Below are 60,948 nucleotides of genomic sequence, written 5' to 3'. Positions count from 1 at the left end.
TATTTTTAAATAAAAATTTCCAACTGCAGCCACGTTGAGAAAACAAAGATTACAAAGCAACACATCCCAAATTCAGGTGTAGGTTTAAGTTGCTTGGGTGACCTCAGCCTGTGCTCCTGACTTGAAGGTTCTCACATTTTCTTCTGCCTCACCTTTACACTAGTGAATACACAGAATGTCGTAGCTGTGAGGCCGTCAGGATTATATGTGAGTGGAAACCTTGGTCTGGGTGAAGGTCCTGATGTTGCCCCTTTGTCCCAGTCCATGTCCTCTTTCTCTCCTCCTTTTGCCACGTTGCCTGTGAAGGAGTTTGCTCAGTGTGACTGAAATTTGGGGAAGTCCAGCTGCAGAAATCTAAGATGCACAAATGACCACCAAGTTTTGGTGTCTATTCATGGGTGCAACAAAAGACTCATATTTTGCAAGTCCTCCTCTTTGCTAGGTTTCAGATCATTCCCTGGCAAACAGAGCTTTTCTAATGTGTCCAAGATTTTTGAATAGATGCAAAACAATGTATTATTTTACTAGACCTTGTCCTGAAAACATGCATTTGGCATTAAAAATCAGAAAAAATGGAAGCCACTGAAAACAGTTGTGTAACAAAACTGGCAGGCATTGTTAGAAATGAGCCTTCTGATACTTTAGCACTGGGATAGTGTGTTTGTTTTGAGTTAGGTAAGAGAAAGCCTGACTATAATTCTTGGGAGTTCATTTGTGTTTCATTAATAGGTTACTTATTATAGTCACCATAAAGAAGAATACGGTTTTGCACAAACCTTTTGATTTGTGCTATGGGAGGAAGGCTACTCTGTTAGGATTAAATCCACAGAACTGTTTTGGATGGAGGTACGCTGCCAGAAAGCTATCCGTTATTTCAAAGGTTTGGAATATCATCACTTGTATTTGAGATCGACACCAGCCAGGGCTGCGGTACGGGAGACTCTAGGCCTTGACAGCAGAGTCCAGAGCAGTGAACCACATGCAGTCCCTGGCCAGGAGAAGGAAAATTGTTTTCCAGTTGAAAATGCCGCTTTGCCCAAAGATGAGGACAATTGGAAATGGCGTGGCTTCTTCCTGACTAGTCTGCACCAACTTGGATTCCTTATGTACTCTTGCTTTCAAGCATACTTGGTCTACATCAGTTGGTCTAATTATTTTCCCTCTATGTGCAAACCTCATGTTTTAGATCTTTAAGCTATTATGTCCTCAATATTAATGATTATGCAAATTGGACTTTGAAAGAAAAAATTTCAAGGAAGAAAATGTGCACTGTAAGAATGGACAGCATTGGATAAGCATCCCTTAGTAAAAACAGACAGAAATCCCATTTCTGTAATAAAGCTGACAGCTATCTTTATTTATATGCATGTACAGTGTTTTCCTTGCCTTTTTCCAGTGTGTGTGTGTGGCTCATACTCTCCTAGGTCATAATTTTAACTCACTTTTTGACAGACACAAAATTTTGGCAAAATCTCATTGTGCAGTGCTGGCAGTTTTAAGGAACACTGTAAAAAAGGGGGTATCAGCACTTGAAGTGCATGTTCCTTTTCAAAATGCCCCAAATAGTCCTGAAGCTTAACTATTAAACTGAAAGCAAGTAAGAACTAATTCTGTGACAGGAGGACTATTATCTTATTTCCTAAAAAGAAATACCAGACTATTTATCTCACCTTTCAGCTTGGTAGCTTTCAAGTAAGAACTAATTCTGTGACAGGAGTATTATCTTACTTCCTAAAATAAATACCAGACTATTTATCTCACCTTTCAGCTTTGGAGCTTTGGTAGATATGCTGATGGACAAGGGCTCATCTTCTCTTTTTGGCTTAAAAAATATACCTTTAGTTTGCAGGCTTTTACCCTTACGCGAGCCTGAGTTTATGCTGAAGTTTAGTTTTCATGTGAAAACATATCCCAAACTGACTCTGTGCTTCTCTATAGTGGACAGGCAGATGTGGCTGTTGGAAGTCCTGGTCACAGCAGGCCCTTAGGGCTGCGATCCTAGGTTATACCAAAACATGCTTTTGGAACGAATTACAGGGTGCGTTTCTGTGCCCTCTCAATTACCCTTCAATCGTAACATCCTGTCAAGTCCTCGGGATGACATTTCCCTCGTTGCAAGAATCTTCGACCTGAACTAATTTAAATCAACAGTGAAATGCCTGCCGACCTCCGGCAGCGCCAGCAGACCGAAATTCAGCCCGTGCAGCGTGTCCCGTGACACCGGGTCCAAAAGCCGTCGGTGGGCTTGGCCCTGGGCCGCCGTGCTGGGGCGCTTAGCGGGGCTGACGAGAGACAACTTGGTTAAAACAAACCGATCTGTTAATATCAGCAGGGCCTGGGACCTGAGCTGCATTCTGCCTCGCTGTCTTGCACTGCTCTCCGAGCCCTAGCAGGTTCCTGTCTCCTCACGTGAAAATCTTTCGGAGCTCGCAGACGAACGCGGCGGTGGCGATCGTGTCCTGGCCGCTGCGGCCTGCGCTCCCTCCCCCGCAGCCCTCCCGTTCTGTGATTCCGTGAGCCGGTCCCTGAGCGGAACCGCTGCCCCGCCCCGCCGCGGCCTCTACGCTCCGAGCCAAGACAAGATGGCGGCACGCCGCCCTTGCGGCGCTACGCACGCACGCACGGCGGTGGCACGCCGGAAGCGGAAGTGGTCCGGCGCTCCGGCGGAAGTGGCCGTTGTCCGGGGAGACGCAGCGCGGCGGCGGCAGGGGCCGCGCCGAGGATGTGGCGGCTGCTGGTGGCGCTGGCCTCGCTCGGTGCCGCCCTTCCTGCAGGTGAGACCGGTGGGCTTCGGCGCTGGCAGCCGCGGTGGTTTCTAGGGGTCGGGTGGTGTGTGCGGGGCCTCCCCGCGGAGGCCGGGCCTCGGCCGCAGCGCGGAGCTGACATCTCCCTCCCGGCGCAGGGGCGGTGACGGAGCAGAGCGCCGGCGGGCAGCCCCGCTCCCCCGGGGATGGCTCCGCGCAGGGCGGCGGCGAGCCGGTGCGGTACCGGACTGCGGAGATGGCGGACGCAATGCTGGGCAGCGGGCTTCCCGCGCAGCAGGCCGTGGTGCTCTCGGTGGTGCCGGGGGAGGCGAGGGCCGGCCAGGCCGCCGCCGTCGCCAACGGGGCTTGTGATGGAGGCGATGGGTGCGGCGCGGGGAGCGGCCCTACGGCCCCCCTCGGCCAGGCGGGCAGCCAGGGCCGGGAGCAGGCCGCGCTGGAGACGGTGCTGCCCGCGCCCGCCGAGGAGTCGAATAGCACCGACAGCGCCAAAGCTCCCAAAGTGAACTGCGAGGAGAGAAACGCGACCGGCATCGACCGCTTCACGCTGCAGATCCTGAACGTGTCTCAGGTAAGCGGATCGCTCGCCTGCACTGCTTGGTGGTGGTCTGAATGCGTGAGGGTGGTGGGAGATGCTCCGTTAGCACCGTGTGTGTGTTTCTGTCAGCGTTTGACTTGGTGAATTTCCTTGTGAAACGTCCTCTGAAAAGAGAGAATGAAAAAGAGAAAATGTCTGGGCAAGGAGGTGTTTTGTGTCATTCTGAGCAGAAAAAAATGGAGATACAGCTCAGTCCACATGCCTGTGTCTCTCATCCATGTGCCTGTAGTGAACTGTCAGCTTTTATGCTGCGTGAAATTAGTGTCTCTCTCTGAAACTGTTAATGGCACTTATTGCCAGTGCCTATTTCTAGTTTGTTTCTTCTAATGGTTATGTATGTATATATTTTTAAGTAGTAAACTTTTCAAACAGCCTTCAAAAAAGATTAAATACAATTCTCCATCTGTTTTAAAAAGGTTAAAAAGATGTGCAGCTGCTTGAAATATTGTCAAGTGTCTAATCGATTGCTGAATGATGCATTCCTACGTAGAATTTAATTCTGTTAAATATGTAATCATCCGTGTTTGTCTTCTGCTTTCTCTAAGGACCTGATGGAGTTCTTAAACCCAAATAGCAGTGACTGTACGTTAGTCTTGTTCTACACACCGTGGTGCCGCTTTTCTGCCAGTCTGGCACCTCATTTTAACTCTTTACCTCGAGCATTTCCAACCCTTCGCTTCCTGGCACTGGATGCATCTCAGCACAGCAGGTAACTCACACTTCCTGTGCTCTAGCATCGGTTTATTTCCGTTAGCAAGCTTTATGTTTTAAAAACAGGAGTAAATTCTTTTTTCTTATAAAGTGACAATTTAATTTAGTAAAACTGACACTTCCTGTATCGTGACTATCTTTGTTTCTTCCTCCAGTGGATTTCTTTTTCTTCATGCTTTGTGTTTGTTTTATGTCCACCAGTTTATCAACTAGATTTGGAACTGTTGCTGTACCAAATATCCTCCTTTTCCAAGGTGCTAAACCTATGGCTAGGTTTAATCATACAGACAGAACGCTGGAAACACTGAAAGACTTCATTTTTAATCAAACAGGTATGTAAATCAGCCCTGATGTGTCAGTAGGAAGAACAGGCTGGCTTTTAGCTCCAAGCTGGGCTTTCCTCTCCCTGCTGTTTGTTCTTTAAAATGAATTTCATGAAGACCCTGAGAAGATCTGGCAGAGGTTTATATAATCAGTTGCTGGATTTTGGGGCGTGCTGAAAGCAGAAACTCAACTCACTGGGCTGCTGTCACGGAGTAGGGGGAAGCAGTGGGATTTAACTGGAGGGGGTGCTAGAAGGATTGGGCTCATCTTCCTGCCCAAATACTTAATTTGGGAATAAAGGCAGATGAACCTTGGGATCGTTGCCAGTGCCACATAAGGCTGACAGCAGCTAGGGGATAGGATGGTTTCAGTTCTTGTGCTGGAAGAGACAAAACGATTCCAGTTTCCATGATCTGGCTGTCCACGTTCTGAGCTTAGCACCAGCCAGCTCTCTGGTCCTTCTGTGCTTCTGTAAAGAAAACCAAAACAAACCAAAAAACATATATAGGCCTACGAGGGCCTTCATTAGAGATTATAAATTTTTACATTGCTAATACAGCAGAAATACTCAAAATAACACAAAAACTCTTCCACAATAAAAAACCCCTGCGAACTTACACAAGGCTGTGCTGTGGAAGGATGGAACAAGCCTCCTATTATGAAAATACACATAAAAATCAATCGGTTTTTATGTAAATAAACTGTATGTTAGATATACGTTAACATAAAAGGACCATCTCGCCAAAGTTCTAAGTCGAACTGTACACGCGCCTCAGTCTGAGAACAGGAACAAAGCTCCAAATAGAACCAACTTCTCCATATTTAGGGATTATTATTGGTGCTGATCAAGGGCTTTGTGTTTTTTTTTTTTTAGGTATAGAAGCTAAAAGCGACGTGTCTGTGACCCAGGAAGACTGGGAGGGCCCCCTGCCTAGCGTTCTGACAAAAGGCATAGACTGGCTGCTTCTCTTTTCTTTGCTCTTCCTGGCTAGCTTTGTCATGTACGCTACCGTTCGAACGGAGAGCATTCGGTGGCTGATCCCAGGACAAGAGCACGAACATCAGGAATAATCTGAGGTGCTGAAATAAGGAGAGAATTTCCCGGTAGCGGTAAAGCGGGAATTTGTATGGACTAGAAGTACATAAAAATGAACTGTTGAATTTGTTGGTTGTAATTTATAATCTTGACTAAAAATCTGCTTTATTTATCAACTACTGGATCTATAAAACATCTAAAAATGTGGTAAGTAAACAAATATGAAAAAAAACATGAACTAAAAAAAGTATTTATTAAGCTGCTCTGATCAGCTTATTTTTCATGGACTAAAGTATGTAAATAGGTGATACAGTTCTACTTTGCTCTTCTGAAGAGGTCCCTGCGCTTTGTAGATGGAGTAAGATTTTGCCAGCGCGTTGGCCTGTACACGTGGCGCTGCTTGGCACAGGAGCAGAGTTGCCTCTGCTCTGGTGCAATCTGTGGATCTTTTACAGATCCTACAGATTAGTATAAACTAAAGCTTCTGTGTGGACGATGTATAAGCACCACAGAATTGGGATGTGTTGGCCCACACAGATCATACTCGGTTTTTGGCTCGTATATTCCCAAAATAGAACGTTTTAAAGGAAAATGCTGGTGAATGGTGATGTTGCTAAATTAGTCTGTCAGTAAAATGAACTATGAAGAAAAAGATGTTTTAAAAAGTAGTGTACTTCAGATGAGTTATTCCATTGTATACCAGCAATAACAATTCAAAAGCGTGTCACTCGACAGGGTGATGATTTCCTGCCTTTGGTGCTGGGGTTAGATGCTGGTTTCCCTGCTCACTGTGCTCTGTGAGTTTTGACTTAGTAGCAGTTCTCTGTAAGATTTAGCATCACTTCCAAAGCTCACTTCATTATTTTTGTGTGTATATACACTACTTATTTACCACATTCCTATAAAATTAAATTGCATTCATTGACCTTACTATTTTTTAAATAAATCAAGTTTTTAGTGTAACCTTTTAAGCTGCTTTCTTACAGGACTAAAAACATGCAACTTCTGAAGTACAGATCAGCTGCTTAAATTAGTGAGGCCAGCCTTGAGATTTATTTAAATTTCTCCTAGCGTGTTTGCTGGTTGCACAATCTGCAGCTGAGCCTACAGAAAGAATTGATACGGTTTTTAGTTATAATTGGTATGGAAGACTTTGAATAAGGTATGGACTGGTATGTTGTGTGCTATTTGGATTATTTGATTGCACAGCATTCTATACACGGTGGAGGCTTGCTGATAGGAAGCTTTTGAGTGCAAACTTAAGCTAAGAAGAAACAAAGACTACGTTCAGATTTATTGTCTGACAAAGAGCTCATATCCCTGCAACATCGTTCTTCAGGTATTTTTCTGGTGGCTGTATCTTTCCCCCTTTGGAAAGTCGAGGTGCTGTATTTCTGTGTGTTAAAAGGAAACTGCACTGATAAAACTTTGGTATTACTGAAGATAAAACTAGGGAGTATTTTATTAATAAAGATTCACGATTTTGAATGATAAATTGGAACATTCTTGCCTCTACCATCCAGTTAGAGAGGCCCAGGGCTCTCTCCCTACCTCTAACCAAATAGCGATGTCTTTAAAAACGGTGCTGCCTCTGCTCCAGAAAGTGCCGATTTCGGTGCCATCCCAGGGCACTGAGAAGGAAACGTCCCTGCTCAGATTTAAACAGAGGCACCCACGGCCTAAGCAGGCCAGGACTTCGCTCTGAGCCGCTGCCCGGTTTTGCGGAGAGAAGGGGGTTCGGCCCTCCCCTTCTACCGGCGTCCCCGTCCTTCCTGCCCGGGGGCTCCGCTCCCGCACCGCTGCCCCAGCCGGGCTGTTGCTGAGGGGGCGCAGCTCCTTCCCGCCATTTCCCCACACACACCCCCCCGCTCCGGCCGCGCTCGGTTTCCCCTTCGGCGGGGCCGGACGGCGGCTCCTCCCGCTGCCCGGGCGGCGGAGGCGGGGCCGGGCGCGGGGCAGGCCGGCGCGGAGCCATGCCAGGCGGCGGGGCCGGCCTGCGGCTGGCGCTGCTGGGAGCGAGGCGGGCGGCGGGCGCGGCCCCCCGGGGAGCCGCCGGCGGGACCCGCGCTGCCATGGTGAGGGGGCGGCGGGGCCGCGCTGGGGCCCGGGGCGGGAGGGCGGCGGGGCCGGGGCCTCGGGGCTTGGAGCGGGGGGGCGGTGTGCGGGCGCTGCGCAGGGGGGCCCGGTGCTCGGGGCGCAGCCACCCGTCCCTCCTTCCCTACTTCCCACCGCCCCTCCATCTTTTTTATTTTTATTTTTTTTTTACACGAAGCACGCGCAGGTTTAGACCTTCACCCCTCAAGCATGCAATATTTTCCACTAATTTTTTAATGTAACTAATGACTCTCTTCCCCTGAGCTTCTTCCCAAGGAAGGTTACCGGTTACCTGGGTTAAACCCTCCGGTCCATCCGTGTGTGTCGCGGGTCCGGTGCAGTCACCCTGTGTGCTCGGTCCGTATTTGCTGTGCTGGGCCCTGCGATCATGAAAGAGCAAATGGCATCTCCCACCTTTTTCCTTTTACAAGCAAGTTCCTGCTGCTTTCTGCTGCCTTTCTGAATAGAGTTGGGAAAGGTTGGAGGGACTAACTCAGGACGTGGCCTTCGCAACCTATTCCTCAGCAAAATGCTGCGATCGGTGTGTGCCAGGGCCTGCATCAAACTCTGTCTCTGTATTTCTGTTAAAAACTGTATGATCTGATTTCAAATTGCAGCGTTGTCTCGTCAACACCTGTATGTGTCCAGGCGAGCTCCAGGGAAGGTAACGGCAACATCCCTAAAACTAAGCGAACATCTCTGCTGCCAGCCAGGGGAACGGACTTTGTGCTGTCTCCTGCTCACAGTCCTGGACTTTGCTATCTTAAAAAAACCCCACCCCCATGATTTTTTGTAAATTAGCCTGCTAATTTCATCTTGTGCCAGATAAAATAACACATTTCAAGACAGCCGTTAGCATGGGCAATTTTTATATATGCTTGGAAAAAGACGAATGTAAGAAAATCATGCCTGCAACTGCAGTTACAGCAACAACAAATCGATATTTCTATTCTTGCAAGTCCAAAGTTGCATTTGAAGCCTAAAGAGCCTAAATTAGTTCAGTTTGGGACCTGTAAAACCCATCTCTCGGACTGGATGTATCCAATTGAACACAAGCGGTGGCAGTGATGCTGTTAGATTGATTTACGCAGTCTGAGGGTTTTTTTATCCCTTATTATTGGTGCAAATGTTGCTCCTTGGCCATCCTGCATCTTAAAGCCTTGCTGAGGTCGCATTAATTGCGTTAATTCCTGCTCTGCTCGGGCTCGCAGCCCCATCTGGTGGCACTGGGGCTCTGCCGGTCTCTGTAGCAGCGCTGCCAGCGCCGATGGCAAAGGCAAAAATTACCCTGAGCTGCTGAGCTGGCGGTGGGTGCCCACAGACCAACGAATGGCTTTGTGAAGCCCTGGAGCAAAATTGCTCAGCCCCTTTCTCAAAGGTCTCACAGAGTTGTGCCAGCTGCTGATATAAAGACCAAAGCAATCTGAATTTTGCTCTACTGGGGAGGAAGGTTCTTCCCATTAGAGCATTGTGTTTATAATAGGAGTTTGTGTCCCATCTGTTAGAATACATCGTCTAAGTAACTTAATCACTCATGCCCTTAGTTTCTGCTTTTAGGAAAAATATCAAACCTCTTCCAAACACCCCATAGAACTTTCCTCTGGGTCAGCTTCTGGCCTCGTGAGCGGTTCAGGCACTGATACAGATATTTAAGCAGATAGTGTAATCTGTTATGACCATGCTCCCAGTGGCTTACAAAGGACTCCTTTTGCTTCAAATAAGACATATTTAAACATACGTGCTTTGTGGAATCTAGTGATTATACCAGTAACTTCTAACTTCTTGTAATTGTGTCTGTATTGTCAATTTTTTTTCTTTTTGCTGTTAGTTAATCAGCTCTTTGTTGCTTGTAGAACTCCACAGTGTGTGCTATCTTTAAATCCATTCCTGCTTTCTTAGAAATAGTAAAATACGAGCTAGGTAGAATACAATCTCCCGTTTTGCTTCTGTCTTTTGGAATAGATAGATATTCCCTGATCCCTTATATTTGTACATTTAGCATATAATGTAAGTAACCCTTTATTTATATGACAGAGTGGAATTTTGAAAAAGGGATGGGTACAGGTATGCTGGTGTCTATTCATTCCTGTGAAAGAGCCTGTTGTTTTTTACTTGTTTTGTACAAAAGCATTTAGCCAAACTTAACTGAGCAAACAGAAACGGTGTTTCTTGGCTGTTTTAAGTTACGCTGATCTGTGAAATTATAAACAGAAACTGTGCAGTGAATTTTCTACCTCCTTACCTTTCTGCAATACATAACCACAATTTCATCGTGTGGTATTCTTACCGTTGTACAAAAGAGAACCTCAGCCTCACTCGTGTCATGTTTTTATTTTTTTTCCCTCAATAGTCTTCGCAGTCTCACTGGTTGACAACAGAGGAGAGGAACCAAGTTTTACTTGATCTCAAAGCTTCGGGCTGGTCTGAGTTAGGCGAAAGAGATGCCATCTACAAAGAGTTCAATTTCAAAAATTTTAATCAGGTAATTATTGTTATATACCACTTTTAATATAAAGGAAATGCTTTCATTTCCATACGATTCTGATGGGAAAATATTTGTATTCAGAAATTTGGGAGTATCCTTGTGGGGCCAAACCCTCTTGGGTTTGCCTCAACGGATTGCTCTCTGATTCTGATCTCATTAGGTGGAGTAAATAAATTCCGTTTTGTAGTTGTTAAGTAGATTTGTTCTAATATTACAATTCCTTGATTATAATATTAAGGTCAAGGTCAGGGTTGGTACTGTGGGATTAGATAAATAATATTTGGTCCTGATTTTTTTTTTTCATCACTAGTGGTCTTAAATGAATGCTGGAATTATGTAACTGATAGACAGTGGAGTTCATTTTTGCCAGTGAAAAACTCGAGAAAAATGGGTAAATATAAGACCAGATACTTTTGGCAAATAATGTGGGGAAAATAGGTTACGTTTCCCCTTCTAAGCAGGAAGACAGAGTTCTGTATTCTCGAATGAATCGTCGTAGCTGATCTCACAGTGTCTTCAGCATGGCAGGCTGCTGGTTAGACCCTGTTGGGTTTTTATTTGGAGTCAGGATCCCGAGCCATGTCTCAAACCCACAAGAACACGTCTTGGACATCAGTTCCAAACTCACTTTAGAAATACTGAATTTGTCTTGAGATCTGCGGTCAGCTGCATTCCCCTAAAAAAATAGCCTTCTGAGGAATCATGACATTGCTTAGAAAAAAGTCACGTTCCCAGAGCATCCATTTCCTTCCTGTTCTGTTTCTGAAGGAGAGGTGAGCGCTTTCTGGGGTGGGAGAGTAGACCCAGGGTTTTGTTTGGGCAGTGGCTCTCACTGAGCTGGTTCTTTCCCCACTACAGGAGGGACACAGCGAGCTCCAGGCTTTGTTGGTGTGTGTAGGGACCAAGAGCTGTGCTGTGAGATGCTTATTTACTTGACTATGCCTAAACCCAGGCCAGGAGCTTTTTAAGAAATCACAGTGAGCTAGATTAACAACAATTTGTAAGGCTGGCTCTTTTTTTTTTTTTGCCATTTCAGACAGTAGTTGTCACCATAAGGAAAGCCCAGGCAGTATAGAGAAGGTGGGTGAGGTGGTCCCGGCCCTTCTGAGCTGGGCAAAAGCCAAAGAGAAAACACCTGCAGAAAAATCCAGCTCACGAGCAGGATGGTGCTGGTCCAGGGAGCATGCCCAGAGCCCCGAGTACATTTTTTCCTGGATTGCACTTCAAACCTGAACGTTAATACAGAACAAATAGAACCGTATCAAACAATTCAGAGGGCAACGAAGGAGGGAAGCCCATGAGAGGGAGCTCACATGAAACCTTGGTGAGATGTGCAGGCAGCTCGGAGCTGGAGCAACTGGGAGAGACCGGCACATTTGACACCGATGAGATAGAAGTAACCCTTGGAAGAGTGGAGATTTTCAGCCTTTGTGCTTCGAATAGTCATGAAATGGCATCTCTGCCGGGACACGGTCAACGTCTTTGTTGGTTCAGCACAACTAGAAATGACTTTTTTTCTCCCAGAGTTAATTAAAAAGTGGGTTTGCATGCTGTAAATAAGTCAATTTGATCAGCTGGACTTAGGCAGCGTGCCAACAGACAGGTCAAGAGACAACTCAGTGTGCTGTGCCAGCAGATACCTAGAAAACCCATTGCTTTGGCAAAAATTTACAAAGTTGTGGGTTTTTGACTGTGTAGATTTATCTGACAACATACATAGATATCCATATGTCTTCCTAAGTTGAAGATTGATGAAGCACATACCAGTATAGGAAGTTGCGTATGTTTAAATATGCTTATTAGTAAATGATGTATACATTTATACTTCTAGTAGATGTCATCTTAGAAGGGGTACTCAAAAAAAATTGCCGCTTGAATTGTTTGGGAGATATTGGTGCAGTCTCCTTCATTTTTCATTACCCTTTGTGGATGTCAGGTAAGGCAGAAACAAGAGCAGAGGCTGGGAATTAGCTTCAAAACTGACCTTTCTGCGTCCAGCTGGGAGAACAAGCTGGGCATGTGGGTCCTCTGTGCAGCTCTGCTTGGATCAAGGTTATATGTGAATATCTGAGGGCAGAATTTCACCTGCTGGTTTGTAGGAACTGGCCCCAGTGTCCCCATTTACAGCGTGGAGGGCAGAACCTGTTCCTGTTACCGTAGTCCAGGAAAGGGCTCAATGTGCAGATCCCAAAGGGATGTTCAGAGCTGGTGTTAGAGAGCAAGTATTTGCCTTTTGATAAGTTGAAGCTGAAAGTAAATTAAAATTAAGCATGGATGCTTATTGATGCTTGTATTTATAATAACTGTTATTAAATATTGTGTTTATTATGACCTAGGGAATAAATGACAAAAGCGGAGCTACATACCTGCATGGTACTTTGGGAGAATTTAGTCGTACAGTGAAAAAAAATTAACCTGTAGGTACAACTTCTTTCATTTCATGTAATAAATATTCTGTTTACATTATTTAAAGTGCGAGTATTTAGTAAAAGTCGAAGGACTGAGAAATATCATTTCCTCAGTGATCTTCCTGCTGCCCTTTTACAGATGGCGTAAAATCAGGTGTGTATAAAAAAAAAAAAAAAGAGTAGTTGAGCTGACATGAAAGGTATTTCAGATTTATGTTTTGCAGATGATATTGGTATGATTCATGTATTCATTGCTTTTTTTTATTGCTTCTCTCAGATAATGTTCATGATGCATGGAAAATTCTGTGGCTTTAAAATCTATGCCAGGTTTACAAAGTCTGTGTATGTCAACAGATGTTAAGAATATAAACACAACTTTTATTATAAAGTCGTGCAAATGTGTAGACATGAGCTTGGTTTATGTATATTATTTTCAGCATGAGAATGAAATGGAACTTCTGTGAAACAAGAGTTATTTAGATTCCTGAAGCTTTCAGGCTGAGATTAGCTCGGTTAAAAGCGATCAGCAGTGGGCTGCCTTTGTAAGGCTGACAATCTAATGACACTTGTGGCTTATGGAATTAGTTTGTAACCCAGAACTTGAAAGCGCTGGTGCTGTTTGTTAGTCTGAAGATACATTTTCATGCAAATGGGCTTTGGAGGTATAATTCTCTGAAACAAGCTGGAAACCAGCCTGGGATCCCAGCTGGAAGTCCTTTGTTAGTTACGTTGCTGTGGGTGCCCACCATGCACCAGTCCTGGAGTACTGGACTGGGCAGCGTTGGACTGGGCCGTGTTGGTGCTGGGTGGTGGTTGCTGCTCCGTGTTCCCGTTGCCTTTAGCATGAGACAGGCTGCTGGTGGGTGGGTGTTCTGCATCTTGTATAAAATATAAAATACACCAATGGTGGGGGAAAAACTGCAAACGCAACTCAAGTGTAGAGGAGAGCGCCTTGTCTGGAGGAGCTGTGTTGATCGCACCGATGCATCTGTTCTTCCTTACGCCTTGTAGTTGCCACATGTTATTGCCACTGTTGAACAGCGATAAGTTAAAAATCAGTCTTTTACCTCCAGGAGCCTTGCTCGGGTGTGCTTGCTCAAGAGCTCCCTGCTTGAGTCGCTTTTCGTGAGGGTCATGGCAGAAATCTCTGGCTGTGAGCAAGCTCTTGGAGAGCAGGTGGGCTCGGCCCATCCATGGCAAGTCTTGAGCCCTGCCACGCGTCTGGGTGCCCGTGAGCCTCCATAAAGCTCACAGCCACCTCAGGGACCTTATTCAGGGCCTCTTTCCCTGTCTGCAGGGAAGAGAAAAACTGCTAGCAAGGCTTTTGGGCCTTTGTAGCATCAAGAAAGCACGCTCTTGTCCGTTCATGTCTTTGTGCTGCTGAAACAAAACAGAATCACAGAATCATCTAGGTTGGAAAGGACCTTGAAGATCATCCAGTCCAACCGTCAACCTAGCACTGACAGTTCCCAGCTACACCGTATCCCTCAGTGCTATGTTGACCCTAAAAAAAACGTTTCTCTTCCAGCTGTGGAGCAAGCTTTCTGCTTCCAGTCTGCCCAAACAAAATCCAAAAAGGGGGTAGAAACTTAATTTACACCTCCAGACCATGCCGGTAACTTCTCCCAATTATCGTTCTGCAAACTCAGAAAAGAAGCTGCAGAAACATTGGGACTAATGTTAAGGGTTGGTCATTGAGGGAGGGAAGGGTTGCTGAGGACCCTGATGTCCTGGCCTGTATCTCAGGAATTTCCTGGGATTTTCTCAGAATTTCAGGTCAGTACACCTCCAGAGGGCTGAGCCTGCAAAGGGGACAGATCTGTCTTAAAAATCTGAATTGCCCCCAGATTTGTCTCAAGCCCAGTCCCGGGCTGGGCAGGCAGCGGGGGGCTCTGGGTGCGGGGTGCTGAGTGCTCCGATTGGGTCCCTTACCCAGCTGCTCATTTTCACCAAATTTGCAGGAACATCTTAACTCTGAGACTTCCATGTCTCTTGTCAAAGTTGGTTGGATTTGACCAGAGGGTTTAAGGGGCAACTGCCTGTGTGATTGCATTTCCTTAGGTAATCACGCAAAGGCAGAAAATGCAGTTAGGAAATTACAGAGGTGGGCATGTTTGCTGATGGTCAGGTTCAGCATTTACAGCTGCTTTCTTTTATAGGGTAAGTTTTTAATTAAGGTTGTTTTTTGAAAAAAAAAAATCATGTAGGAAGTCTCCGTAAGACCTCTAACGTCATTTTATAAAATGACAGGAAATCAAATGCTCTAAGAGTTTTAAAAGCTATTTTAAATACTTTTTGTGTTTTGGGGCTGCAGGACACAGGCAAAAGATGAGCGTGAGCGGAGGGGATGGTAAGGAAACGCTTTGGAGGACGGTGTGCAGCGAGAGTAGAAGCGCATGTGTTTCATTGCAGTTGTGGAGTCTTGGATTTTGAGAACTTACTTAAAGAGGTGTAAAAAATCTAGAACTATTAAATAAATTATTATTCTCACTTTGCATTTCCTTTCCAAATTTGCTAGCTCTCTTGCTTGAAGTCCAGGGGAAAAAAATCAGACAGAGTGCGTTATGATAGATGCCTTTTTTCCCCCCATTGAAATGCCAATTGTTTTCTTTTAGCTGTAGGGAGACGTGCTCACATTTGCTCCTTTAAACTGATCTTCCGTGTTGTATTATCAGTTGCACATCCGAATGAATTTCGTAGGATATGTAATGAATATTCTTTATTTGTTTTGATGGTGGTACTTGGTGCCAGTCCCTGTGGTTGAGATTTCCTTTTTCAACTCCTGGCACATTGCTTTGTCTTCTGTGTTGATCAAAGATTGGAAAATTTGTTTTTATATACGTAGGCAGTGTATTTCATTGCCGCTTTATGTACTTAATCTTTTGCCTGTTTGGCTGAAATACGTCCACGCCTTTTACGTATTGAAAACACAATATCCTTTAACCTACAATCTGCAGAGTTAAAATGAATTTTATGTTAAATATTCGGTTGTGGACCACATCTCCAGCTTTTTATATGCCACAGTGGTCTTGTGGTTTTTTTCTTCTCCATTGTCTGATAGTGAGGTCATTTTCAGTCCTCTGAGAAATTTTATTCCCAGCCAGATGCGGGCCATATATTAAAAGTAGCACCTGTGGCTAATATCACAGCAGCTTACCATAAATTTACATGGTAACTAGGATTATATCTGTCAAGACTGTTAAAAAATGTCTAGATTTAATTTGATTTCCAGTATTGAAGGAGCTCTCCAACATTTTGCTTCATAACTATATTTTAAAAGTTAAAATCACTCCATTGTTAAGTTTTATAGCACTCCCAGTGCCCATTAAGTTGATTTGTTAAATGGGGGTCAGAATAAAGCAAGCTGGCTACAGGAGGATCGGAAACCAACCCATTTGTGACAAATTTAGTCCTCGCGTGTGAATCTTCTCAGAGCCCAGGGACTGATTGGATTCAGGTGCAGCTTATGTCAGTTGTGTTTAACCTCAAAGCCTGAGCAGCCTCAGCCCCTGACTGTCACTTCTGCTAATCAAAAGACGAACCTGTTTTCTTTCGGTTGGGGGGGTGGTTGCTATTGTTAATGTAGTATTGGTCTCCTTGCTCCCTCTGCTAGAGTTTTGCATTAGATTGCCTGTCGAATGAAAATAAATTATTTTTTTTATCCGCCTAGGTAGGTGCTGGTTTTCATATAGTCTTTCCTAAACTGCTTCGTTTTCCATTATCCTTTGAGTCCTCTCCCATATGCTATGATTTGTGCACCTGCAAAGTTATGAAAGTATTTCTTGTGGTAGTTATGTTGTTCACTAACTTCCCTGCGTTTATGAATACAATAACCGATTTACAATAAATCAGAATTATTTATGGGTGGATTTACGGAGTTGAGAAAATCTTTGTACCTGAAAATAATGAATTTCTGGCGTATCTGCCTGTTGACATTTTCCTTTATTAGAAACTGATAGTGAAGTTTTCGGGACTGACAGAGGTTAACCTGCAGGCTGAAACGGAGTGAATGAACTGGCTCAAGTGTCTCGGAGCGGAGCACAGTAAAAATATATGATTCCTGGATGGTCACACCTTCCTTGAGTTTATTCTTGTGATTGACTGGGTAAATAACACTCTCACCTCTGAGTCGGCAGGTCAAGGTGCAGCTGTGGGAACTGGACATGGTCCACCTGCCTGCACCGCTGCCTGGCCCTGCCTGCAGAAGGCAGGGAGCTCGGGGTCTGGGTGACACGAAAGGAGAGGTTATGAGTCTCCTTCTGTGGCCTAGGAGGAGGAGATGGCACCGGTGCCTTGGTCAGTGTGTCCTGTATCCAGTGATGCTTCCAGTTAACTGGCAGCCAGCGGTGGGAAATTCTGCAAAACTGGGAAGTCCGTAGAGGTAGAAATATGTAATTAGGTTGTATCTGGGCAGAAATTAAATCCTCGGTGCTGGGAGTTGGGAAATAAAGGATTTATTTTCTTCTCATGGTCAATGTGGTTGGCGGGGTACAAAACCATATGTAAAGTCAGCCAGTGCTCCAGAATATTTTCAGACCAGTGTTTTGCACTTGGCAACTTTTTTCTGTTTCAAATAGAGTTGCCTTAGTGCATCAGCAGCCTCATGTCTTTTAAAGTCCTTCACAATTAGCCTTTCCTTGTATGTCTGGGAACCATCGTTTTGTCCCTCAGTCCCTTCATTACAACTTCACGGTTGTAATGTGTGTGAGAAATTCATGCCTGATGAAAGTCAAGCAGGGGGTGAGCAGTGGTCGCTCCTCTTCGTACTCCTCTTCAGCCAGGGTCTGTGTGTACAGATCCCACCACCCTCACGTCCCACCTGCCTGTGACAAGTCCCGTTACACTACCGGTGTCACCGTTATAGTATCAAGGCACTACCACCGGTATCAGGCTGCCAAGATTATTTCAAGTGTCATGACATTAATCGTATTTAAATAAAATTTACCATGTTTAAATTGAAGACTCAGAGTGGGCACGTGTCCTTCATCTCCTTCGTCATGCAAGAGGTCCCATCCCAGGTGTTGTAGAAGTTGCATCAGTTTAATTTTTCTTGTGACTTAACTGTAATTAGGGATGCTCATTTTCTTGGTAAGCTAAGTCATATTTCTCCCTAGAATAAATCATTATTTTATTGTTTATAATTTTTTTGGGGGGGTGGTGTTTCTAATGGCTGAGTTTTCCCCACCGAGTAGACCTGTTGTATCTCCATTTGAGCAGGCCACTGCTTAAATCTGCCCAGCTGACCTTTGGGCTGCTCTCCAGTTGGCTTTCCTTAAAAGATGGATTTATTATCACTCAAGTAAAAATTATTACAGCATTTGCCTTACGTTTGTTGCGTGCATTGGTCTGAAAGTGCAAAAGAAATTATTTGTCAAAATGCCTTTTGGATTTCACAAGCTGTCTTGTAGATTTGGAGTAGAAGAAATGTTTCTCTATTTTTTTGCAGCTGCACAAATTGATTGTTCACTCTGTTTGAATTAAACAGAACACACGTTATATCAGCCATGCAGGCAGGACTGCCGTACATTTGTACTGAAAGAGCAAATGTGAGCAGGTCAACTTGATTTTAACTACAATTTGGTCTTTGGAAAATAAATGGAAAGTTCAATGGGTCTGAATTCAGTTGGACACCTTCGTTTGGGACAATGCAAGTAAGACCGATGCTGCCTTTTCTGAAGAAGATGGTCACTCAGAATAATTTTTTTACCTTTTCAGTTAAGGAAACCTGGCATCTTGCAACTCTTCATGCATTAAAATTTATTTTACTGGGGGTGCTGGAAAGATTAAATGCAAACAGCCCATCTCGCTGAGATGGTTGTTTAACCTTTTGCATCCCCTTGCTTTTGGAATAACGCCCGACTATATTTTCAAACCATAAATTGCCTTTTACACCAGCAGCTCTCACTTTCTCGTACTCCCATGAAGGAGAGACACGCTTTGGGATATTATTCTCTGCAGTTGTAATTAAAAATGGACTCTGGCTGGCAGAATAAACTAAAATAAAACAACAACGCCCCTATTTAAAAATTAACCATTACTCACCAAAAGCACATCAAACCCACTTAGCGGACATCCGTTAATCCCGCGGTGAGCCGTTTCAGGCTTTAATGCACACTGTTTTACACGTTAAGGGTTTTGAAGTCGCGGGCCAGCGCTGACCTTTCGCATCTGCTCCTCTCGCAGTAGGAATCTCCGCTCGCCGCTCCCCGTCAGGGCGGATTAACGTGACGAAGTGCAGCACTTCTGCTGGCTGCAATTTCGGGTTTTGATCAGAATTATTTCTTTCACAAACAATCACGTTTGGCTAAAACATTACATCTGCTCTGAAAAGCCACTGGCAGGGCCGCGGTTTATCAGAGTGAGGCGAGTGTGATTTTTTTATTCCTCTTTTATAAAGCTGCAAACCCACTTCACATAGATTTGGCAGGGGGGCAGGGGGGGGGGTATAGCTTCACTTCTTCCTCCTCCCCTTGCCCTTATCCTCCTTTAATTTTGTTGGGCTGAGATGTAAAGTTGCTTTGGACAGACATAAAGCTGGCTGTGACATCTTGGAGGGGTTTGGTGGGGAACACACTGATGAGTGGGGAGCCCTGTGCTGAGTCAGCGCCGCACCATTGAGTTTATTTAGTGCTAAGGGTGCTTTGTAGGAAAACGTTTTTTTTTCCTAGGATGAGAGGGGAAAGTCCCAATTCCATGATCTACTGTGATTTTTCTTGTGCTGTGATGGGAATAACAGTAGGCAGTTGAGTATATGCCTGTGTATGATCAAGGTGTCCCTGGTTGGGAAAATCTTTATTCTGTGATACAGCGGGTGGGTGCTTGTAGCAAAGAAAAATACTGTTAGCTCTACAAGCCCAGGATGTTTTGTGTCCACATGCATCCAATCTAATAAACAACCAGAGGTGTACAAAGGGTTTCCCTTTGTGGTGTGCTCATACGAATTTGACATTCCCTGGAGGACTCAGAATTAGCATTTGTCTCCCCTTGTGAGCCCACCTCTCCATTTCCAGATGTACCGATGTATGAATGGTGTGGGTTGCCCAGAGGAACCCTTGTGTCTTAGTAAAAAAACAACCAGCAAAAAAACCATGGAACCTCTCAAACTACTCTGCCACTTCCAGGCATGTGCTTGGAGCACACGGAGGGGTCTGAAGATGGTTGGAAATGTTAAGTGTAGGCTGTCTGCCTAAATTATTGGCAGTTAAGTGAGCCTTGTTCTTAATAATGTAGCTTAACATAGCTGCCTCTGTCCATTTCTCCATGCTCCAGCCATTCTTCCAAATGCCAGAGACAGGAGATGAAGCACAGGTCTAGGTGACCTACAGATCCCACAGGGAACAGTGGGCACGGCAAATCAGGCAAGGTACCCAGCTGCTCGGGGGTTGAAGGATGCTCCAAAGAGAAACATGTCTGGGAAGATGCTTGCTCTCTCCTACTCTTTTTTCCAAAGGATCTGTCACTTCTAGACTTGAAATGTCTGTCTACAGGATAATATTTGAATTTTGTAGTGCAGTATAAATGAAAAGCCTGCCAGTGCTGGCCCAGGAAAGTCTCCTGCTGTGTTCACTGCCCCCATGTAGCATCTACTCTCTTCTACTACAAGAGGTGTCCAAACATGAAGACCCGTTCTGAAAATGCAGTAGGACGCTTTCAGCAGCTCAGTTGAGTGAAATGATTCCCTCACTGGACCTGCAGTAAATGTTCCTTATTTTGCTTTATTTTACAGCTTTAGGTATTTCTAGATTCTGGCTTGGCCAAGAGGGTGGTCAGAAGACCTCTCCAAATCCCTTACACCTCCATCGCGACTTCTCTGTCACATGTTTGAATTACTGACCTTGTCTTTAAAAAACCAAACCCAACCGAAAACGCTGACAGTGTAGTGGGTAGGATAGTGGAAGATGAAATGGTCATGAGACCAGCCGCTTTTTCTTGTAATCCATCATAAAGCAATGCCTTTCTTATCACTCTTTGATGTTTTCTTAGGATCATAAATGGCAGAGATTTAGAGGATTATCAGAGGCAGGATATGATTGCCCTTGGACACTCAGCAGAGAAGATCTTGGATATTAAACTGGTAGTACGTGTAATCTTGGCCAAAAGACCAAGGAGAATTTTGTCTGAGCTCTCCCCATGTTATCAACAGCATGTATGGCATGTGAACTTCACTTTTATGTCTACAGAATGAAATCATTCCTTCACATACTAGTCAAAAGAAACTTTGGGGAAAATAGTAGTATTTTGTTCTGCTGTCGCCAGATCTGTTCCATCCAAAACGTGGTGTGATGGGATAATGTTCTTCTACACCGTACCTGGGCTCTATAAAAGAGGATTTGAGCACCTTTTTGAAGTGGAGCATTCACTTAAGTTAATTCTTATTTGGCCTGTTTTACAATAGCTTCATGCCGTGGGCTGGCACCGTGCGATCGGGGATGGTTCGTTGCCCGAGCGGCAGCGTCCTTGTGCAGCACGAGGCGCGGCGGCGAGCAGAGTGCCTCAGCAGAGGGTTCGGGTGCCGGAATTCAAAAGGTTGGAACTGGGGACTAACGGCACCTTGTTACTAGTTTATTTTTATAGTGGGTTTTGTGATGGCTTTATTACAGTACAGCCAGGGGTTTGATTTGCTGGGCCAAACATTTGCTTTAACAAGTAAAATTATCATTGTTCTTTCAGTTGCGCAGCCAAGAGAGTTTATTATTTTAAGTGACTGATTGCTTTAGCAGGTGCTCAGTTAATGGGGGCTTCACTGTATTATTTAATGTTTTTAGGTAGGGTGCAAAAAGCTCATTTTAAAAAGTCATGTTTCTTGAAATAGCTATTTTATTTGGTGTAAACCTCTTAAGTGCAAGCTTTATATTCCATTTTTAAGCACAAAGCACACAAAAATGGCTTGGGAGGTGGAGAGCCACATTTAGCTGACTACATTGCTGGAGGTTTTCTTCCATGTCCCAGTTCAGTTGCGAAACCTGGGATTATTTTCCTTCTTTTTCTCAAAAATCTAATTTAGGGATCTACATTTTTTAAGAAATAAAATAATATTTATAAGTCTATGTTTGCCTTGAGTGCTAAGGAGCTGGAAGTGGGGGAAAAAACTTAAAAAACCCATTCATTTTTAATATTTCTATATGAAGTGGTATATCACAAATACCATGCAACCTTGTTCCAGATTTGGTTGGGATTTAGGATGTCCATTTACTTTGCAGTAGTCTTTATGGGCCACTATAATTATTTTTATCTACCTATAAGCAAATGAATGTATTTTGTAATATGATTGCATTGACCCAGTGGAGTCTAGGCTTGAAACTTTTATCACTCCCAGAAAGAAGTTTTTATGCTGCCTTAAGACATCTCCATGTTCTCTCACTTCTACTCCATCAAGTCTATAAATCTTTTTGGTGGAATGGGTGATTAATTTTGGTGTGAAGTCTGTTCATTGAATCACCGAGAATATTACCTGCTTTCTGTTCATGAAACCCAGGTGCGATCAGTTACTGTAATAAAAATGAGAATAGGAAAAATGATCCGAAGCTGCTGGAAAAGTCAAGATGTGATGAGGAAGAAGGTAATAGGTATAACATTTTGTGTCATATTATCACCAATAAGAGAAAAATAGGTCTAAAATCAGCAGTTAGGAAAATCCTGATATAAACAGGCTTAGAAAAGATACTTGTGGAGATTGCACACGAGGGTATTTCACACACTTGGTGAGCGTGAGGGGAAGAGGAAACCAAAGCAAGGAGAAGGCTTTAAGAGCAGGTCAGTGCTCTCTACCTTCCTCTTAGTCCCTTTGCTTGCATTGATCCACGTCCCTTGGCCTTAGCAGATTTGTATTTTGTTTTTGAGACCGGTTGAATCTCAGACAGGGCAAATTATGCTTCCACCTGCTCTATGACAGAGTGACATCATATCTTAGGTCACTGCTGAGCTTGGAAGATGAAGCCTTTGCCTCAGACCTCTTTTGGAGAGCTGAATCTCAAGCATCATCAGGACCGCGTCACGTCTAGTGTCGCACCTGGTCTAGATTGTGCCGAGCGAGCGTAAACTTTCCTCCACCGCGAGCGGTTTGGGCATTTCCTGGGACAGCATTCCTGAAATTGCCTTCTGTCACCTCCTGTGGCTCTTGACATTGTACCGGTACCTGTGTGAGAAACGTCCCTGCTGAGGAAAGGCCATGCCTCCGAGCTCCGCTTCTCTTTGCCTCCATTTATTCTTCATGTTCTTCAAATTGGTAAATCATATGACAATAAACAGAAATACCCTCAATGAAGAGAGAAGGGGAAACTGTTGTTTATCTGGTCAGGTGGTTTAGATTAGCTGTGATGCTGGTCTGTATTATGTTACTTTAAATCATAGTGTCCCAACAGGACATAAATTATGAAGATTGTTACAGTATGTTTCATCCAATGTAAGATCAACAAATTGGAATAATTTTTTTAATAGGAAAATCAGTGCTTTGGCAAGGTTATTGTTGAAGAATTTAATTTAACTTGAGCTTTGCTTGCATTATTTCTTAATATATAAAAACTATTTGCATAATGTATGAAGTATAAACATTTTTAGAATCAAAGGCAAGAATGCCTTTTCCAAGATTACATAGAGTGGCAAACTACTTAGAATAGATCAGTGTTTGTGCTTTTGCTGTCAAAAATGTTTGATATAGAGCTGGCGAGCTAGTTTCTTCACCGACATAATTGTAAACAAGTGTTGGGAGACAGAAACACCATTCTTTGTAGAACATGGTGTAAAGGTTTTCACACATGCCACTGCAGATCTAACATGGAGAGCAGTGTTTACAGCTATAATATGAATATAAATAGGTAACTTTTTTTAGAGCTCAAAGCAGCATTTCACTTTTGTATAAATGATGTGTGCAGATAAGTATGGGGGATGCAAGCAGTCAGCTCTGGATTTTAAAAGAATATTGTAAACACAGACAAGCATAGACAATTAAGTTGGAAATTGTAGTTGTGGGTTTTTTACAGTTTCACATTTTGTTGTGAAGACAGAAATGGCATCTCAGCACATCCTGCTATGTCTGTAGTATTCCTCTTCCATCCTTTCCCTTTACGAGTGTCCTTCAGACTACTGCTTTCCCCAGTCCCGATTGATGCTTAGGGAATGGGACAGTTGGCTGCATTCACAATATTTTGCTGCTCGAGCTATTAAAGAGGAGAAAAAACAGTCTGTACCGGTGGTTTGTTAGGTGGTGTTCACCTTCAGACCCTGCTGGCTGCCCGTGCCTGGATGGGGTGGGATGGAAGGAGTAGGGAAACGCGGACACGACGCCTGAGCCAGCTTGTCCGTGACTTGCACTCTCACTGGACAGATGGGGATGTGAATAACTTGAGTTTAGCTCTGTTTTGGGACATGATTTAGTTGCATTCTTAAGGACTGTCCCACTGTTCTTGGAATTCTATTAAAAAGAGGAAAAACAATGGGAAGGTGTTCCCCTGGTTTCTGTCATGGATGAATTCAGACAAGGCCAAAAAAAAAAAAAAAAGAAGAAGAAAAGAGGAAAATATCTAAAGCCATATGGATCCAGTGTCCCTGGGGATGGCTCATGTAGCCTGATGATGCCAACAGGGAAGAATCCCAGAATGGGCACATGGCTTTGAGAATGAATACCAGTCCTCCTATGCTGCCATCACCTTCCTAAATACTAGTTGGATTCCTTTTTTTTTTGCGTTCTAACCACGTTGTCACTTTCAGATGAAGAGTGTGGCCTTGGGTGATGACTTTTGCCTGTTTGTAAGGTAAAAGTCTTTCTTAATGGAGTAAATAGAATTAAAATAAAACAAACCCTGCATTTTTCTTGAGAGCACCACAGTTACGAGATTTAAGTTAAACCCTCGTGACTAGATAAACGTAACTTAAAATTAGGAGGGAACTGGGGGGGTTTAGTCTGGAGAAGAGGAGACTGAGGGGAGACCTCATCGCCCTCTACAACTCCCTGAAAGGAGGGTGCAGAGAGGGGGGATGAGTCTCCTGAACCAAGGAGCAAGAGATAGGACAAGAGGGAATGGCCTCAAGCTGTGCCAGGGCAGGGTCAGACTGGCTCTTAGGAAGGATTTCTTTGCAGAAGGGGTTCTTGGGCGTTGGAATGGGCTGCCCAGGGCAGGGGGGGAGTCCCCATCCCTGGAGGGGTTGAAGAGTCGGGTTGACCCAGTGCTGAGGGATCTGGTGGAGTTGGAAACGGTTGGTGTGAGGTTAATGGTTGGACTGGAGGATCTTCAAGGGCTTTTCCAGGCGAGATGATTCTGTGTGAAAATAGCTCGACATCAAAGAGATTTTTCCTTTTATCTGTTGGTCCATAGCTTACTGTTAGGTGGTAAAATCAGCTGGATATGTGAAAGCTTCTGCAGTTTGGAAGTGAACCTTAATGATTTGAGTTTATTGTTGTTCTAAGTGTCAAACTGCTAAGGAGAACACGTGCTGCATACTGGGTATTTTTTACTCGGGTGAATGAAAAGCAAATGAGTGAGGCGTAGTCATCTCTTGCCTTGTATGACAATGTCACTATAACTTGTTTTCTTTATTCATTTCCCACTGATAAATGATACAGATGCAGCCTGAGTGGGTGGAGAAGGGAAGACAGGTAGCCCTCGCACTGCCGAAGGTCAAGGTTAATGCTACCTTCAGTGTTATAATGACAGATGGGAGGCAGAAACCTTAATGTACTTGTGATTAGCATATGGTTTCTTTGGCTGAGTGTCCGAAGGATTTAAGAAGCCTGGGTATGCACTTCATAGCCTACGCATTTTAAAACAAATAAATAAAAAGTGTGTATGGTTATATTGTTGAGCCTTTCAGCTGTTTTTCTTGAATATCTTCACTTCTGAGTCAAGTACTGTCAGCTGCTTTGTTCTGGAGATGCACGGGGGTAATCCATCACTGGGGACTCACGGGTGGGTGATGTATTAGCACGACATATCGACCTGTGTTCCTTTGATGTGTAACTCATCAAGATAATGTTGGCAAGCATTGTACAAAAGCAGCATGTTTAAAAAGTATTAAGATGAATTGATTCCTTGCTTAAGAAGTGTGAAAGGAAGAATAATAGCAGATTAGCTCCGGGATCCCGCAGTTCTCCTGGAGCCGTGCAGCGTTGTGCGGTGCAGAGGGCCGGATGGAATTTCATCTTTCCTCCCACTTCTGACAGCAAAGTGTCTGGCCCTGGTTTTCCCATTCTCAGGCAACAGAAGGTGCATTAGTTTTTATTTTGTGATAGCATATTTTGTCACTTTCAAAAGCAGTTTGGCCAGTCCCAAAACATTATGTGACAGCTGAATTTTTAAAAGTTTGATCTGGGTTTTTTTTAATTAGGTTAACCTGTTCTTCTAAGAGTAGCCCTGATTTTTATCTCGTGGAGACATACTATGGCTGCTAGTATTTAAAAAACATTTTAGAAGTGAACTGAAACACTGTTAGTTTTTAGTTCCTTCTTTCACGATCTTAAAAGACATGAAGGGAAGAGATGGACTGGCACACCCAAGGCATCTCCTTGTCTGTACAGAATTGCTTCACTCATTGCTGCTCCTGTTGCTCTTCGTGGTTCGTTGTAGGGACTCTGCAGTCTGCTGTTGCTTGGATGACACAATGTACTTATCTAGAGTAATGTCTGGATGTTATTTTAGCCCAAATGTCCTAAAAGGATTAGGTTGAAAATATTTACCTAATGTGCCTATTACTGCAATATCAGAATACTTTATAGTATTTAATACATCAAAGCCTCTTTTGATACTTCTTTATGGCTTCTAGAAAATGCACAAATCCTTTCTTTCTCCTCTCTTTTTATTTTTGAAGGAAAAAATCTGAAAAAGTTCTCATTAGTGGCCAAGGGGCTGCAGATCTCTGTTATTAATATAGTGAAAGTCAAGACTGTGTTGGATCTTACTGTTGTGAGTAAAGTACTTGTCCCACTTTCATCAAGAAATGTGTGATGGTCTGATAAACTCTGCCCACCAGTGCAGTCTTGACAATGATCTTGCACTGCAGACTGCATAATAATTTTCATTATTTTTAATTAAAGTTGAAGAAATGCAGACTCCTGCTCAAATTAAGGTTGGTTGCGTTGCCGGAATGTGGTAATTACTTTAATTGATCACAAGATAGTTTCCTTGATCACCAATTAGACCAAATTACTGATCAAGTTTCAAGACGTGAAGAAATGTCCAAACTGATCTTATGTAATAGTGTTTTCATATCTAATCAAACCTAAATATCTTTTCCTTCCAGACCCAATTGTATTTTCCCAAAGAAAGGTTAAGGCTCTACAAATATAAAGGTGATTCATAAACAATAGCGTTCCAATTCATTTAATTAGCAAAGGAAGTATTTAGGACCTTAATGGAGATTGCGTTGGTGAAATTGCTCGGTAGAACCGTAGCTCATTTTCTTAGTGGGAGATACTTTTCATGTATAATTAAAATAAACTAAAATACAAGCAGTAAGTTGCTTTGGGTAATGTGCAATGAGGGAGAACGTCTCTGAGCAGAGCAGGGCATGCAGGGAGGCGGGCATGCCTCCTGGATGTGTGTGCTTTGTCCTTTGCTCTAACACCAGACGGCCCTGGCTGGGCCAGTTGTGGTCAGCTGGAGCAACGAGAAGCGGGTCCTGTTCTGGGCAGGGTCCCCTGCACCACAATTAGTTCCGTTTGGTGACCCAGACAGCCCCAAGTTGAGCACTCTTTGGGAGGATGAACAGCTTTAAGACCAATGTCCATTTTATCCAGCTGGAGACTTTTTGCTGTCTGCAGGGGAAGAGGCAGTGGGTTGCTGTGGTGGTCCACTGATCGGGGGGATTTGGTGGTCCACTGATGGGGAGGATTTATCACAAAGCGTGAAGGAAGGTCTGCAGAGCAGTTTAATTTCGTAGACTCATTTGCTTGCGTAGTTTGCTCTGACTGCGATGCTTGTTGTCACACAATCAATGACTTTTGTGTCCTGTAACCTGTGTATATACATGGGTGGGTGAGTTCCTGGGATGGACAGACAGACACTGGTAGAGCATACATGAACCTGGTAGGGGTTTTCACAAATTTAATCTATTTTTTCCCTTCTTTTTTTGTTTTTACAAAGGCAATCTAGTTGCAGATGCGTTGCTGTTTTAAACTTTTGGGAACATTTCTGTGTATCGATTGCTGGGTTGGAAATAGCATTCCTGTTAAGCCCATGGACACTCTAAAAACATTTAAATCAAATATCATTCAGCACTATTAATGCAGAAGTTTTCCAAATCATTGCTAACATCTAATGCACAACTTGCAGCTGTTTCAAAGCGTGCTGCTGAAACATTTGCAAATTTTTAAAAGTAATTGTTCACTCGAAGTAAAACTAAACCGAGTGAGAGCTTCAAGGGAAGTTAGATTTTCCTGAATTTTGGAATGCTCTTGGGTCAAAGAAAAAAGCTTTTTAATTGCTGACAGTTTGGTGATTTCCAAATGACAAACCTCATTGGAATGATTTTCTCTGATTATAACGTTCGCATTCATTTGACTGGCAAAGCGTCTAACAAAGTCATACTTCATCCAGGCATCAATTCTTTTTTTTTACTTAAAGGTTTTTGTAATTTGTGAGAGGAAAAAAGACTTGAAACTATTATCAACCATTATATGTTATTCATTGACCACATGTTTGTTTGAAATGGCCATCGCTTGGTGGAATGTGGGCCATATACATTCTCTTCCATAAATTAGCACTAAAAAACTATCTAAATCAGGTAGGGTTTTTTGAGCTTGTATTATAATACGAACCAGACTATAATGTGGATGTTACTTTAGCTTTGCATGTTAATTCAGGTCCTGAACCCCGGTGGATGGAGCTCGGTATGAACAAAGCCCGCTGACTTAGAGGCGTCCTGCTCACGCACCGAGGCCCTTTGGGCCCCGCTGTGTAATTGCATTCTTGATTTACATGGACATTCTAATTTTCTTTACAGTGCAGTGATTTGCTCCTAAGTATTTTGGCAAGAGCCTGCTATTACTTTCTTCTTGAGCCTGTGATAAAAGCTGCATCCTGGGGGACCATGCCGTGCCGAATATAGGGGCAGAGGATTGGGAGACCCATTTTAACTCATTTTAAGTGAAAATATTTTCTCATAAAGCAGAGGGGCAAACCCACCTGCCGCCTTTCTCCCCCCAGTGAAATAAATAGCAAGCTAGTTACATGAAAGGATGTGTTTCTGGAAGCAGTATCAATAATACTGTGGCATGATGCTTAAATAGAAATGGCACGTTTCTAAGATGCAGTAAGGGATGAGGGGTTTGGGATGGATGTTTAAAATCACTGTTGGATGCCAAAGGTGAAGTCTTTGCTCTCATGCAGTGGCTCTGAATGCTGGAGTAAGTAACATTGAGCAGAGTGATTTACAGGGGTCTGAAGGGGATGATTTCAGCAGTCTCAGGAAATGCATCGATGGCATGAGAAGGTGAAATGCTCCTTTAACACACACAAACCCGAGGTGCAGCAATCTGGAGCATCTCTAGGAGTTTTTGAGATTTTGGAGTGAATCTTACAGTTCCACTGCCAGTCCTGGCAGATGGAGGAGTATTTTCCTCTTTGCTCTTTCTCTCTTTAGGCTTTCGGATTTATGACACGCGTTGCTCTACAAGCAGAGAAGATGAATCACCACCCAGAATGGTTTAATGTCTACAGCAAGGTAACGTGTTCATCAGCCCTAGTTGCAGGCATGGCGAGTTAAGGAAATCAAACCACCAGTCCCTTCTCTCTGCCTTTTCTTTGTAGCTTATGTACAAGATAAGGGGATGGAAAGAGGTGGTGTCTTTATAAAAAGAGATTTGAGATTTTAAAGAGATGCTGAGATATTTGTAATGGTAAGGAACCAAGAATCGAGTTCTCTGCGATTGCTACTGGCTGCATGGTTTGGACCTGTCACTTCACCTCTCTGGCTGACATCTAAAAATAGAAATGAAGCCTTTAAACTCCTGTTTAGCCTGAATAAATTACTGTTTCGAAACTACTCACCAGGTCTCCTTCCTTTCTGTGCAACAAATCAGGAGCCCAGCGGTGTAGGGTAGCAGACTGTCGATGTGTAGGTGCCTAAATAGGAGCCTGGCAGTCTCAACTAAGGATTGATTTTTTAAAAATTGTAGACTCCTATGTCTCAGCTTATAAAATTTGTTTATAATATTGCCTAACTGATGGTGGTCTTGTATTTAGAAGGGTTACGAGGTATACTGCAACCCTCGAATGAAAGGTGCTGTGTGAAAGGGGAAATTATGGCTCTCCCTTTATTTTTATATTCTAATACTTCTCATTGCATTGTATGGAGTTGTTTGTTTTAACATTTGGTGAATACATGTCAATCCCGCTAAAAAGATACTAAAAGGAGATGTGGACAAGCAGCCTGTGGCTGGGAACCACCATCCCCAGAGCAGGACATCCCAGCACAGGCTCCTCCTCATCACCCCTTTAGGTCACCCTGTTTAAGGGAACATTAAATGATCACTGGACAAAGTCCTGAGCACGTACTCTTCATTATTTTCTTAGCTTTCCAGAATATTCAGAATTTATCCTTTTTTTTCCTCTTCTCTCTTCCCAAAATCTCAGTCAAAGGCAAGACAAAGTAACGCCCAACTTGTCATCTGGCTTAGTCTAAACAAACCCGTGCAGGCAGCTGCGTCATAGCAAAATGCACCAGTCCGTTTGTTTTTCTTTTTGAAATTAATCTGCAACAAGCTTCACAATTTTTTCACCTTCAGGGTGCTGGTTTTTAACAAAATGCGTGAGCCCCTGACTCGGCTGTTGGCAGCTTGGTCACTGGCCCAGGTTTTTCATGAAACTGATCCGTGGAATTTAAATGTAAAGAATGAGTTATTTAATCAGACATCTCTTCTTGGATGAAACCCAAAAGTGCAAAGCCTGTTTTATTCTGCGAAGGGGCTTGCTTTGGTTAGACTTCAGGCTCTGTTAAGCCTCCTCACCTACAACGTCTTCTGCTTTATGTGAGCAGTGAGTGTCCAGCTCGCCGGGAGCATCGTGTAAAACCAGTTCACTTCAGAGACACGCAGCGTTCCCCATGAATTGCTGCTCAGCCTGCGTGGCAGAGATCAAAATGGCTTTGTAACCCCGTTCTTTTCCTTTTTGACAGGTTCAGATAACTCTGATTTCCCACGACTGCGGTGGACTGACCAAGAGAGATGTGAAGCTGGCTCAGTTTATTGACAAAGCTGCTGCCTCTGTGTAACCAAGATGTAAAACTCTTTAATACAGGGTCCACCAATATTTTGTATTTCAGTGGTACCCCTCATGCCTTGTAACCCTAATTTCACAAAACCCCTGAGACAAGATACTTTATAAGAAGAGTGTCTTAGCTTTGTTGGCCTTTAGTCTTGAGACCCCTCTGGGTGCCTGTGCTTGTCCTTTGCCATCGCTGGCTCTGCATGAGGATGTAGCAGCAACAAATAAGTTTTGAACAATTGTTTTCTAGAAACTAAAACAAACTGGAATGAAGGCAGGAGCCCACCTGCACGTGTCGGTGTTCCCCAAGCCCACGGGAGCCAAGGCTGGTGACTGCTGCCCGGGGAGCCTGCCCCGCACCCGGCCGCTTTCCTCCTATAGATCTGTACACCTCTGCACTTCAAACAGCATAAGAGCAGCCAGGCCGGGGCAGTCCCCTCTGGTTTGGCACCTCCATCTCTGCCGGTGACCGGTGGCAAGTGCAAGGGACGCTGGTGAGAGCAGTGTAAGCTGCTGCTGCTGTTTTCTTGGAGTTGCAGCTCAATGAGACAGGTTTCTCCTGTGCTCGTCCAATGGCTCTTTGGACCCATCTGCCCTTTTGGCACCCACAACGTAGGAGCCATATCCAGCAAAAGTGTTGCTGCATGCTGGAGAACCATTCCCCATCTGAGATGCAGGCCTGGGACCTGCAGTTGCTGAAAACTGGTCCAGCAAATACAAAAAAATCCCAGTGAGCTCCTGCACTCACATCATTAAGCAAAGTAAGTGCTTAAGTGCTTGGCTAGGCCGGGTCAGTGCGCAGCATCTTGCAGGATTGAGCCATTTTTTGTGTTGTAACGCTCCCGTACCTGCCGGATCGGGGGCGGGTAGCTTGGCCGAGCGCCCGGAGCACTGGCCAGAGCTGCCGGCGGTGAAGGAAGCGGCATTAGCAGGATTCTTGCTAAGCTGGGCTCAGCTGAAGCTATGCTCACCCTTTTTTTTTTTTTTTTTTGTAGCTACAATTACTCATTGCAAACGTTGTTCCAAGAGCCGCAGATCCCACTGACAAGGTTTAAAATAATTTCTTCCGTGGTTTCAAAGTCTTTGTTTTTATCCTGTGATCCTCACTGAGACAGATTTCCACTGCCGGCAGGGAGATTTCAACCTGCTTAAGGCTTGTAGAAGGGCCTCTCGCTCTGCCGAGTGTCCCCAACATGCACCGTCATGCCCTGCAAGCAGCTCTGGGTGCGGAGCTCCCGGGAGATTGACACCTCCGAAATGCCTGAGTGCATTGCTCGAATGACACCGACGGCACAGCTACCAGCTACCGAGATGTGAGACACACGAGTGCCAAAATCTATATCGGATGTATATGCGAGGTGTGTGGTCTCCCAGATATTTGGGATGCAAAATGCCACTAGCTGCCATGCAAGTAGTCATGTCAATAAAGTAAGAAAGGTATTTTTTTGTTAATCCTTAGCAAGTGCGCTGTCATGTGTGAATTGGTCGCAGGAAGCAAGATGAGATGTTGGGGTTTATTGTCGGTAGCCATACTTGGGATATCAAGTTAATACCTAAAAAGACACAAATTCAGACAACGTGCTCAAATGTTCTTTGCTTCCAAGTGCCTTTCCCCAGCAAAGCGGCGGGTTTCCCTGAAGCGGTTTGAAAATGGTCACTGTTGTGAGGAATGAATAAAACTAAAACAAACAGCCGGGCTGTGATGGATCCTGTTACTGGTGGGGAAGTGAAATGAGCTTCACCTAAAGTTCTGACAATGTCTCTAATGAACTGTGAAAAATCTGTTGTTAGATATTGATGTACAGTGCGTGCAGTTTGAATAAAACCAATAAAATCAAATTCCTCCTTTGAATTTGTTTCTTTATTATTGTACATATGTGACAAAGCTGTTTAGTTTTAAGATAAATTAAAGATAAATAATATTTAGCTACTGGGAGGTCTTTGGTTTAGAATATTGATATTTATTTACATACTCTGAGGAAAAAAATCCCCACCGACTTATTTAGCTTGGAGAGCTGCACTGTAGCTATGGCATAGAGCTGTGCAGCCGCGGCGGTTTGAGGAGCTGTGACTGGCAAAGAGGCAAAAGTGCTCAGAAAAGAGGAGGATGGCTTTGAAACGCTCGTCATTTCTAGGTCAGGGCTTGTTTAGCCACAATTTCTCATTAATTCTGGGGCATCCCACAGACCTGCAAGTGCCTTTCGCGCGCATTGCTGTGCGACACTAATAATAAAATAAAAATAGTGACTAAACGGCTTCCGAGGCAGTCTCACAAGTGACCTCCTGGCTCTGTTGATGCTGTGAAGAGGTCTGGCCTCGTGCCGCTCACACCCGGGGTTCCCTCAGGGCTCCTGGGTGGTGCCTTTGTCTCCGGCCCTATGTGGTTTTGTTCGGCTGCCACTGGCCACTCCCTGCGTGGGGTGGGAACAGGTGGCACTGTCCTGGGCTTTGCTTTGCCTTGCAGGCATCGGGGATTTCTTTCATTATAGAAGCATATTTTATTTTATTTTATTTTATTTTATTTTATTTTATTTTATTTTATTTTATTTTATTTTATTTTATTTTATTTTTTTATTTTATTTTATTATTTTATTTTATTTTATTATTTTATTTTATTTATTTTATTTTTGGACAGGATTCCCAGCATTTCTCAAATACATCCCAAATCAGCAATGAACCCCGGTTGAACTCCCATCTCCTGCCCTGTCTCAGCATCATCACCAACTCACCGCTCTCCACAGGGCTGGCAGGGGAGCCCCGCGATGCTGAGGAACCCTGACTCCCCTTCATGTACCTCCCTAAATCCATGGCAGCCAGCTCCCAGCCCCGCCGTGCTCCTGCACCTCCCCAGCTCTTCTCCACCTGCACATGTGTGGCTGGTGTGTGGAGGTGCAGGATGCTGAGGGCCATGGCGAGGGGATGCACAGGCTCCCTGACTGAGCTGGAACTTCACCAGTAAATTTATACAGCAAAGATTTAATGACAGGCGCTGGATTTGGGCCAGGAAACTCAGCCTAAGGCACCTTTTCTTGTGAAAAGCATCGTCAACGCCACTTGGATCACATGTAGCCAGAGTGCGGGGTTTGGGTCTTTTCCAGGTGATGGCATTGCTGGAGCTGTGCTGCTCTGTGATGATACAGTCCAGGGACGTGTCCAGTTTTGGGCACCTCAATTCGAGAGAGATCTCGAGGTGCTGGAGCGAGTGCAGAGGAGGGCAATGAAGCTGGTGAAGGGCCTGGAGAATAAATCCTGTGAGGAGAGATTGAAGGAGCTGGGACTGTTCAGTGTGAGGAGGAGAAGGCTGAGGGGAGACCTCATCACTCTCTACAGCTCCCTGAAAGGACATTGTAGAGAGGTTGGTGCTGGTCTCTTCTCACAGGGAATTAGCGACAGAACAAGAGGGAATGTCTTTAAATTGCAGCAGGGGAGGTTCGGACTGGACATTAGGGAAAAACCTTTCACAGAAAGAGTGGTCAGACAGTGGAATAGGCTGCCCAGGGAGGGGGTGGAGTCCCCATCCCTGGGTGTGTTTAAGGGTCGTTTGGATGAGCTGTTGGGGGATGTGGGGTAGGGGAGAACTTTGTAGAGTTGGGCTGAGGGTTGGACTCGATGATCCCAAGGGTCTTTTCCAACCTGAATGATTCTGTGATTCTGTGATTCAGCTGGAAGCAGCTGCCTCCACTATGCTGGCTTCTCCTCGGGGTCAGCTTGGTGCCTGCTCCCCGTGTGCCTGCAAGGTCACACCCCAAAGCGGGACGGTGCTGCTCCTGCAAGCTAATCATGTTTACCTCTTCACTGTGAGGTTCAGCTCATGGCTGGCAGCCACCCGGTTATATATTCCCATTCCCCTGGAGTGTTTGGGGTTTTTTTGCTCTAAGGCTGATTGAAGCTTGAAGTATTTGGATAATCCATCATGAAACAGCCTTCTCCCTGCAGGTATTGATTTAACTCGGTGTGTCTCCCCACCAACCCAGTTCATGGTGTGTGGGAAATGCTGTCCCTGGGAGACCCTCTGATGGAGCTCCACGATCACAGGAAATTAAAAAGCAAAAACTCGAGGCTGAGAGAGCAGAGTAGGAAAGATGCCTGCAGCATGCTCTGTGGTTGGGATCACTGCTCGGGTCCTGCGAGGCTGGAGATCACACCTTCACAGGACCGTCTCTGAAACAGGGCCAGCGAATAATCCTTTCCTCTCCCCAAAGTGGGAGCTCAGGTCCAGTAAACTGCAAAAATCATATTGAAAGGGGCGGCGTTGGCATCGGATGTGCTCCAGGGATCTGGGGATGGGGTCCCACAGGCAGCTCTGCAGGAAAGGGTTAGAAAACGAAAGTCTCTCTTGGTTTTGTGAGTTACGGCTCAGTCTGACTGTGCAGGGATCCCTCCTGCCCTTCCTCCTCCTCCCAGCTGCCCCTGGCGGCCGAGGTGTGGTGGTGAAGTGGCTGAAGAAGAGGAGCGTTTTCTGTTAATTAACCTCTCTCATCAGGGGCAGTTTGGACATTAGAAGGCTAATGAGGATGTGTCCTCACCCAGCTGCTTCTTGATCTTGGAAGGACAGACTGATGTGGTTACGTTTCAGATGCTTTCCTGTTGTCTGTGACACATTCCTGGCTCCAGGATGGGGCTGGAGGGATCACAGCATCCCTTGGGATGTGTCCGGCTCTGCCGGTGGCTGCTGGCTCTGCCTCAGCCCCACCTGGAGCCCTGAGGCTTCAGCAGCATGAAACCACAGGGCAGGTGCTGTTGGACCGGAGTTTTCGGTTGGTTTATGTCCCCCAGATGGTTTGGCTCTGGGTCAGGGCTGTTTGCAGCATCCCAAGTTTTCAGTGATGAGCACAGTTTCTGGGTTTGCCCCGATCCCTGCTCCAGCACTGCCTTCGGGCTCAGCCTCACAGCCTGCCAGGTCCTCAGCCCCGCTCTGCCTTTCCGTCGTCCACTAGTGCTTTTCAATCACACAAAACACAATTTCCAAAGCCTTGCACTTTCTGCAGCTTCTTAAAGGTGTGTGCATCTCCTCTGGCCTTTTCAGCCTCACGTTAATGAAGGGATTGCCAATAAACTGAAGCTAATGAGTTCTTCTGCATCAGCCAGTTTCAGTTTTTCACAATTGTTTGCTCCAAGAAACAAATATTTGTGGCTTACTCAGGATTAGCCAAACATGTGTGTGTCCTGGAACAAGTGCTAACAGAGCGTCCAGACTAGCAAGCACAGAGATGCTGACTAATTGAAATAAATTGGCAATTGTTAATACTCTTTCTCCTAAAGAACCGAGGCAAGAAGCGAACGTGGATGTGAGTTATCCCACTGACATCAAAGGCCCTGTTTACGTAAGCGCTGCTCGTGCTGGAGATCTGTTGCAGAGTTGGACCCTTTGGTGAGGAACTGACAACTCGTTTGTAAATGAACTTTGGAAAGAGTCCAGGCACGGCTGCCAGTGGCCCTCTGGTTAGAGCCAGGCCAGCCCACGTGGGCTGTGGCAACGCTGGAGCCCGGGGAAGGGTCCTCAGAAAGAGCAGAGGTCTGTGCTTGGGCTTCTGCACCCTTTCCAGACCGGTGGGTGCATGAAGGAGGATTACCCCCCTGAAGCTCAAATGCACACCCCCCGTAGGAGCGCTCGGCATTTTTTTGCTGTTAGATGCTAGTGCCAGGGTGACGCGATGCTCCTCTGCAGGGCCGGCAGTGTTTCACCGCCGGCTGCTGCCGCCTCGGCACAGAGAGGGGACATTCCCCCAGGATGCCAGGAGGTACGGGGCCCAGTGCCCACGCAGCATCATCCCGGCTCATCTCCTCCCCCAGGGAGGAGCGGGTCTATGCCTAAACCGCTCAGCAACGCAAACCCAGTAAATTAAGAATAACCAGGGTCTGCTTGTTATACTGCTAATGCAGAAATTTTGTGTATCCAGGACTTGGCCCCTGCACTTGCCTGTGTGGTTTCTTCTTCTGGAAGTGACCTCATAAGGTGGTAACATCAAACAGCAAGTTCCACCCTCCCACTTGGGGCATCTAAGGAGCACCCAGCTATTTCATGGAGCCATCAGGGAAGTGGCGCATGGACCATCCAGACCCTTCCCAGAATGGATGATTCACCTCCAATTTTCCAGTGTCTGTTGGAGGCCGTGCTCCTTTCTCCTGGCTCAGGTACACATGGAGCAAAGACCTTTCAGTGTGGATCTATCCCCTAGGTGATGCTGAAGCTGCAGGACCTGCTGGTTCACGTCCAGTTCAGCCTGGGTGAAGGGAGGACTCGGACAGGATCAGGATCTCCAGCTGGGTCTGGCCTCTGGGGTGGGTCATGGGAAAACCAACAAAAAAAGACAGCAAACTGAAAGAGCTCCCGCCAGCTCTGCCATTGTTTCTAACAGAAGGAAGGACACCAAATTCTGTGCCTCCCCGTGCAGGCTGCTTGGGCAGCTGCAAATTCACGATACTCATGAGCTGCATTGTCTCCATCAAAGCCATCTCCCTGGTTGTGCTGAGGGACCTTTTTCGAGGTGAGGCGTGGTGGTATACTCCCACGTGCCATGGCCAGGAGGGGAGGGATGGAGGGGATGGGGGTCCAGCCCCTGCAGCCACTCAGGGTGGCTGCCAGCCCGTTGTCCTCTCCCATGCCACTGCCTGCACCAGCCCAGGGCATGAATGAAATGTATTTCAACTTCAGATCCCTTCACTTATTCAATAATTATCATTCTTAAATGCAATTGTTTGGTCCTTTCCATGGCAGCCTGTTCCCCCCTCGCGGTTTTAGCACAACTAGTTTAAGCACCCTTTTAATACTCAATTTTCACGTTGAAAAACCCCTCTTGGTCACACTCCTTGATTTCCTTGTCTTACACAAGCCAGCTACTGTACGCAAACCTCTGAGCCTTAATTATATATCCCAGTAATATATAGCCAGGCCTGGCTAATGTCAAGAAACCCAGTCACAAGTGTTGGAGGTTTCCGAGAGCTCTGGCTGCAGGACCAGGCTCCATGCGGGGAAGCGTGCCCGGCTCCGAGGGGCCAATGGGGTGCGCGATGTGTTGGGATGTGGCCAGAACCCTCCCGTGCTGGGCAGTGGCCCATGATGACGCTTGCGGCGGGGTGAGCTCGGCTCACGTTTGAAATGGTCCGTGTGGGCAGAGGGATGGTTTTGGGGACATTTAATATGAAAGTGGTGGCTTTGTGTGAAGGGTTTGGCAGCCACAGGCAGCTGCCTGGGCTCACCTCCTCCTCTCTCCAGGTCATAGATGCTTTCTTCATCACTGTTTACACCACAAGCTTTTGCTGAAACTGTAGATGGATCCCGTTGCCTACTAGAAGAGAGGCTACAACATCTTGGATGACACCATCCTCCTCATTTCCTTCCTCCCCCACCTCTTGCTGGTGGACACCGTTACATGCACCCACCTGGAGGGGACAATCAAAGGTCTCCAGACCCTCTGCATGCTCAAGTTCATCAAGTACAGCAGCGGGATGAGGGTAAAGCACTGCTCGCTAGTTAAGTCACAGCAGAGAGGGGGGATCCCGAGCCCAGGAGCAGGGGGAGGCTTTGCTGTACCCAGGTGTCGGGGGCCACCTGGCCCGAGAGGGGCTGATGCTTGTGGTAGCTCAGGAACAAAGGCAAAAACTAATAATTCCTGATTTTTTAAGAAGCCCATGGCTTGGCCATTGTTTTCCCCCCCCCCCGTTTCTCCTTCCCCCAAGGAGAGGATTTTCTTTTTTACTATAGCAGAGTAGACACAAAAAAAAAAAAACCCTGTAAAACATAGGTCATGTCCTATTCTTGGTCTGTGTGTATTTTTCTCTCCAGCACACCATCTCCTACTTAGTTTTCTCCTGACAACTCTGGAGGTTTGTTTTTCAGCAAAGAGCTTATGTGGGCAATGAATGCTCAGCCAGCATTTCTGCGTGTAATTAATTGGCTGGGTAGCCCACCAGAAGTGGGATGTTTATGGGCACAGGGCTCTTATAATGTTCACTTCTGAGCCTTCATTCCTCTAGTTTGGATCGTAAACTTCACTTATCACCAGACTTTTATATGTTAATTATTCTGTGTTGCTGGGAGAAGGGAGGACATGTAGAAGCGCATGAAATAATGAATGGTTTAGGCATGGAGGATCAGATGCTCCACTTTGGTCTGGCTGATTGTAAGAGAGCAAATTGATGCATGGCAAAATGGGGAGACCTTTAAATCAGGGTAAGTGTGTGTTTGTTGGTTTGAGCCTCATGCTATGCACTTGTGGCACTCATTGCCAGGAGATGCCTCGTCTGGGGACCACGAGGAAGAAAACCTGTAGGATAAGATTTGGCACCGTTCCCCCCTGAGACGCTTAAAATGTTGAGGTGCTTTGAAAAAAATCCCACTCAGCACAAATCTGCAAGTTTAAGAGCCTAAGTGCCTTTGAAAGTCTGGGCCATGCAACACTAGATTTTGATGGAAGTCAGTGGGACTTAACACATAAGGGACTGGGGCCACTGGGAAATTGCATCCTGGCTTTGGGTGAGAATGCCTAGAATAGCATTACTGGGGGAAAAAAATACCAAAGAGGAAAATTCTTTAGGCTCTCACAGTCCCTTCCTGTTCCAGGGATGCTATAAATATCCTGCAAAGCCCTGCCGCCCCACTGCCTTCCAGCTCCAGGGGTGTTTGGTTCTTGCCTTTACGTCCTGACCTGAAGGGACAAGTGCCCTGAGCCACTTGGCATCCCAAGAGACAACACCTCTTTGCCTAAAATTTGTTTTAAAGTGTGATAGGGCTGTCTAAACGCATTTTGCTGAAGGTGCAGGAGGCTGTTTATGCCTCTGTGTGTATTGTAATTTATTAATTGAAGCCTAAATTAGCCCTCAACAGGTTAGCAGTATTTAATGCGGAGAGCTCAAACATGCAACACATTCTTGGCACGTTTCCCTTTATTAATTAAAAACCTCTTTAAAACACTCTGCCTTCCACCTTGGAGCAATAAATTTCCACCTTGAGGAAATAATTTCCTTGTTGTATTCCATACAGAGACGTTCTGTTAGCTGCAATCCCTGTTTCAGTGTAGGCCCCATTCATCCTTATTTCAATTTCAAAATAAACTTTGAAAATGCCAGGTTGTTCTGTTAAAAAAAAAAAAAAAAGAGAGAGAAAAAAAATCAACTTTTCTACTTTTTAAAAATATATTTGGGATTAATTCCGATGTAGTTTACTACCTGTGCAGACTGCGAACCACAAAGCTCCTTCTTAATAAAAGCTCATAGGACTCCACAGCGGTTCCTGAAGCAGCCGGAGAAGCCTTGGCAATCGAAAATGTGGTGATGGTCCTGCATGCGAGGCACTCACCAGACTGCAGTTGCTGGGAGTGTTTTACGGCCCTCCTGTCACCCCCAGCTCTGGGTGGCTGCATTTCTTTATGACCACGTGCCACGGCCCAAACCTGCCCAACGCCATGACATAACCTGGCAAAAATGTCACCTGATTTTTGGGGTTGAATGGCTTTTGTTCCCTTGCTAGTCCCAGGCTGTGCCTGACAGAGAGACCTACGTGTGGAGGGAGGCAGGAAAACCCTCTGCTGGTTCCTCCAGAAATTTGTACCAAACTCGGTGGGTTTAGGGCTGGTCTAGTTTGGGTTTTCTGAGATGGTTTTGCAGACAACAACGCAGCTGCATGTGTTGTCTCAGCGTTGGATGCTGCCCTTCCTGCTGCCCCATGCAGGGATACCCTGGACTATCCCGTGGTGGGATGATTATCTGGAGCAGGCACGACTTGCAGAAGTAGGGAACTGCTGCAGGAGTCCTTAACCCACCTGAACAAGCTCGGGATGTTGGCAGCCAGAGGAGAGTGGGAAGAGCCCCTTGCTCCAGCTCTGCACAAACATCCCCTCCAGGCAGTACCACCCCAGAAGCTCAGCTGGATGCGGTTCAGAGCTTTAACCTGAGATGCTGTCGACAGTCAGAGATGATGGATGGACAGTCCTTGAATGGGTGCACAGTGTAAGACCCCCCCAGCACTAGCAGGCACAGTGTTACTGGGGGAGCAGCCAGCCCGTGCTGCTGCTGCTCTCCAGGATAATGTAACATGGATGCAAGAGACTGCATGTAGATGTCTGTGATTTGGAGTTAATGGGAAAGTTTGTATTTGCCTAAAAGTCATTACCAACAATAAGCTCAGTTCACCAAACCTGCACTCCCATCAACTCCCAGGAGTGTCTTTTGTATATGTTGGTGTCATGTGTGGGTCTTCCTAAGATGTGAGATAGTCTCACAAGCAGTATCACGTCCCTTCCTGGTGACACCAGGCTTTGCACAGAGCTTGCCCAAGCTGAGCAGACACAGAGGGATGGAGAGATGACTGTGGACTCATCTCCCATCCTGGCCCATCCTGCATGGCAGGGGAGGACCAGACGGACAGTGAGGGCAGCAGAGACACCGTTCTACCTCCAGTTTGTACTCAGACCCCAAGGCACGAGGGTTAATAGCACTGCTTGGTTTTATTCAACTAATGTCTTGATGCAGAAGCTTGGGAACAGCTGTATCCTTTATCAACAGGAATCCGTTACTCCGTTACTACCTGTCCATATCTCCAAAGGCAGTGAGAAGCCCCTGTGTGCTAGGTGTGATGCTTCTGGGACCAAGCAGCCTTTGGTCTTGTCACTGTGCAACACTTACCACTAAACCCTACAAGGGCCATTTCCCAGCCCAAGAGGCTGATACACAGCCACAGCCTCTGGATTTTGTCATGCTCCCATGCCTCATGGTGGTTGCCTCTTTCCTCTCCTTAATTCCCAGTACAACTGTGTGGATGCATGCAAGGGAGCTGGTTCAGAGGTAGCCCAGGGAGACTGTCACCTCCCACATCCCCAGCCCTGTTTCTGGGGGATCCTCTTCGTCCCCACTGAGCATCTTCCTCACCTACAGAGCACACGTTTGTTTTTCCTTTTGCAGGTTTTCACAGAGACTCTTGGCCAGACAGTGCAGACAGTGATGTATGCCCTCAGCCTGATGTTCCTGCTGTTTGTGTTTGCTGTTCTGGGACATGGATGGTATGGAGATCCCAAAACTAGAGACACTGAAAACTGTCTCTTCATGCTCTTCAGTAACCATCAGTACAGCACCATTTTCCAGTCTGTCTCAGCCAAACAACAAACTGCAGATTTTGGAGCACTGCTGAAAAAACCCTTTGATTAAGCTGTGACTTCATTAGGGAGTGCATGAACTGCTCGGCAGTGAACTCATATTCCAGATCCTTGGGAAAATCTGCTTCGATAGACAAACTTCCCTACGCAGTATTGCAAATTCAGGAAAATCTCTGAAGCTAACAGCAAAGAGATCTGTACTAGCTGATTTAAACCTGGACCTCTGAGGAACAGAGAAACTGTGCTCAGCTTTAAAAAAGAAAGAAAAGTAAGAGGAAGATCTCATATGGCTTGTGAGTTATGCTGTGGTTTGGAACTAACTCTCTGGTCTGCTTAAATACATTTGCAGGTTGATGGTTGGACAGACTTACAGCGCGAGATGGATCATTATGGGTTTACGAGCAGCCACGTGTTCATAGTCGTGTTCATCTTGCTGGGCAACTTCATTTTCTTCAATCTGTTGTTTGCACTTGTGATTACCAAAACCCAGGTCGTGCGAGCTCTGAGCACTGAGTGTGTGTGTGTGTGCATGCATGGGTGAGGGTGTGCAGGGGGGGCGGGGGGGTGTTGGGGGGTGCTACCAGTTAACAGGCTCTGGTTGGAAAGCTGGTGCTTGGCTGCTTGTAGAATTTGGCTTCTGGTGCAGCTAAAAACACTCTGGATACAGAAGTCCCAATTCCCTGAGCAGCATAATTGTATCTTTCCCCACAGTCCCCTTTTGGGATCATCTCTACAGTCCTACTTTGACTATTTTTCCACAGCTGCCGAAAGCTCCTATTCCTCCAGCACAGCCAGCCCCCAGGTCCCCTGGGTGCACACTTTGCACCCAGGTCCTCTCAGCAATGACCTATTTCTGCCTCCTTTTAACCCAGGGCTGCCTTCGTGGTCTTGTAGGTGCCTCCAGCCCTTCTGCAGTGAGTCTCTGCATGGAGCCAGGGCCAGGGTCAGCTGGGTGTGCTGGGAAATATGGCAAATCCTATGGGAGAGGCATCTGCTCCCCAGCAGCTTTCAGCTGCCAGCCCCAAGGTGGTCCCGCTTCACACCTCATGCTGCTGCACGGGGCTGGGGCTGGACCAGGGGGTTTTTTGAAGCCCAAGTCTCCTTGACTGATCTCTTGACCTACCAGCTGTGAGTGGTGCTCGGGGATTCACTCACATCCCTGTGGTTTGGCATTGGCAGGGCTTGACTCAGAAGTGTGAACAGGACTGCAAAGCAGTGACGGCGGCTGCTGTTTGGGCCAAGAAATAGAAGATCCTGAAAAAGCAGGAGAAGAACGTGAGCAACCAAGTCATGCTTGAGCAGGTGGGCTGTGGTCAGCTGTGGGTGGCTAACACTGGCTGCAAATGTCGGACGTTGTTTAACAGGGCAAGATGTGGATGAACTGCTTTCAGTGGAGGAAAAATTTCCTCTTCTTTCCTTGCTCATTTTTGTAATAACCCAGCCTGATCCTATATGCCTTTTTGGTAGGCTCATCACATGTGCAGCTGTTGGCACATAGCGGTTAAAGTATTATAAAGGTGGATAAAAACTCTTAATCGTTTCTCATGTGTTTTGTCTGCTTTTTTTTTAACTTCAAAGAGAAGTTTAAAAAGAAATCCTTTTAGGTCATGTCAAGCCAAGAGCCCTGTCCAGAAATGGCTTGGACTCACTTTCTGCGAGTGTTTGAGGGAGGTCGTGCTCCTCCCCGTGCTCTCGCAGCCCGTTGATGCGACGTATCCAAAATGCTACTACAGGTTCAAAACCCATCCTGCAGTGTCTGTAGGAGAGCTGTGCGCTGCTTGATAAAGGGCTTTTGCAAAGTTGACTTGAAATAAATGCACTAAAGCTGTCACTGAAATGTAAATGATTAGAGCAATGTGACTCCCTGTTTCCCCCAACTCTTCTTCTGCTCATTCTTGCTTTTAGCAAAAGTAATTTAAAAATAATCAGTTCAGGATGGCTTGCTTGAGAGTGTTCTTGTCTTTGGGCCAGAAAATCACTTGTTTAAGTACTAGACAGTGACTGATTTGGGTCAGTGGTCTAGGTCCCAACCCAAGGGGAGGAGTGGGTGTCCCTGCAGTGCTGCAGAACCTGCCTGCCTGGGTGGGTGCTGGGGAGACCCCGGACTGCCTCCCTTGGGACAGGCATCCCCATCCCGTCAACGCCCAGGAGCTCCTGCACTGCCTGGTATGTCTGGCTGCTCCAAAAGTGCATTGGGGATGGGGGTCACAGACAACCCCATTTCCAGCCTGCAGCCGGTGCAAAGCCTGTGGAGGGGTCTGCAGGGTGACAGTCTCAAGTGTTACCTCCTTCTTACTAAGAGTTGTTTCTTCCCAGGCTTGTTCTTTTTCACAGCACAAAATCACTCAAGGTAAAGACTTCAGTGAGCTGCTGGATGAGATCAAAAAGAATTTGCGCTACACTGATGTCATCATTATGGAGGGTTTTTGTTTCACCATCCCATTTATTGATCTGTATTTGCCATTCCTGGACCTTCAGGGCAACACTGAACAGGCCAGTAACAGTGGAGCAGGTGACTACAAGAGACTCCAAGCTACAAAAACAAATGCCCTTTTGATGTATTGAATTATTTTCTTGGAACAAATGGACATTTTGAGGCTGCTCACTTTAGGGAAAATGCTACTGGTGTCAGCACGAGCAGTGCTGAGAGTCGAGGAAGGTACCTACATATGGCATGTGCTAGAAACGGGACTGGTTTCCTCCCTGTCAGGAGGGCTAACGCCATTTCCCAGCACCAGGTAGTGTCACACTGGGATCGGTGTCCATCACATATGAGCTCAGTTTCCTGCTGGCAAATTCACCGTTCTTCATCGCTTCTTCATTGTGTCCCTGGGGTTCACAGAGCCCTGGGTATCCCCTGGGTGCACGGCCCCAGGCGAGGCTCCGTCCACCCGGTCTGGCTCCCATGTTTCACCCCTCAGTATCCCTGGGAGAGAGGTGAGAGCACATCCCAGATTTATGGAGGCAGTGGGGTTGGAGGACGTGTTTGCACCCGAGGTTGGGAGGTGAGGAGACAGGAGGGGAGGACTTGCCTTCTTATTACAGCAGCAGTCCTGGCTGACCTGTGCTTTGCCTCAGCAATGGACTTTTCTGGATCTTGTTTAGGGAACGACTAACCCCAGGCAGTGACTTTAAACCATGTAACCAGAAAAACCTCCCACAAATCCCCCAAATGGAGACCGCTGAGTTTTACATGTCTTAGGTTAACCTTAATGTGATGCAAGCCTATGATCACAGCTTGGTACCTATTGTTTAAAAAACCCACGGTCTGGCCTGGAGTCCAGAAAAAATTCCCTGGATTTCAAAAATTCCCTTTTGCCTCGTTTCCCAGGTGACTGCGGTTACTGTCAGGAGACTCTGTATTATTTTCCCCCTGTACTTTGAACACCCTGATCAGGACTAGTGCTTCTGAAAATGTTTTGCTGTGCACGTGGCACACGTTGCGGAGCCAGTCTTGTGTTGCACTTCTGCCTTTCTCCACTGATCTTCTGGGAGAAAAATATTTACAAGGATTTTAAAAAAAATCTGCAGAGCCAGGGGGCTCAATGTCATCAAAAATACTGGGGATGTTTCCATTGCTCCTTGGCCTGCCAGGTGAATGGAGGGGTGCTTGTGGAGGGTGCAGTTCTCTACAGAGAGATTTGCCTTAGACATGGCACTTCCCATTTTGCAAGGTATGTGAGGATCTTTTTGCCATGCTCTTCTCTCACTGCAGGTTGCAACGTCACTATTATGAACATATTGGCATATTGAGAGAGATTGTGGAAGTCATAAAAGAAAAATCTTTGCCAGATCATGAGAAGATGAAAAGTTAAAAGCTCTTTAGGCAGAACATGATCCTTGGTATCTGTCAGAGCTCTGCCTACAACCTCCTCTTCAAACCTTCATTAAAATAAGCCAGAAACATTTATGATTAAAAATAATTCAGAAAATATCTGTTCTCCTTTCTGCTCGCTGACCGGGTGGAAGTGCAGCCGCTGGTGCTGGCCCCACGCTGCAGGCAGCCGCTGAGGGAGGGAAGCACATCGCTGTTGGGAGCTGGCGAAATCGTGGGCTGGGAAAGGATCACAGCCTGGGTCCTTTTCCTGGAAACCTTGTGGCAAGGCTGGGACTAGAGCCCAGGCTCTCCCTGCCAGCTCCCTCTTTCTAAGATCGAGCAGCAAAGGGGCTGCTCTGAGTCAGAGCAAACTGACCTGTGCTAAGGAAATGGATTATGGTATCTCTGAAGGAAGAAGCTCGTTTCTGTGCTCTGATGCTGATTAACATCTTGCAATAACCCGCTTGGGTTCATCTGGCAGTTTTAATGCAAACACACCCACACAGCTTTGGGTAACTGGAGAAGGAAAGAGGAGACCTACAGAGCAGCAGCCCTTCCTCCGCACGGCACGGGATGTACCGGTACAGAGACACAGCCCAAAGCCCGGGGACGATGGGTCTGACCGTGATGGCGACAGTCAATCTGCTTGAAATGACAAGGAACAAGCCACCCTGACCCCTTCCTGGTCGTGCAGGCAACGGAGATTAGCAGAGCTGGACTAACTGCTCAGCTCCACTTTGCCCCCACACTGTCCCCCATTAGCACCCCAGGGCAGGAACTGAGAAATGAGTATTGGGGATCACGAAAGGGAGGAAAGTGCCCGGAGGGTGCTGGGTTTGGGCGTTTGACTCTCTCCAGGCTGGATGAGGTGGGGAGAAGGGTAAGTGCCTTGTGGCAGGGACGCTGAGGGCTCATGGTTGCTCCTCACAGAATCATCTCAGTTGTAAAAGACCTCGAAGATCATCTAGTCCAACCATTAACCTCACACCAACCGTTCCCAACTCCATCAGATCCCTCAGCACGGGTCAACCCGACTCTTCAACCCCTCCAGGGATGGGGACTCCCCCCCTGCCCTGGGCAGCCCATTCCAATGCCCAACAATCCCTTCTGCAAAGAAATCCTTCCTAAGAGTCAGTCTGACCCTGCCCTGGCACAGCTTGAGGCCATTCCCTTTTGTTCTATTGCTTGTTCCTTGGTTCAAGAGACTCATCCCCCCTCTCTGCACCCTCCTTTCAGGGAGTTGTAGAGGGCGATGAGGTCTCCCCTCAGCCTCCTCTTCTCCAGACTCAACACCCCCAGTTCCCTCAGCCACTCCTCGTATGACCCGTGCTCCAGAAACGCCTGTGGCAAGCAGGTGGGCTCAAGCCTTCGACAGCCTGGACATGAGGCTGCCACAAGTTTTGCCTTTGATGCTGGTATAAAATCAGGTGTTGAGTTTTTCTGAATCTTGACAGTTTTTGTATTACCATTCCTTGTGATTCTGCACAATTGTGCAATCAGTGGGAGTTCAGGGGGAACATCTAGAAAATACCCTTTTCACTGCTATGCTATGGCACAAGCAGTATCTAAGCAAAATTATCGACACATCCCTATGGAGAGGGGTGGGTTGATTTTGCAGAGCTCTCTCTGTCGCTGCCGTGGCCCTGCCTGCCTCTCAGAGCTCATCTCCATGGTTCTCCAAAACTTGCCTTTCTAACACCAGCCCTGGGTTGCCTTTTGCAGTGGCTTTGTGTCCCAAAGCCTTCGCCCTAGCCGGTCGGCGTGAGGGGGCTGAGAGCTGCTAACAGGAGCCCCTTGTAAAAGGGCTAGGGGGGAAGAAACCAATGACACAAGCTCCTGCTCAATTTGTTTTTCATGTTCTCTTTGTAATAATTTTGTGTTTTATGAGGGATACTTCCTAAAACTTGCCCAACATGATGGAAACACATGTGGTGCTCTTAATACATGATGTGACCCTTTCGGTAGAGAGATAAGATGAAAACCTGCTTTTCTCTGGCAGCTACACGGATACGGTCCAGTGAGCCGGACAATCAGTGGGGCGTGGGGTACCCAACCTTCCCCAGCCATGCCCGCACTGTTCACCCCTCCAGAAATACCACCCGCATATCTTTGCATGCACAATCTCCAGGAGGATTTTCTTGCTAATTCATTATTTAAACTTTTTTGTCTCTTTTTCTTGTTTTGCTAGGGGTAACCTAGCTCTGCGCACATGCGTGTCCATGTGCCACCCACGGGTGACACGGAAAGCATCACTTGGAATTTTATCTGATGGGCAGATTTGCTCCTGTTCTCACTTCAAGGACAGAGCCCAACTGGGGGAAGCAAACACCAACCCTAGAAATGTTTTTTTGCGGGCTTGAAAGCTAATAATGCCAAGGTTAAAGGACCTTTGCTTATTTGAATTAGCAAATCCCTCTACAAAGGGTATGACTGAGATATCAGCATCACCGGTTGGATTTAGGCCACGCCGCAGTAGGTGTCACTGAACTGGGACAATTCCTGCAGTATTTGTGTTCGGGTGAGTGACAAGGGTCACCTTGCCCATCAGCCCCTTCCCCTCAGCAGTGGGTGCAGAGGGTCCCCGAAAATGCAGGGCTGGCTCTCGCCACCAGCACTGCACCTACAGCAGGACCCCGCTGGGCATCCCCAGCACAGGATGCAGGCTGTCAGTAATCCTGGTTTTCATTATTTTAATGGTAAGATAAAACTTTTGTGTAGTGTGAAAAACAATCCTAAGCCTCCCTGTGTTTATAGGAAGGGCTCAGACAGGCTGAAAAAAATGGTGTGCAAGGGCTGGAGACTGCAGGACAGCAATCAGTGTGAAAGGACACAAGTCATAAATGGTCTGGAGATAATTTTTAACTGAAAATAAAATGCTAATGGCAGGAAAGTGCAACAGTGATGTTGGTGAGTAATTCAGGATGAATGCAGAAGTAAGCAATCACAGGTAGCAACCAAAAAGGTAGAGAGTGATAAAATCCTCTAACCCTGTTGATTTCTAATTTCCAGCTCAGAATGACAAAGCGCTCTCTAGTTTTTCAGATTCCTTAAAATATTGTGGCCTTGCCTGAAGGCCAGAAACATCGTTGCTTTGGAAGAAGCCTCTCTACCTCTTGTTTTGGTGCTGAAGATGAGCACATGAGCTCAAGAGCTGCAGAGGGCTGCAGCGGTGTGTGTGCTGCGGGTGGCATTTTGGATGCAAAAAGCCTCAGTGCTGGGACCAGGAGTAGACAGGCTGTGGTAACGTCACCTGGGGATGTACAGCACACAGGCAGAGCAGCCTGTAAAATATGTAAAATTTCATGCAGGGAGGAGGGAGGCTTGCTGGAGGGCAGGCAGCAGATGGGGGTGCTGGAGAAGTTGTCTGGGGGGCAGCTTCCCACCTCTGCTTCCTTGACATGGGGCAGGGCTCTGCCTGGGATGGCTCCTGCGGGGGGACTTGGGGTTTGTTTTTTTCCATGAAAGCCTTTGCTTTGGCTTTCCGTGGGGGACCTGTCCTCAGACACTTCTGTGCATTTCCCACTTTCAGCTCCACCTTACATCCCAACAAAGATTTTTCTTGCTACTTAATTTTCCCTGCACCTCTGAACACTTTTGAATGGGCTGACCTGGACCAAGAACTGCTGCAACACTTTGAGAAACACTCTGAATGTGTCGGGACATTGCTTGACCTCCTTGGCCAGGCTGGGCAGCGTGAAGCAGCCCTCTGGCCAGTGTCTGGTTTTGGGCGGTGCCAGCAGCCTTTCTGGTGCCCAACACGCAGTGTGATTCTGCCCCTCAGCTTTGTCCTGGGCCAAATATGACATGGGGGTTCTTAACAAAGAGATCCCCACATATTAATGAGGGAAATTAATGTACTTCGTGAGTTGGCTTCTCCTGCACTTTGGGCTGGTGTAAATTAGGACCAGGCCAAAAAAGTCAGGAGGGCTGGACCAGTGTAAACCGGACTTCATAAAATAAAAAGGAGAGGCCCCTTTTGTCAGGCGATGGCTTTTTCTCAGAAGCTAAATGATACATAATGTTTATATAGTGTTTTGCCTCTCCTAAATGCAGGCTAGACATTAATTGATTCCAGGTTTGCTCTGTGAAGTAGGTCAGCTCTTTCCATTTTGCAGATAAAGGAGCAGTGGGGATTGCTGAGGGGTGCACGGGGGTCAGCACCGGCACTGGGGCACCTATACAGATCGCTGCCCTCACCATCGGACCACGCTGCTTCCCTAAATATACACCACTTCTGATGTATGTCAAAATCAGCTGCGACTCTGTAAACCCAGTTACATTAAGCCCGGTTCAAATGAAATCTGTTTATGTCTCCAACGCTCGCCGCTGGACAAAGCAGGACTTAACTAACCTAACACTGCTTGTGTTCAAAGCCTCTTAAACCTCTGTCCTGACCATCTTGCAGTGAGATATAAAGTACTCGCTGGGACCTGGCTGGTGTCCAGGGAACCGCTTCAGTCTCCCCCCGCTCTCTTTTTTGCTCATGGGGCCGCTTAGAAAAAACATCGCATATTTTAAACAGTGATGGAAAAAAATAATTTTAATTCATTTCTGTTTACATAGCGTTGGAAGCTTGTGAGGGTTTGTACAGACAATTATTGATGGTTTAAACTGGCGTGGTAAAAATGTTGCCTTGATCTGGGAACATGAGCTGGCTCTTGAGCCCCTGGCGCTGGTTTAGCCAAGCATGGGCCCCGCAGGCTGCACTGGGGAAACTGGGGAGGGATGGACCTAATGGCTTGGTGGGTCCCACCGTGGCATTTCCTTTTGGCATCCTGGAAACAGCCTCCTGCCCATTCTGCTGATGTTGAGCTACTAAACCTCAAAGCCTGGATCTGAGGAAACACCTGGCTCTTGCTGGTTGCCCCCATTCCTGGATTCTCAGCTTGGAGGTGTTGGGTGGCCAGATGGTAATGAAGTGGGGTGTACCTAAGCTCAGAGCACGGCTCCTTCACTACAGTCTCAAAGCTGGCCTGCAAAGCCTCTGCCTAGCTTAATTTCATAAATTTGGTCCAGCTTTTGGGGAGTACGGCCCTTTAGTTTTAGTTTGGCCATTGTGTGGATCAAACTGTGCTCCTCCGAAGCAGATGGAGTCATGCCCAACTGTGCACCGGGCGGATGTGAGAGGGAAATCGAGTCCCATGCCAAGTGCCCTGATCTCTTCCTGACCGGTAAAGGAGTTGGGGATGAGCAGGCACAGGCACACCTGCAGCATGAGCCTGGCCCACGTGTTACACGCATCCTTGCACGCATCCATCAGAAGACTCAGACATGGTTTTACTGGTCTATCGCACAGCGGGATCTTGCACCTATAAAACTGCTCTTAATTACTTCCTAAGTTACCAACCAGGGTGATGTTGATTTTGTTTTATAACCCAATAGGACTTTGTCTATTTAGTATAAACCCCTGCCCACCATAACTTTCCTGTCTATGTATAATGGTGTATGATCACACACTGCATGCACGTGTCCGTGGCTGGTTTTTGGACACCCATTGACCTGTTCTCCAAAGCTCCCCATGCCATTTTTGCTTTCCAGCCCATGCCCACCCCACTTCAGCACTTCCACACACAGAGCTGTGATGCTGCTGTGGGGCTCTAGCAGGTTGGTGTGTGCCTGCACGAGGGCTAACACAGCCTGGGAAGTGCCTGAGAGCCTGGGTTTGGAGGGTGACAAGCTCCAGGTCCTCCCTCCCAGTGTGGCCAGTTCACGCATGTACAGGGAGGAGGGATTGTCCCCTACAGCTGTGACACTGCCTGCCTCTGATCTGCTTTCACCCTGCTTTGCCAGCTGAGTTAGAAGCAACGGCTGTAGTAGCAAAGAAAATAATAGGGAAAATGATAGTTGAGAACTAAGACCATGCCAGCATCAGTTCCTGCAGCATCTAGACTCTGCTTTGAAGCTCTCCACTCAAAATACTGCCTCTGTGATCCCTGGGGATTACCATGTACTGTGGTACTCGTCCGAGTGCCAATATTACAAAACGCATAAGCACACAATTTATCTGCCTACTTTGCAAGTCAGCCTTGCACAACAGGTTATGGGGGCGCTTAAAGGCATGTTGGTGTTAGAGGCTGGATCACTGTTATTACTGCCACTCTGGCTCTAGCTGAAACAAGTGTGGGACTAATCTGACCTCATTAACTGACTCTGATGTAGTCTAAAAGCAAATCTGCAATGTGTGAAACATTGTATTTAAAAGAGAAATATTAATTTATGAGGACAAAGAAGTTTGGAGGCTTTTGCATAAAGACGAGAGACTGGTCTTTTCTAGAGGACTCTCTTGAGGTGTTGTGACATATATTTTTCCAAAACTGCAGACCCTGAACGATGTAGTTACATGACAGTGAGATGTGGACAGAGGAGGGGCTTCCCTCTGCAATCACTGGGTTGCAGTATGGTTTTTGCCTCTTTTGGGAGAAGGCGTTGGATGAAAGATCTGCGAGTAACACACGGGCTGAGGAATGCTTCGTGTGCTTAGTCATCACCTGGGTGAATCAGGCAGGGAGAACAGCCTTTAGTCTGCCAGATGACCCCATCCCAGAGGGATTTTCCTTGAAAAAGGCTCAAAATTTGTTCCAAAAATGTGCTACTGGGTGGAGTCCAACTTCATCCTGCACAAGAGGTAAACTTCAGATGGATGCTGTATTTGATATGAGGCTCATAGGAAGCATCATGCTCTGATACATAAAAGTCATGAGACCCAGAGCCACCCCCACCCCCCCGTTCCAGCACCGAGGGATATTGTAGGGGAGGTTTGAACTCAGTGGGAACTTCCCTGAGTTCAAGGAGTGGAGAGTCCTATTGGAAGGAGGTTAAGAAAAGGCCTGAAAATGGGCTTTCTGTCATAATAGGGATAATTACGCGCATCCTTCAGTTCATGCTTCTCTCGCATGCCCGTGCACCAGCACTAATTCCAGTTGATGAAGTTATTCTGGACTAATGCTGGTGCAGGAAGAGGATCGGTCCCAGACTTTTGAGAACTGACATGAAGGCTTACAGGTGTGAGACAGCATGTGGGAAAAATGCAGCTGGGGAGAACCATGATAGGAAGCAACACAAAATCTCAAACAAGCACAGAAGCCAGCTGTAGAAATGTCCAAGCGATTGCAATGAATTTTTCATTGCTTACCACTCTTGGCATGGGGTTTTCTATCCAGTTTTCCATTTTGCTCCAAAATTGGGCGCTTCTGAAGAGATGCCCATGCAGAGGTGTTGGCCTGATTAGCTGCCAGTCCACGTGGCACGCTTTCCTCTGAGACACTCTCCTGGCAGGTTGTGCCCATGCCTGGTGCCTGCCTCACCGCGGGGTTACTGCCTGCGGGTGCAGATCAGCGATCCGAACGGAGACCTCCGGGACTCAGGTCCTCAGCCTCTGGGCTTAGATGCTACAGAGAAGAAAATAGTAAAACAAAACATTTGGAAATCTGTTTCTTATTTACTGTACTGCCAAGCTGCTGTGAGACTTACTGGAATCACAGTCACAGAAAAACAGAATGGAAAGGATTTTCCTGCTGATATTGTTGGTGATGAGAGAGACCTCAACACCTCCTGTGGGCTGGGACAGGTGGGGATGGGGATGGGCTTTCTGCTTCTTTGTGAGGGTGAGGAAAACATTTGCAAATGTTCCTTGTTTCTCCTCAACCCTTTCCAAGAGGGAAATTTATTAAATATTGTGAAGAACTGAAGGCAGACTGGAATACTTGGGGAAGGGATACCTGGAGAGACACTTCACAGGTTAGTTTTTGGTGGTGCTGAAGGGTAAAAATGGTGTCAGATCGTGGTGACAGGAGAAAAAGCGTGAGACGCTGAGACAAAAGCAGGTTTTTGTTGGATGTTTGCATGCTCATGGCATCATCTGAAAGGATCTCCCAGCACTACCTAACCGTGAGGCACCGAGGGAGATGCCAAGGTAGTATCTGCTCTGCAGGCTGTGGAGCAGAAGATGTTTTATGCTACCAGGGAGCTCTTCCCAACACAGCAAGGTCTCACATCTGCCATTTCCACCTACAAGTGCCTGGGAACACCGCACATCACCCCCCGGCTGCTCACGCACACAGCAACTGGGGTAAACTGAGCAGGGAAAGTTTCCCAGAGACTTTTGGGCCGGGACGCCAGGAGTCATAATTGCCTTGGCAGAGGCGGCCACAGTTGTTGAAACCTGCCCTCTTGCCCGTGAGTCAGAGTGGAAGTGCTGGAGTCATGGGATGGCTTGGAGCAAAGATGCAAAGCTGGGAGTTGCTTTCCGAGCTTTTTATTTCCTTGAGGGCAAGTCTGAAAAACATTAGTGAGGGAGCGAGAGAGACTCTAGCAGCCTCAGATCCTGCCTGCAGCCCGCAAAGGCAACGCCAGCCTCTGCCGGCTGGGATGGCAGCGGGCAGCACCCGGAGTCCCTGCTGCCTGCAGGGAATGGGACCATCTCTGGGGGCCCCAGCAGTGGCAATGCCATGGCGGGGAAAGCAGATGTGCAGGTGGTGGGTGCCCGTGGGAGAGCCCTGGCACTGGTGACGTGTCCCGTGAGCCATTCGGGCATGTCTTGCAGCATTGGCGTTCACCTGGCACCCACGATCCTGCTCAGGGTGCAGGGGGACACAGCCAGTCCCAGTGTGGGACAGAGCCCCAGCTTGTGTGGGAAGGTCCTGGGGAGCGCTGAGCACCCGTGTATGGGGCTCCATATGTGAGTGTGTCCTATTTAGGTCAGAAAGCATCAGGAGGTGGTTCAGCAGGGTTTCCTGAGGACAACTGGCTTTAAGCATCTTGGAGGATCTTCTGTAGTGAAAGTAATTTTGCTCTTGGGGATTTGCCAGCCCCTCTCTGGTCTATGCAATGGAGCAAAGAGCAGAGCCAAGGGGGGATAAAACATCAGCATCACCAGCCTGGGGAGAAGGAATGGGAGCTGCTCGCTCTCCAAACATCACATCCCTACCTGTCACACCCAGCTCCATCTGAGCACGGGGTGCGAGGCAGCAGGAAGGGCTGGGGGCCCAAGGGAGCGTGGGGTGGGTGCTGATGGAGCTGGCACTTTGCAAAGCCTCTGTGGGCAGGACATGAGCTTCCAGCGCATGGAAACCGTGATGGGTTACGGTCAACCTGGCTCCAATGAATGGCTGAAGTGGTCAGAACCTGGTGGTGGCAGGGATGTCCTGAGGTGGGTATCGGACCAGCCTGGAGGCAGGTGGGAATGGAAACCCCAGTACCAAGCTCTCCCCAACCTTGGGGAGGTCCTGTCGCCTCCAGACTCCAAGTTCATGGCTCGGAGCCATCTCTCGTTTAGTCCCAGTGAATTACCGAGCCCCAGGAAGCCTACCTTACTGAGGCTTTTGTAGAAGTCAAGGGCTCAAATTGAGCAGGAGCTTGGGGAAACCGTTTCCCTTGTTAAAATAAATGTATTAGTTTAATACGTACCAGGAGAGGATAGGGAGTTCTCCTTGTTAAATATTTACCAGTCAAACCCTGCTGAGGACTTACTTGGAGCAATTCAGCTTTAGTGATTTCCTTCTATTGTGGTCTAAGTCTCCAGCATTGCTGGGAAACCGCCCGGCAGGGCCAGGAGGGCTGGCAGCAGACCCAAGCCCCGGGCAGCAAAACCACGGCTGGGCTGGCCGGCCGGCAATCCCGGGACACCGCGGGGCCTCAGTGGGTCCCCAAATCCACCCTGGGACATCCATGGGGATGCCAGCACCCTCCTGAAGTGGTGGAGAAAACAGCCTTGTTGCTGAAAGGGAGCAAGGCACGGGAAAGATGCCCAACAACCAGACAAAAATAAATTTAGAAAGAAAAGATGAGTAGAGGCATAAAATGTTGCTCTGTGCCTTACCTGTCCTGGTAGCCCCTGAGAGCACCCCGATAGCGCTTTCCCAGTGAATTTTAACAAGGCACGTAATTTCTATGGGAGCTGCTCCCCTTGGAAGTATGTATCTTTGAAAGGAACCCAAACTGTGAATTATCTTCATTTTCCTAAGATGTCCCTCCTGCTACCTGATGGTGGAGTTAAGCCATATTCCAATAATCTTCCATAGTTCAAGATTTCCTGACATAGTTATTCTATTTATAGGAACAATTTTATATTTATGTTATTTACATGTCTATATACTAATTTGACACACATTTACATTAATAATTTATTTGTCATTTACAAGTTTATATTCCAGCAGTCTCTGATGGTTCAAGATTTCTTAACACTGGCAACACCTTTTTTCTAATCAAGCTGAATTCAGATTATTTGTATTTTTGGTGAGTCCACATTGTTTTGTGACCCTGTTACTTCCCCTTGAGCTCCCTAAAATAAAATGGAAATTCCAGAAAACATGGGGGATCTCTGTGGAAATGCTCAGGACTTGCTGGTCACTCACTCTCATGAATGCAGCTCTCACAGTTTTTCAAGGATCATGTCGCCATGTATTTTTTAAAGAATGACTCTATTACTAATGTTAAGAGAAAACAGATGCATCAGGTTTGCAACCAGAAATGTGGATATTCCAGGAGACATCAATTGTTAGAAGTAAACAACAGCCCTGATTCAACAAAGCTCTTAAGCAGACACTTAACTTTAAGCATGCACTTAACACTGACTTCAGCGAGGCGTTAACATATGCTCTGCTATATAAGGAGGGACTTAAGTACGTACTTACAGTTAAGCTTGTGCTTAAGTGCTTTGTTGAATTGGGGCCAATACTTCAGCTCTCCCTCTGTCTCCCTAACATGAGCTGTGCCTGACATCCAGGAAATTCAAAGAGGGGCTGCTGTATTCACCTACCAGCATTTCTTTTCCCTTCAGACAGTGGCTGCATCTATTTTGCAGCAGTGTTGAAGCGCTCGGGGTGGTGGGGTCAGATCATCTCATGCAGATTCATGCCCCCAGCCACTACACTTGTAAGTCTTTATGAAGACCCCACCTAGAAGTCTTTTGTGCCCTTATTTTTATTGTTTTTTAAATCAAGATGTTTTTCCATAATATTTTGCGTGTTCATAAAAGGTGCTTGTTTTCTTTGTGCTTGTTTTCAGGTGGTTGGTGTTTTAGTCCTGAGCACCAAGAATTGCACTGTGCAATGGTTTAGCCTCCCTGGTCAACCTTTATGCATGAAAAATTAATTTTGCAAATTTTTTCCTTTTGTAGCTTTGTCTCCTGTTACATGCCTCATTCACTCAAATGTGCGTATCAACAGATGAACATGAATGGGAAAGGCCTTGGTGTCTTCACAAATTACTGATGACCTCCTGAACCAGCCTGGATGCTCTGAGATGCCCTTCCAATTAGCTTGAGACTCTTCTTCTTGGCTGTAGGTCACCTTCATTGCAGATCAAAGTTACTGAGGATGATGGTCTTCTCATTCTGGTCACTGTAATGGCGCTTTGAATCAGCATCACTGGAAACCTCAAAGCCCAACTGTCAGTCTTTTCCATGGTTTGGGTTCAAATCATCATAATTTGTTGGGTTTTATTTGCAGGAAACCAGATTTCACTGAAAACTGAACAGATCTAGTTTCATGAGCCGGGGAGAGCTCAGGGGAAGTGGGAACCAAGGTTGGTACCTCCAGACCCAAACCACACGAGGCAAATCCTGAATCAAAGATTTCTGCCCTTCTTGCAATCAAAGGGAATTTTTGCACTTGCTTCAATGGGGCCAGAGCTGCTTTCTCCCCAGAATTTTATTTCTGGAGAGTTTTTGAACTGCAAGTGTGGCAGAAGCTCTCTGGAAGAGAGGAGCCTGTTGGACAACAAACCTGCTGCCTTTCCCAGCCCCAGTTTTCTGTCTATGTCACCGCTCTACCCAAAAGGTCACAGCTGGAGAGGCATGGTCACTGCAAAAGAGAGGATTTTGTTTTACCAGTCAAAGCTGAGTGTGATGAACTTGTGGCCATCGTCTAGATGGGGAGCATCATCTCGATATTTGTTAAGTTTTCTTGAATAAAAAGATTAATAAAGACCTCAAGGACCGCCTCTTCACTGCTTATTTTCTTTGCAGATGGCAGAATCCAAGTTCCAATTACTTCTGTCTTGGAAAATAAAAAACGCTACCAGAGGAAAAGGAATGTGAGTTTGCAGTGCAGTTTGGTACCTGGAAGACTCCAGGCTGGAGTGCACACTCCTGATTTATGGTGTACTTGTTAAAACCACTTGTTCTTGTCATAACAAAACAGATCGAAGTGAAGCTGGGTAGAAGGTCTCCTTCTAGTTGGCACTTCATCATGGCTTCTTACTCTGTCTTAGGTTCTGGGGGTTTACAGTTATATAAAACTTAATGAATCAGTATACTTTAGATTTCCTTCCTAATGCATATGGGTTCAATTAACTGCACTGTTTGCTTATTTAAGCGTTTTCATTAAATTGCTTTACTATATTTTCCCGCAATTGAAGGGGAACATGGTGGGGCTGATGCCATCTGCCACCATCAGTTTAGCAGAACCTTTTTCTTTGTTCAGACCCATTCCTTTTTATTAGAAGAGACCCTCCTACCCCCAGTTCCCTGTGTGCCACGCACTTATTGCATTCTCCTCTGACTGCCGACTGATAAATAAAAAGCTTGTGCAAGGACCTTCATGTATGGTATTTTTTAAGGCTCTCTTTTACAAGATCAGGTTGTGTTTTGCTCCCCCTTCTCTCCCCCTGCTTGCAGATTCCTTTTTGCTCCAGCTTGTGAATAAATAATTGTTGCTATTACAATAGCTAGCAGCTCTTGCTGCCTGGCTCTGTGGGGTGGGGGATTGTTTTGGCTAAAACACCCGGCCAGGCTGCAGGCTTAGCCCAGGACAGCAAGGACAAGGCAAGGGAGGCTTTTTCCTTGTTTTTAAGGAATAGCTAATTGCAGGCATCTCACCAAACCTTCCTAAAAGTCCTCCTCAATGGCAGGGGGTGGTCTCCCTGCCAGTGTCTCTGCTTCACCCGTGGCTTCATTTTTGGATCTGGTGCCATTAGAAGTTCCCACACTGTCCTCCCCCCAGCACAGAGGCAGTGTTTTATGACATTCCTCCTTGTTGCTTTACTCCGTCCTTTCTTCGAGCTGCATCTTGCCAGTGTTAAGTGCTCACCGTGAGCGGCCCTGTGCTTCCCAAAGGGCTGGTGGTCCCAAGGGCACTGCTGCCAGCATCCCTCTGAAACACCTCACACCGCCACCGGGATGCCCATCAGGGACTGCCTTACCCCCATTTTACAGACAAACTAAACTGAATAAACTCACCCACTAGATTTGGGATGCAATCTGCACCCTGTTACACAAAGCAAGTGCTTTATAGACATCGCTAATAGGGAAAACACCTCCTGAAGAATATAATAGAAGAAGGAAAAACATTCATCCTCGAGGACTCTCATCCAGAGGTCGGCTTTTTGATTTGGAAATGCAATGCTTGATATTGCATCGGTTATCTGCCATCTCTCAGTCAGGGAACAGAGAAAGGCATTAGTGCTCCCGGAACAAACTGATCTTTTGCAATACAGTCTGGGGAGGAAAACGCCCTAGTGTTTATCATTTTCTGTTCCCTGCTACAGGCATTTTATGTAAGGGAAGATGCAAAGAGAATAAATAACTTGCCCTAAAGGTACACAATGAATCTGCGGCAAGGCCAGCAAGAGAAATGCTTTTAACCATTGCTTGCAAGAGCCTTGCACAAACAAACAGCACTTTCGGTGAGGAGGTCGCAGCCCCTTGTCCTCCCCCAAGTCGAAGGAAACTGCTGTGGCTGTGGAGGACCAGAGGATGATGCTGTGGGACCCTCACCCAGTCTGTGACCCCTTTTGTAGAGGAGTTTCAGTTTGTGGAGCAATGTACCAAACCAAACAGCTCCAAGAATGGGAAAAAAAAAAAAAAAAAAAAGAAAGAAAACCAACACCTTCCAAATCCTTCCATTTTCAGTAAAGTGAAATTAAGAAAAAGCAAAATGTGGAAAAATACATTTAAACTGGAAGGAAAAACATTCCCCCCCCCGACGAGTGGTAAGACTTTTTTCCTTCCTTTTCTTATTTTTAAAAAGGTTTTCTGATTTCTGTTTTTCTCAATGAAAAATACAGTGAAGGCGCCAAAAATTTTGCAGAACATCCCCAACTTGCTACATGAACCTTTGGGGTGGAAAACAAAAAAGGGATCAGCTGGAAAAACATCAGCTTGGACCCTCGGCTGCATCCCAGTCCTCCCCTGCCCTCCCTGCCCGATGCCTGTTGGGCACGGGGACCCTAACCTGTGCTAACAATCCTGCAGGCTGCAGGGACCCGCATGCAACTGTCTGGGTTTGCCAAAATTGTAAGGAATCACCTGAAAAAAACAAACTGGTGTAGAGCCTGGGCTCTGGGAGGCTTTCTGAGAGAGTGGCTTGACAGCCCTGCCAGCTCCAACCTCTCTCTGGTGCCTTTTCTTCTTGAAGTGAGGCATAAAATAAATTGAAGCTGCTGGCTGTGGTAAACATTCCCTCCAAACATGCCTGTTCTTGATACCCCAAAAGCAGATATTCAATTGTGGAAGAAAATGGAGAAAGAGGGGGAAAAAAAAAAAAAAAGAAAATAAAAGAAATGGAGAGAGAGAAAACCCCCGACGCTTCCAAGACACTAAAAATAGACTCTGATCACTTACCAAATGGTAAAATGAAAATGATTTGCTTTGAATAGTCTCCAGAAAGGCTCAGATACAATGTCTTGTGGAGCAAAATTGAATCAGTTGAAAGTGCAGACGCCAGCTCAGCCTAATCCCTCCCAGCTGCTTTGCTTTGCTTTTTTTCCAACAAGCAGCCCCTAAAAGTCATCTCCCTAATCCTGCAAACTGAAATTCAATCTTGTATTTTTTTTTTTAAATCAAGTTTCAAGCCTGGGGCTTGCAGGGTGGGGGAAGAGGAGGAGGGAGGGCTTTGGGGTTGCCTCCTTCCCCTCGACCTGACTGCAGTAAACACAGCCTTGAATTCAAGGAAAAGCTTTAGACTACAATTCGCTCGGCTTGAGACAAACACACAAATCTGATGCCTTTAAAGCCCCTCCAGCAGACGGTAGATAGCTTTGAGATGCTCACTAAATGGCTGTCTGGTTGCTGCTTTTTTTGTTGTTGATTGGGGGCCCAAGGAGACCTTGTCTCTGGGTTGTTTTTTCTTTTTTTTTTTTTCTTTTTCGGTGTCTGCTTTTATCAGCAAATTTGGGTTGGGCATTTACCTAATGCAAAGACCAAGACAAACAATTTCTCACAGAGGCTGATGACTGTGGCCAGCAGTGCATGTACAGGCTCTGCTATCTCGGGGAATATCGAGAGGTATTTATGACACTTTCCCAAGAGTTTCCCGACTTCTGCCCTCCTCTCCCCCCGCTCCTGCCGCGTGTACGACTTGCAAGGACTCGGCAAAGGCTCCCGGGACATCCCGGTCCTGGTCCTCGGTTCCCTCTGCGGCACCTGGGAGTGTAACTCCATGCACTTCCAGACTTGCCTTGTCAGTCTTTGCCACCTGATGGTTCACTGAT

General features: G+C 46.3%; 2 protein-coding genes and 1 long non-coding RNA gene across 3 annotated transcripts; 2 read left to right on the top strand and 1 right to left on the bottom strand.

The window, feature by feature from the left end:
* Positions 1-2,639: 2,639 nt before the first annotated feature.
* On the top strand, positions 2,640-6,926 carry TXNDC15 (thioredoxin domain containing 15). The gene is made up of 5 exons (XM_074883627.1): positions 2,640-2,774; positions 2,903-3,333; positions 3,906-4,069; positions 4,273-4,403; positions 5,270-6,926. The coding sequence occupies exons 1-5, from the start codon at positions 2,723-2,725 to the stop codon at positions 5,464-5,466; spliced, it is 975 nt and encodes a 324-aa protein (XP_074739728.1). The 5' UTR covers positions 2,640-2,722; the 3' UTR covers positions 5,467-6,926.
* LOC141949724 (uncharacterized) lies at positions 4,374-9,007 on the bottom strand. Its single transcript, XR_012630843.1, has 2 exons — positions 7,818-9,007; positions 4,374-4,864 (listed from the first exon to the last, which is right to left on the bottom strand). It is a non-coding gene; the product is annotated as an uncharacterized LOC141949724 (long non-coding RNA).
* Positions 6,987-32,464, top strand: PCBD2 (pterin-4 alpha-carbinolamine dehydratase 2). The gene is made up of 4 exons (XM_074883633.1): positions 6,987-7,506; positions 9,876-10,007; positions 28,991-29,071; positions 30,524-32,464. The coding sequence occupies exons 1-4, from the start codon at positions 7,405-7,407 to the stop codon at positions 30,617-30,619; spliced, it is 411 nt and encodes a 136-aa protein (XP_074739734.1). The 5' UTR covers positions 6,987-7,404; the 3' UTR covers positions 30,620-32,464.
* The last annotated feature ends 28,484 nt before the right edge of the window (positions 32,465-60,948 follow it).

This window comes from Strix uralensis, chromosome 14 (genome assembly GCF_047716275.1).
Source record: "Strix uralensis isolate ZFMK-TIS-50842 chromosome 14, bStrUra1, whole genome shotgun sequence".
Lineage (NCBI taxonomy): Eukaryota > Metazoa > Chordata > Aves > Strigiformes > Strigidae > Strix > Strix uralensis.
This window is presented reverse-complemented; position numbering and strand designations above follow the sequence as displayed.

Coding starts and splice junctions, on each gene's coding strand:
- PCBD2 (XM_074883633.1), top strand. CDS start 7,405: ATGCCAGGCGGCGGGGCCGGCCTGCGGCTGGCGCTGCTGGGAGCGAGG. Junction 7,507..9,875: donor GCGGGACCCGCGCTGCCATG/GTGAGGGGGCGG, acceptor TTCCCTCAATAG/TCTTCGCAGTCTCACTGGTT. Junction 10,008..28,990: donor ATTTCAAAAATTTTAATCAG/GTAATTATTGTT, acceptor TTCTCTCTTTAG/GCTTTCGGATTTATGACACG.
- TXNDC15 (XM_074883627.1), top strand. CDS start 2,723: ATGTGGCGGCTGCTGGTGGCGCTGGCCTCGCTCGGTGCCGCCCTTCCT. Junction 4,070..4,272: donor GATGCATCTCAGCACAGCAG/GTAACTCACACT, acceptor TATGTCCACCAG/TTTATCAACTAGATTTGGAA. Junction 4,404..5,269: donor CTTCATTTTTAATCAAACAG/GTATGTAAATCA, acceptor TTTTTTTTTTAG/GTATAGAAGCTAAAAGCGAC.